The 64,227-nt window shown below is 49.5% G+C and overlaps 1 protein-coding gene across 1 annotated transcript; it reads right to left on the bottom strand.

Annotated features, from left to right (window-relative positions):
- Nucleotides 1-3,633: 3,633 nt before the first annotated feature.
- LOC142285905 (phospholipid scramblase 3-like) lies at nucleotides 3,634-57,413 on the bottom strand (the record flags this gene model as incomplete). The annotated part of the gene is made up of 4 exons (XM_075333307.1): nucleotides 57,329-57,413; nucleotides 30,029-30,195; nucleotides 23,191-23,218; nucleotides 3,634-3,815 (listed from the first exon to the last, which is right to left on the bottom strand). Coding segments are annotated over exons 2-4 (369 nt in total), but the record flags the coding sequence as incomplete, so codon positions are not given.
- Nucleotides 57,414-64,227: the final 6,814 nt, after the last annotated feature.

Raw genomic sequence — 64,227 nt, 5'->3', positions numbered from 1 at the left:
CACCTCCCGGGTACAGTTCACTGTCTCGCCTCACCTCCCGGGTACAGGTCACAGTCTCGCCTCACCTCCCGGGTACAGTTCACTGTCTCGCCTCACCTCCCGGGTCACAGTTCACAGTCTCGCCTCACCTCCCGGGTACAGGTCACTGTCTCGCCTCACCTCCCGGGTACAGTTCACTGTCTCGCCTCACCTCCCGGGTACAGGTCACAGTCTCGCCTCACCTCCCGGGTACAGTTCACTGTCTCGCCTCACCTCCCGGGTCACAGGTCACAGTCTCGCCTCACCTCCCGGGTACAGGTCACTGTCTCGCCTCACCTCCCGGGTACAGTTCACTGCCTCGCCTCACCTCCCGGGTACAGGTCACTGTCTCGCCTCACCTCCCGGGTACAGTTCACTGTCTCGCCTCACCTCCCGGGTACAGTTCACTGTCTCGCCTCACCTCCCGGGTACAGGTCACAGTCTCGCCTCACCTCCCGGGTACAGATCACAGTCCCGCCTCACCTCCCGGGTACAGGTCACAGTCCCGCCTCACCTCCCGAGTACAGGTCACAGTCTCGCCTCACCTCCCGGGTACAGGTCACAGTCCCGCCTCACCTCCCGGGTCACAGTTCACAGTCTCGCCTCACCTCCCGGGTACAGGTCACTGTCTCGCCTCACCTCCCGGGTACAGTTCACTGTCTCGCCTCACCTCCCGGGTACAGGTCACAGTCTCGCCTCACCTCCCGGGTACAGTTCAGTGTCTCGCCTCACCTCCCGGGTCACAGGTCACAGTCTCGCCTCACCTCCCGGGTACAGGTCACTGTCTCGCCTCACCTCCCGGGTACAGTTCACTGCCTCGCCTCACCTCCCGGGTACAGTTCACTGTCTCGCCTCACCTCCCGGGTACAGTTCACTGTCTCGCCTCACCTCCCGGGTACAGGTCACAGTCTCGCCTCACCTCCCGGGTACAGATCACAGTCCCGCCTCACCTCCCGGGTACAGGTCACTGTCTCGCCTCACCTCCCGGGTACAGTTCACTGTCTCGCCTCACCTCCCGGGTCACAGGTCACAGTCCCGCCTCACCTCCCGGGTACAGGTCACAGTCCCGCCTCACCTCCCGGGTACAGTTCACAGTCCCGCCTCACCTCCCGGGTACAGGTCACAGTCTCGCCTCACCTCCCGGGTACAGTTCACTGTCTCGCCTCACCTCCCGGGTCACAGGTCACAGTCCCGCCTCACCTCCCGGGTACAGGTCACAGTCCCGCCTCACCTCCCGGGTACAGGTCACAGTCTCGCCTCACCTCCCGGGTACAGGTCACAGTCTCGCCTCACCTCCCGGGTACAGGTCACAGTCTCGCCTCACCTCCCGGGTACAGGTCACAATCCCGCCTCACCTCCCGGGTACAGGTCACAGTCCCGCCTCACCTCCCGAGTACAGGTCACAGTCTCGCCTCACCTCCCGGGTACAGGTCACAGTCCCGCCTCACCTCCCGGGTACAGGGGACAGTCTCGCCTCACCTCCCGGGTACAGGTCACAGTCCCGCCTCACCTCCCGAGTACGGGTCACAGTCCCGCCTCACCTCCCGGGTACAGGTCACCTCACCTCCCGGGTCACAGTCCCGCCTCACCTCCCGGGTCCAGGTCACAGTCCCGCCTCACCTCCCGGGTCCAGGTCACAGTCCCGTATCACTGTGATGACATGGACTCTGAATGCCTAGCATGGGTTAAAGTTTCTTAACATTCCGCCAGACATGAAGACAGTTTGTTTACAGATGGGGGATGATCCCTCATTGTTCTACAAGACTCTTGGGAGTTTAGTATTGAAGTTTTTGTTGACTCATGTAATTGTTTTGGCCACTGAAGGCCAGACACCCAGATAACTCAATTATGTGAACTTCCCATTGTATTACTAAGTGAATTGCTAGATGTGATGTAACTTACCTGTCTCACCCTTGTCTCTGGATACTTGAATATAGCTTGAAATTCATCCAATAAAAGAAGCAATCTTGTACATGCAATCCAATAAGGGCACAGTATATCCGAAGGGAAGGCTATGGCTATAAAAGGGGACTTCTTTAAGTCACCAGTGGTTGATAGATGTTGCATGATCCAGTCTAAGCTCTTAGGAGCTGACTAGGGGATCAGAACCAGGATGCCTTTTGGACTCGGTCTAGGGACTTTGGCTCCGACTAGAGGATCACTTGGCTACAAGGCTTCAATCTAGGGACTCCGATTCCGATTGGAGACCGTACCACAGTCTAGGGATTTCGATTCCGGCTGCCAGGATTATATCACATCATCATACCAGAGACTACTTAAGGAGGAAACCCAGGTTGGGACAATTTGGTCACCTGGCTACAGACTTTGCGGTCCTCAGCCAGCTTCCTAAATCTGGCGTTATTCCATTCTCTGTGGGTGCCTGTCGAAAGCGGGGTGCTGCTGGATTGGAGTAAGTAGCCCTGGAACCTCTGAGGCACGGACATTCTAATCCCTGGTGAGCAGCGGAAGGGTGAGAAAATGTTGCCTGTTACATTTGTGTGTTTTGCTGGTTATGTGTTATGTGCCGTTAATATTTTGGGGATCCAATAAAGTCTTATTATTGTGATTCCCTCACCCTGTGTTGTCTGAGTAGTGTTCCACCCACGGTTAAGGAGGTAGTGCGGTCAGTTGGGATGAGCACTGGGCCACGCTGTCTTTCTAAAGGGGGCCGGGCCAGCTAATGAGAGCACCCACTGACCCCCGTGTCTCCACAGGAGTGCACCCACTGACCCCCGTGTCTCCACAGGAGAGCACCCACTGACCCCCGTGTCTCCACAGGAGTGCACCCACTGACCCCCGTGTCTCCACAGGAGAGCACCCACTGACCCCCGTATCTCCACAGGAGAGCACCCACTGCCCCCCGTGTCTCCACAGGAGAGCACCCACTGACCCCCGTGTCTCCACAGGAGAGCACCCACTGACCCCCGTGTCTCCACAGGAGAGCACCCACTGACCCCCGTGTCTCCACAGGAGAGCACCCACTGACCCCCGTGTCTCCACAGGAGAGCACCCACTGACCCCCGTGTCTCCACAGAAGAGCACCCACTGACCCCCGTGTCTCTACAGGAGAGCACCCACTGACCCCCGTGTCTCCACAGAAGAGCACCCACTGATCCCCGTGTCTCCACAGGAGAGCACCCACTGACCCCCGTGTCTCTACAGGAGAGCACCCACTGACCCCCGTGTCTCCACAGGAGAGCACCCACTGACCCCCGTGTCTCCACAGGAGAGCACCCACTGACCCCCGTGTCTCCACAGGAGAGCACCCACTGACCCCCGTGTCTCCACAGGAGAGCACCCACTGACCCCCGTGTCTCCACAGGAGAGCACCCACTGACCCCCGTGTCTCCACAGGAGAGCACCCACTGACCCCCGTGTCTCCACAGGAGAGCACCCACTGACCCCCGTGTCTCCACAGGAGAGCACCCACTGACCCCCGTGTCTCCACAGGAGAGCACCCACTGACCCCCCGTGTCTCCACAGGAGAGCACCCACTGACCCCCGTGTCTCCACAGGAGAGCACCCACTGACCCCCGTGTCTCTACAGGAGAGCACCCACTGACCCCCGTGTCTCCACAGAAGAGCACCCACTGACCCCCGTGTCTCCACACTCACCTCCCGGGTACAGGTGCAGCCGCAGCTCTCCAGCAGCTGCAGAACCTCATTTCCGCTGTTGTCCATGATCTTCACGTCGTACAGAGGTGCGCAGACCGCAATATGCTGAAACGCCTGGAACAGTCGCTGACCAACATGGTTCAATATATCAAAGCTGCAGCTCAGACCCTGCGACACCGTATCTGGTGGGAAGAGGCACAAGAATAGATCAGTACCAGAACCCAGAGGACTGTCACATCAGACAGATAGGACCATAGTCATGGACAGCCCCGATGTAGAAGACAAAAATGAGGCCAAACTCGAGAAGACAACACACCATGCAAGGTCCTATCTCCAGGTAATAGCAGGGTGTGTGGAGCCACCAGCCTGGAAGCAAAACATCAACCACTAACAGAAGAATGGAAACCATGCATGAGATGGGAACCCGGCACGAACCCACTAGACTGCGGGACCCCAGAGGATATAGCACTAGACTGCAGAACCCCAGAGGATATAACACTAGACTGCAGGACCCCAGAGGATATAACACTAGACTGCAGGACCCCAGAGGATATAACACTAGACTGCGGGACCCCAGAGGATATAGCACTAGACTGCAGAACCCCAGAGGATATAACACTAGACTGCGGGACCCCAGAGGATATAACACTAGACTGCAGGACCCCAGAGGATATAACACTAGACTGCGGGACCCCAGAGGATATAACACTAGACTGCGGGACCCCAGAGGATATAACACTAGACTGCAGGACCCCAGAGGATATAACACTAGACTGCGGGACCCTAGAGGATATAACACTAGACTGCGGGACCCCAGAGGATATAACACTAGACTGCGGGACCCCAGAGAATATAGCACTAGACTGCAGAACCCCAGAGGATATAGCACTAGCCTGCGGGACCCCAGAGGATATAACACTAGACTGCAGGACCCCAGAGGATATAACACTAGACTGCGGGACCCCAGAGGATATAACACTAGCCTGCGGGACCCCAGAGGATATAACACTAGACTGCAGGACCCCAGAGGATATAGCACTAGACTGCGGGACCCCAGAGGATATAACACTAGACTGCAGGACCCCAGAGGATATAACACTAGACTGCGGGACCCCAGAGGATATAGCACTAGACTGCGGGACCCCAGAGGATATAACACTAGACTGCGGGACCCCAGAGGATATAACACTAGCCTGCGGGACCCCAGAGGATATAACACTAGACTGCAGAACCCCAGAGGATATAGCACTAGACTGCGGGACCCCAGAGGATATAACACTAGACTGCAGAACCCCAGAGGATATAACACTAGACTGCGGGACCCCAGAGGATATAGCACTAGACTGCAGAACCCCAGAGGATATAACACTAGACTGCAGAGCCCCAGAGGATATAGCACTAGACTGCGGGACCCCAGAGGATATAACACTAGACTGCAGAACCTTAGTGGATATAACACTAGACTGCGGGACCCCAGAGGATATAGCACTAGACTGCAGAACCCCAGAGGATATAACACTAGACTGCGGGACCCCAGAGGATATAACACTAGACTGCAGAACCCCAGAGGATAAAACACTAGACTGCGGGACCCCAGAGGATATAGCACTAGACTGCGGGACCCCAGAGGATATAGCACTAGACTGCAGGACCCCAGAGGATATAGCACTAGACTGCAGGACCCCAGAGGATATAGCACTAGACTGCGGGACCCCAGAGGATATAACACTAGACTGCGGGACCCCAGAGGATATAACACTAGACTGCAGGACCCCAGAGGATATAACACTAGACTGCGGGACCCCAGAGGATATAGCACTAGACTGCAGAACCCCAGAGGATATAGCACTAGACTGCAGAACCCCAGAGGATATAGCACTAGACTGTGGGACCCCAGAGGATATAACACTAGACTGCAGGACCCCAGAGGATATAGCACTAGACTGCAGAACCCAGAGGATATAACACTAGACTGCGGGACCCCAGAGGATATAACACTAGACTGCGGGACCCCAGAGGATATAACACTAGACTGCAGAACCCCAGAGGATATAACACTAGACTGCGGGACCCCAGAGGATATAACACTAGACTGCAGGACCCCAGAGGATATAACACTAGACTGCAGAACCCCAGAGGATATAACACTAGATTGCAGAACCCCAGAGGATATAACACTAGACTGCGGGACCCCAGAGGATATAACACTAGACTGCGGGACCCCAGAGGATATAACACTAGACTGCGGGACCCCAGAGGATATAGCACTAGACTGCGGGACCCCAGAGGATATAGCACTAGACTGCAGAACCCCAGAGGATATAACACTAGACTGCAGAACCCCAGAGGATATAGCACTAGACTGCGGGACCCCAGAGGATATAACACTAGACTGCAGAACCCCAGAGGATATAACACTAGACTGCAGAACCCCAGAGGATATAACACTAGACTGCGGGACCCCAGAGGATATAACACTAGACTGCGGGACCCCAGAGGATATAACACTAGACTGCGGGACCCCAGAGGATATAACACTAGACTGCGGGACCCCAGAGGATATAACACTAGACTGCGGGACCCCAGAGGATATAACACTAGACTGCGGGACCCCAGAGGATATAGCACTAGACTGCAGAACCCCAGAGGATATAACACTAGACTGCGGGACCCCAGAGGATATAACACTAGACTGCAGAACCCCAGAGGATATAACACTAGACTGCGGGACCCCAGAGGATATAGCACTAGACTGCGGGACCCCAGAGGATATAGCACTAGACTGCAGGACCCCAGAGGATATAACACTAGACTGCGGGACCCCAGAGGATATAGCACTAGACTGCGGGACCCCAGAGGATATAGCACTAGACTGCGGGACCCCAGAGGATATAACACTAGACTGCAGGACCCCAGAGGATATAGCACTAGACTGCGGGACCCCAGAGGATTTAGCACTAGACTGCGGGACCCCAGAGGATATAACACTAGACTGCAGGACCCCAGAGGATATAGCACTAGACTGCGGGACCCCAGAGGATATAACACTAGACTGCGGGACCCCAGAGGATATAGCACTAGACTGCGGGACCCCAGAGGATATAACACTAGACTGCGGGACCCCAGAGGATATAGCACTAGACTGCGGGACCCCAGAGGATATAGCACTAGACTGCAGCACCCCAGAGGATATAGCACTAGACTGCGGGACCCCAGAGGATATAACACTAGACTGCAGGACCCCAGAGGATATAACACTAGACTGCAGGACCCCAGAGGATATAACACTAGACTGCAGGACCCCAGAGGATATAACACTAGACTGCGGGACCCCAGAGGATATAACACTAGACTGCGGGACCCCAGAGGATATAACACTAGACTGCGGGACCCCAGAGGATATAGCACTAGACTGCAGGACCCCAGAGGATATAACACTAGACTGCGGGACCCCAGAGGATATAACACTAGACTGCGGGACCCCAGAGGATATAACACTAGACTGCGGGACCCCAGAGGATATAACACTAGACTGCAGGACCCCAGAGGATATAACACTAGACTGCAGGACCCCAGAGGATATAACACTAGACTGCGGGACCCCAGAGGATATAACACTAGACTGCGGGACCCCAGAGGATATAACACTAGACTGCGGGACCCCAGAGGATATAACACTAGACTGCAGGACCCCAGAGGATATAACACTAGACTGCAGGACCCCAGAGGATATAACACTAGACTGCGGGACCCCAGAGGATATAACACTAGACTGCAGGACCCCAGAGGATATAACACTAGACTGCAGGACCCCAGAGGATATAACACTAGACTGCGGGACCCCAGAGGATATAACACTAGACTGCGGGACCCCAGAGGATATAGCACTAGACTGCAGGACCCCAGAGGATATAACACTAGACTGCAGGACCCCAGAGGATATAACACTAGACTGCAGGACCCCAGAGGATATAGCACTAGACTGCGGGACCCCAGAGGATATAGCACTAGACTGCGGGACCCCAGAGGATATAGCACTAGACTGCAGGACCCCAGAGGATATAGCACTAGACTGCAGGACCCCAGAGGATATAACACTAGACTGCGGGACCCCAGAGGATATAGCACTAGACTGCAGGACCCCAGAGGATATAACACTAGACTGCGGGACCCCAGAGGATATAACACTAGACTGCGGGACCCCAGAGGATATAACACTAGACTGCGGGACCCCAGAGGATATAACACTAGACTGCGGGACCCCAGAGGATATAACACTAGACTGCGGGACCCCAGAGGATATAACACTAGACTGCAGGACCCCAGAGGATATAACACTAGACTGCGGGACCCCAGAGGATATAACACTAGACTGCTGGACCCCAGAGGATATAACACTAGACTGCAGGACCCCAGAGGATATAACACTAGACTGCGGGACCCCAGAGGATATAACACTAGACTGCAGGACCCCAGAGGATATAACACTAGACTGCAGGACCCCACAGGATATAACACTAGACTGCGGGACCCCAGAGGATATAACACTAGACTGCGGGACCCCAGAGGATATAACACTAGACTGCGGGACCCCAGAGGATATAACACTAGACTGCAGGACCCCAGAGGATATAACACTAGACTGCGGGACCCCAGAGGATATAACACTAGACTGCAGGACCCCAGAGGATATAACACTAGACTGCGGGACCCCAGAGGATATAACACTAGACTGCAGGACCCCAGAGGATATAACACTAGACTGCGGGACCCCAGAGGATATAACACTAGACTGCTGGACCCCAGAGGATATAACACTAGACTGCAGGACCCCAGAGGATATAACACTAGACTGCGGGACCCCAGAGGATATAACACTAGACTGCAGGACCCCAGAGGATATAACACTAGACTGCAGGACCCCACAGGATATAACACTAGACTGCGGGACCCCAGAGGATATAACACTAGACTGCGGGACCCCAGAGGATATAACACTAGACTGCGGGACCCCAGAGGATATAACACTAGACTGCAGGACCCCAGAGGATATAACACTAGACTGCGGGACCCCAGAGGATATAACACTAGACTGCAGGACCCCAGAGGATATAACACTAGACTGCGGGACCCCAGAGGATATAACACTAGACTGCAGGACCCCAGAGGATATAACACTAGACTGCGGGACCCCAGAGGATATAACACTAGACTGCTGGACCCCAGAGGATATAACACTAGACTGCAGGACCCCAGAGGATATAACACTAGACTGCAGGACCCCACAGGATATAACACTAGACTGCGGGACCCCAGAGGATATAACACTAGACTGCGGGACCCCAGAGGATATAACACTAGACTGCGGGACCCCAGAGGATATAACACTAGACTGCAGGACCCCAGAGGATATAACACTAGACTGCGGGACCCCAGAGGATATAACACTAGACTGCAGGACCCCAGAGGATATAACACTAGACTGCGGGACCCCAGAGGATATAGCACTAGACTGCAGGACCCCAGAGGATATAACACTAGACTGCGGGACCCTAGAGGATATAGCACTAGACTGCAGGACCCCAGAGGATATAACACTAGACTGCAGGACCCCAGAGGATATAACACTAGACTGCGGGACCCCAGAGGATATAACACTAGACTGCAGGACCCCAGAGGATATAACACTAGACTGCGGGACCCCAGAGGATATAACACTAGACTGCAGGACCCCAGAGGATATAACACTAGACTGCAGGAAAAACCAACAAACCCTCGGACAGAGCAGAGGGAATCCAGCGTCCGTGATCCAGTAAGAAAGGCTTTAGAGAAAACACCACGAGTATAATATGCCGCGCGGTTCGGATCACTTATGCTCCTTCTTCATCGGCCATGAGAAATGATCCTGAGTGGTCAGAAACGCGCTGCATACTTTACTATTATTTTGTGTTCTCTTTTCACGGAGTTTTGAAGGAAGCCTTTTTTTACAGGATCGGGGGAGCTATGGGACCAAACCACCAAAGCACAGAACACCAGGGAATATAACACTAGACTCCAGGACTAAACTGCCAAACCACAGGACAAAAAATGAATATACCACTACACTGCAGAACTAAACCGCGAAAGCACCGGACACCAGGGATATAAGACTAGACTGTCAGAATAAATCCACATAATTACAAGATACCAGGCAATATGACATTAAACTGAAAGTCTCAACCACAGGCCATCAGGCCACATAACAACAGTCCAAGAACGCAAGAGTACACCAACAGGGACTGGAGCATTACACCAGTGGACACCAAGAACAGGAGCAGTACACCAGTGGACATCAAGGACTGGAGCATTACACCAGTGGACACCAAAAACAGGAGCTTTACACCAGTGGACACCAAGGACTGGAGCATTACACCAGTGGACACAAAAAGCAGGAGCAGTACACCAGTGGACACCAAAAACAGGAGCAGTACACCAGTGGACACCATGGACTGGATCATTACACCAGTGGAAACCAAAAACAGGAGCAGTTCACCAGTGGACACCAAAAACAGGAGCAGTACACCAGTGGACACCAAAAACAGGAGCAGGACACCAAAAACAGGAGCAGTACACCAGGGGACACCAAGGAAAGGAGCATTACACCAGGGGACACCAAGGAAAGGAGCATTACACCAGTGGGAACAAAGTACTAGAGCATTACACCAGTAGACACCAAGGACTGGAGCATTACACCAATGGACACCAAGAACTGGAGCATTACACCAGTGGACACCAAGGAAAGGAGCATTACACCAGTGGACACCAAGGAAAGGAGCATTACACCAGTGGACACCAAGGAAAGGAGCATTACACCAGTGGACACCAAGGAAAGGAGCATTACACCAGTGGACACCAAGGAAAGGAGCATTACACCAGTGGACACCAAGGAAAGGAGCATTGCACCAGTGGACACAAAGTACTAGAGCATTACACCAGTGGACACAAAGTACTAGAGCATTACACCAGTGGACACCAAGGACTGGAGCATTACACCAGTGGACCCCAGGGACTGGAGCATTACACCAGTGGACACCAGGGACTGGAGCATTACACCAGTGGATACCAGGTATTGGAACAGTTCACAAGTGGACACCAAGCACTGGAGCATTAAACAGTGGACAGCAGGGACTGGAGCATTAAACCAATGGATAGCAGATAATGGAGCATTACACTAGTGGACACCAAGGACTGGAACATTACACTAGTTGACACCAAGGACTGGAACGTTACACCTGTGGACACCAAGTACTTGAGCATTACACCAGTGGACACCAGGGACTGGAGCATTACACCAGTAAGTGGACACTAAGGACTTAAACTTTACACCAGTGGACACCAAGGACTGGAACATTAAACTACTAGGTATTAGGGAATTAATTGCATCATTTGTCCTTATATCTACGCCTAAATTGCGTAGGAACCACGATACGAGGCACAAGTACATAAAATCTTGTACAATAATATTTGCTACAGAAAATTAAGATATAATCCATTAAATTACTTCCTTAAAGAGTTAACTAATATTCTAGATAAAGCGGTAGAACAGGGGACTAGCACCAAAAAACTAAAAGAGGGAATTTTGAGACCTAACCCCAGAATGCCAACTTTCTATCTAGTGCCCAAACTACATAAAAATCCAAAAGACCCCCCCCCGGGAGACCCATAGTATCGGGAAATGGTGGTTTGAATGAACCAATATGTGATTTTATTGAGTTCTACCTAAAAAAATTGGTAGAGGCCCTCCCGTCACACATCAAGGACACCACCACAGCCCTACAGAGCCTAGATAACCGGAACATAGGAAGAACATCCCTCATGGTCACAGCTGATGTGGAGGCTCCAGCTCCTTCTTTTTACACACCAGTAATTTAGATCCGGAACTGATACAGCTAATTTTGGACCTATTAAATTTTATCTTGACACATAACTGTTTTTTGTTTCAAGAGGAAACCTATGTCCAGATACAAGGAACAGCTATGGGGGCCTCTTGTGCCCCCTCTTATGCAAATTTTTTTTTAGGCTTGTGGGAACGAAACATCTTCCAGGTGGATCCGGTGGAGTCGGTGTGTCTGGTCCAGAATTGGATCAGATACATCGACGACATCTGGTTCATCTGGGAGGGGGACGAGAGGGGCCTACACAAATTCATGGATGGTTTAAACCATAATAACAAAAATATAAGACTCACATATAAATATGGTAGGGAGGTGGAATTTCTCGATATAAAAATTAGGGCCACAATAGAAGGGGAATTGGTCACAGATGTATTTCAGAAAGAGACAGCAACGAATACGTTGCTACATGCAACGTCCTGTCATCCACATATATATCTAACAGAGGGAGGAGTAATTACGCATTTATAATATGCAAAAAGATTTGTATTGGTACAAAATAAACTCAAAAATACAATACAATTGTATAAAACACATTAAAAACTTGAAGTATTACAGTGTATGATACACAATGAAGGAGATTTGGAACACTATGCAGGTTATAATAACTGTGGCTTTATAATATTATCGTTTATTACAACAGCAGTGTGCCGTTACTTTGTGTCTGTGCGACTGTTAACAATAGTGGATGTCCACCCTTGCTGTGAACTCAGAGCAGTGCTGGTGCTAAGGCTTGTAAAATTCTATCACTATAGACACATAGTGTGAGCCCGCATATAGTGCGTGTGCAGCAGTCACATATAACAAAGTTATCATTTAAATGAAGCCAAATAGTTTAGGATCATACCCATATTAGTAACTTCCACGTGTTGTCTCCTGTGCCCCGATGCGCATTTCACATCGTGCTTCCTCAGGGGGCTGCTAGATAATCGGCACCCCACATCTTATAAAGACGAACATTCACATAAGCCAGCTGGCAGTCATTAGCGGCGCACGCATTGATATGTAGCGTTACTTACGGTTCTGTGCGCGCGCCTGCCGCACTCCGGTCCCTGGCCCCGGATCGCGCCGCTGGCTATGGGGTTGACGCGTGTGCGCTGACTTTTGGAGTCGGTGCGCGCACGTCCTCGCCGCTGACGAGCGGCGGGCCTGGAGGGGTGATCGGACGGTGGCATGCGTGCGCCGCTAATGACTGCCAGCTGGCTCATGTGAATGTTCGTCTTTATAAGATGTGGGGTGCCGATTATGTAGCAGCCCCCTGAGGAAGCACGATGTGAAATGCGCATCGGGGCACAGGAGACAACACGTGGAAGTTACTAATATGGGTATGATCCTAAACTATTTGGCTTCATTTAAATGATAACTTTGTTATATGTGACTGCTGCACACGTTGTGTTCAAACAGAGGTATGCACTATATGCGGGCTCACACTATGTGTCTATATCGATAGAATTTTACAAGCCTTAGCACCAGCACTGCTCTGAGTTCACAGCAAGGGTGGACATCCACTATTGTTAACAGTTGCACAGACACAAAGTAACGGCACACTGCTGTTGTAATAAGCGGTAATATTATAAAGCCACAGTTGTTTGCGTAAAGTATATAATCTTACTTCGTTGGTTTTAACACCTGATATGTTATCTGTGTTGGAAAAGGGCTTAAACTATTGTATACCAGAATCATTTGACTTGACTGATTTTCATATTGATTTATTTAAGGGCTGTAGAAAACTGCATTTAAAAAATTTTTATAGTCAAAAGAAAAGCTTGCCCACTTCTGAAGTAACCGATTTACAATGTGAAATAGGTCCACTTGGCTTTTTTGGTACAAATAATGAATATACTGCTATTGAAAAAGATGCGTCTGTTCTTTTAAGTATAGCGGACCCCAGTCACATTGAACCCGGTTCTTCAGGTATTGTAAGTACCCAAATAAATCCTACATCTAGTTCTTCATTTTTTAATAAAGGGATAAAATCTACCTTTTGCCCCCCACTAACCCCTGGGAACAGCATAGACTTATTTCAGGAGCTGGTAATAAAAGATATACAAGCTCTAAAATACCCCTCTCCTCCTCAGAACCTCACTCGGGGGGAAACCGCGGCACTAAAAATCCTGCAGTCACAAAAAGATATTATTATCCGCAGAGCGGACAAGGGGGGCGCCACTGTTCTATTAACAAAAGAAGCCTATTTGCAAGAAGCCAATAGGCAACTTCAGGATATAAGAGTATATCAGAAATTATCTAATGATCCCACTGGGTCTTTTGTTAAAAAACGTAGAAGCCTTTTACATAAATATGTCAGTTTAGGTACTATTTCTAAAAAAACTGCTGAAAAATTACTCCCTCTTTTTCCGAAAAAACCTCATTGGTATTATCTGCCAAAGATTCACAAGAACAGTGTCTCCCCCCCTGGCCGCCCCATTGTGGCAGGAATAGGTTCAGTGACAGAGCCCTTATCTCACTACCTAGAATGGTTACTTAAACCATTATTGACCCGCATTCCCTCGTTCTTAAAAGATACGGGAGATCTAATTAAAATGCTTGATAATTTTCAATGGCAGAAAGGTTTCTCTCTTGCCGCTCTGGATATTGAGAGTCTGTACACCCGTATCCCGCAGGATCAGGGTGTACAGACCATTAAGAGAGTCTTGCTGAATTTTGACCAGAATCCAATCTTAGTAGACTTCATCACAGAAGCCTTAAGCTTTATTTTGCATCATAACGCATTTAAATTTGACGATCAGTGGTACTTGCAATGCGGGGGTACCGCGATGGGTACCCCCGCCGCATGTACTTTTGCAAATCTCTTTTTGGCAGCATTTGAGGAAGACTTTATCTACAGTCCTAAAAATCCATATCTGAAACATATAAAAAAATATGCCAGATACATGGATGATGGCTTCTTTGTATGGGACGGTTCTGCGCAGGATTTTGAAAATTTTGTGTCATATCTAAATAATGATAATTCCTACAACATGTACTTTACACATGTTTTTGGGGACCAAAAATTGGATTTTTTAGATGTCACACTCAGTATATCGGATGGTATTATTGACAGACAAGTATATAGAAAACCAACTGCAGTGAACACTCTGCTGCATTTTAATAGTGCGCACCCCTCCCATACAAAGAGAGCCCTTCCATATGGACAATTTTTACGGCTAAAAAGAGTACACAATAATTCTGAGACCTTTCTGCATCAAGCATGAGACTTGAAAAAACGTCTATTGGAACGAGGATATCCCATATCAGTTATCAATTCTGCCTTCGAAAAATCCTTAAATTATGATCCAAATGATAAAAATAAGAATAAAGAATACAAAAATAAAAGTGGAAATAAGAATAAAAATGTAAATGCCATTTCGAAAAAAACAAAAATCGAAAGTTCAATTAGATGCGTTTTTAATTTTAAATTTAATTCCATGTATGATGCAATAAAATCAAGCATCAAAAAACACTGGCATTTAATTAATAAAGACAAGGATCTCTGTGAAATGACAAACGAGGGTCCTTTGATTTCATATAGGCGATGCAAAAACATAGGAGATGTTCTGATAAATAATCGTATTACTACACCCAAACTAGGTACGTGGCTAGACCGAAATAAAATCAAAGGAAACCATAGGTGCGGCGGCTGCCCCTTTTGTGAATATCATTGTACAGGACACACTTTAAAAATTGGTACTGAGCTATTCAAAATAAAAGATCTTATCACATGTAGGTCTAATTATCTGGTATATGTTATTTTTTGCCCCTGTCAAAAATATTATATAGGTAAAACAATTCGGCCTTTATATGTTCGATTTCGGGAGCATTTTAAGTCTATAACCTCCGGGATGGGTTCTCCACGTTTAATTGCCCATATGCAGGAACATCATAGTGGTAATCCACGCCTTTTAAAATTTGCAGGCGTAATAAAAATTAATCCCTGTCCCACTGGAGGTGATATGCACCGTTCTTTACTTAGAAAGGAATCGAGATTGATTATAGACTTAAATGCTCTCGGTCCCCTGGGCCTGAACGACAAAAATGATTTGTCAGTGTTCCTATAATGCTGGTTTTTTCCTATAAGCCTGTTTTTTATAGTGTTTTTTGAGATGTCTTTGGTTAAACTATAATGAACACTATATTTAATTCTTTACTCTAACTATACCCATGTATGTCACAATTATTTATAATCCATTTTGGAATTGATATGTAATAAGTTTCTATGTGAATTTGATATATGTGCAGCTGGTATATGTTTTTAATTTGCACTTCATTCACGCAAGGATGCTGCACCCAATTCACCTGTTATTTAAGGGTGGATGCAGCACCTTTGCATGCACTGGACCCGTAGAAGCAAGGTTACTTGCGAAACGGCTGCTGTCGTCCGACGTGGCACCCCCTCATCCTCCCTCACTACCTGTACCCCTGATGTGATCGTGGAATAAAAAGAAAAATATTTTATTCGACCTTTGGAGTGCGACCTTTCATCTCTTCATTGTGGATCTTGTATCGCCTTTGCTTTGGGACACGCACCCAGGTCTCCACCTGCCTGAAAGCACAGCTTTGTCAGCCATACAGGGATCGGCGGTGCCCGGTATCCTCCACTCAGCTTTAAGCCATAGTTATTATAACCTGCATAGTGTTCCAAATCTCCTTCATTGTGTATCATACACTGTAATACTTCAAGTTCTTAATGTGTTTTTATACAATTGTATTGTATTTTTGAGTTTATTTTGCACCAATAAAAATCTTTTTGCATATTATAAATGTGTAATTACTCCTCCCTCTGTTAGATATACATGTATTATGGAGTCAGCATAAAAATGGAAATCTGGATAAGTCTATGTCTAGTCCTGTCATCCACAGTCCACCTTAAAAGGGATTCCTGCTTCACAGTTTTTGAGAACAAAACGTATTTGCACGACACAGGAAGATTGTAACAAACAGGCTAATGACTTAAACAAATCGCTTTCTACATAGAGGATACAGCAGGAGATGGATAAAGAAGGGCTACAGAAGGGCTAATGAAACAACAAGAGATGCCCTCTTGTATCCTAACCCAAAAGAGGCGCAAGAACAACCAGTAAGGCTATGTGCACACGTTGCTTTTTTTCCAGCGCGGAAAAAAAACGCACCCTCTGGCAGAGGGGAGAATTGTAAACAATGCTTTTTGAGAAAAACGCATCGAAAACGCATGCGTTTTTCATGCGTTTTTCATGCGTTTTTCATGCGTTTTTTTTTGGTGCGTTTTTTAAGACTTGTCAGTGTTAATAAAGTTGGTTGAACACAGACCTTTGGAAAAAAATCCCTGTGATGTCATTTCCTTCTCCACATTCTGTTTGGATAAATGGGAGGGCTTGGAATGGAAGGAGCACCATTTGAATTTTGGAAAAGTTGAAATAAACTTCGCGCACCGAGCCCCTTGGGTACCTATACGTCAGAAAACCCCCACAAGTGACCCCATTTTGGAATCTGCACCCCTCAAGGATTTTATTCAGGAGTATATTAAGCATTTTGAATCCACAGCTACTTCACCCAAAATGTTGCTGTAGCAACAATATTCTCACTTTTAGGCCCGTTTCACACGTCAGTGAAAAACACGCACATGTCCCTCCGTGTGCCGTGAATCACGGCACACGTGGGTTGTCTAAGTGCAATCCGGGCTCCGTTCTCCGTGGCCCGTGATTGCACTCAGTAATCATCTCACCTGCGCCCACTCCCTCTCTCCATGGTGCTGATCGCTCCCGCGGTGCAGCATCCGGCCGGCGCTGACCCCTGCAGCAGCTGCTTCCGGGTCGGCTGTGTCGCACATCATGAATATGCGCGACAATAATGAGCTGGCTCAGAAGCAGCAAGCTGCACAGGCTGCAGAAGACATCGCTGGACGCCGGGTGAGTTAAAATGATTTTTATTTTAAAAGCACATTTTTTTCTGGCACGTGTTTCACGGACCACACCACTGCGTGGTCCGTGGAACATCAGTGATGCCAGAAAAAAAATGGACATGTCTCCGTGCAGCAATCACGCACACGCGGGTACGCCGCACGGAGACACGTGCAGTGAAAAATCACTGATGTGTGAGCAGACCCATTCATTATAATGTGTCCGCATATGTCAGTGATCCTGGTACGTTTAAAAAAAAGCACAAACCAGAATCACTGACGTGTGAAAGGGGCCTAAGGCTATGTGGCCATGATCCAGCGACACGGCGTCTAGTACACAGTGCCAGCCTTCCTGCAGCTGCCCATGCCCACGATTTGGGTTCAGGCTGCTGTGGAGCTCTATGCTACCTGCAGAGAACACTCTCGTCTCCGCAGCATAAACTGACATGCTGAGGCTCGGGAAGCCACGCCACCGGTCAGTTTATGCTGCGGAGAAAAGAAGCAGAGTGGGCATGGGATCTCCAAAAATCCTTCCACTGTGCTTCTACTGCACAACGCAGCGTTATGGACGCAGGGAAAACACTCAGCGCCCATAACGCTGCAAACCCTGATTGTGGGCACACAGCCTAAAATGTGTCAATGGATGAAGGGATGTCAAATATATATAACGTCCCACCCCCGTCTGCATATTCTAAACTGGCAATTTTAGTGCCTTTCATGTGACACTAAAGGATGCCTAGCTTAGTATTTATCCAAAAAAAAAACAAAAAAAAAACAAACAATGAAAAAAATGGCGTGGGTCCCCCCTATTTTTGATAGCCAGTCAGGGTAAAGCAGACAGCTGTAGCCTGCAAACCACAGCTGGCAGCTTCATCTTGGCTGGTGATCAATTTGGAGGGCTCCCCAGGCTTTTTTTTTTATTTATAAATAAAGAGTTAAAAAAAAAATAACGTGGGGTCCCCCCAAATTAGATCACCAGCCAAGGTGAAGCTGACAGCTGGGGTCTGGTATTCTCAGGGTGGGAAGAGCCATGGTTATTGGACTCTTCCCAGCCTAAAAATAGCAGGCCGCAGCCGCCCCAGAAGTGGCGCATCCATTAGATGCGCCAATCCTGGCGCTTCGCCCCAACTCATCCCGCGCCCTGGTGCGTTGGCAAACAGGGTAATAAATGGGGTTGATACCAGATGTGTAATGTCACCTGGCATCAAGCCCAGCAATTAGTGATGTCACGGCGTCTATCAGATACCCGACATCACTAATTGACAGTAAACAAAAGCAAAAAAAATGACAAAAAATGTTTTATTAGAAAAAACACTCCCTAAATCATTCCCTTGTTCTCCAATTTAATCAAAAAATTTGAAAAAAATGGGTCAGCAGAAATCCATATGGACGTCCCACATCGCCTCTGGACCTTCTAGAATATGGGGGCACGCTCAGGGAACGTATCCCCCATTTTCTAGGAGGGCAGACCCTCCATTTGAGGAGAGTGGGTGCAAAGAATCTGCACCCATTCTCCCCGGGTCACAGCTGCAGAGTGCCGAGCAGCCAGCGCAGCTCTCTGAACACCGTGCTGGCTGTCAGCTGCTCTGCTCATGTGACCGCACTGACCGGCGTCTGCTGTGAAGGAGGAGGGGCCGCGGGGGATCAGCGCTGCGACCGGACAGGTAATGGGGAATACCGGGGGGGAATAGGGGGTGACCGGGCAGGGCCTGGGGGCATTTTTCTGTCGCATGTGTTATTGCACATGCGACAGAAATCATAGGAGCACGGCGGCCGGTGCGCTACTGTGCGCGCGGCCATGTTGGATTTTCGGGAGGGGGGTCGGGGGTCGGGGCGGGCACTTTGGCGACACCGGGGGCTTTCCTGAACTTTGCCAGTAAGTGAGGTCAACAGGAAACCTCTTGACCTCACTTCCAGGTAAATGCCTGCGTTCTGGCGTGCCGACAAAGCCCGCGGACCGCAACAAAAAAGCAGCGAACTGCGGTGTAGCTGCGTTCTGACCCACATCACTGATTCAATGGGGGAGAGAACGCAGCCACAATGCACAAAAGAAGTGACATGCTGCTTTTCTTTCCGCACCGATTTTTGGCATCCAAAACGCTGCGTTTAGAAACGCAGGTGTGCACTGATTTTTCGGCTTTCTCATACACTTTGCTGGGAAAGCTGAACGCATGCAATTTGCCACTGAAACGCTGCGGTTCTAAACGCAGCGTTTCCGCGGTAAAAGACGCAACGTGTGCACACAGCCTAAGGGTGATTACAACCTTCCACAATCAATGGGGACAGTTCCTATCTATTTTACTGTTAATGATTGTTGTACGTATACCCTCTCTCACTTGGAAAGCGCCATGGAATAAATGGCGCTATAATAATAATAATAATAAATAATATTTAAAAAGACATTGGAATGTGTTACAATCAGACCCTATTCTCAAAAAAATGCATCCCGGATAATCCAAAGGTAACAGCAAGAAGGAGCAAAAATCTAAAAGATTCATTAGTTCACAGTTACCATCAAAAAAGCAGAGCTAACCCATTCCATCCCACAGCCGGCGTCTGCCCTTGTGGACGCTGTAAAGGATGCAGGAATATGGATATGTCGCGGGCGGAGGAGGGGACGCTGCGCTCTCCCACTGCTGCTCGGGTCCGGCTGCCCTTGTGGACGCTGTAAAGGATGCAGGAATATGGATATGTCGCGGGCGGAGGAGGGGACGCTGCGCTCTCCCACTGCTGCTCGGGTCCGGCTGCCCTTGTGGACTCTGTAAAGGATGCAGGAATATGGATACATCCTTCTCTTTAAGGGAAATAAAGATTCAAAGATCTATGATATAAGAGCACATCTCACCTGTACCTCAAAAAACGTTATTCATCAAGCAGAATGTCCCTGATAGGCCTCACCACACCAGATCCTAAAATAAGGGTGAGGGAACATATAAGGGACATCGAAAAAGCGAAGACAGCAAAGGAGGATGAACATCGAAAATCAATCCCCAGACACCTCCAAAAATGTCACCAGTGCAATCCAATAGGACTTAATGAATCTAGGACCAAGAGGGGGTGATGTAAGTAAAGCCTTGGCCCATTTGGAAAGCCAATGGATCTTCAGACTAGGCACGGTCACACCTCAAGGACTCAATGAACACTTTAACTTCAACTGTTTTTTGGAGTAATCCGGCATTGGAGGTCTCTACCATGGATTCCTCCACTTTTATGTATTAACACAATAGGATTTTAGGGTTGTTTTAATTACACACACATATGCTCAACATCAAAACAACATATATAGGGTGCAGTCATGGACAAAGGATAAGAACACATGGCCGTGAACCCTGGGGCTCCCGCAGGATGAGGAGGCAGAGACACGTATTAATAGGGGTCCTTTGTTTGCCCTAGACTTCATCTAATCTAATTTCTCATGACAATATTGACCGCTCCATGGAAGAAGCAATGGCGGCCTTGGACGCTCCATGGAAGAAGCAATGGCGGCCTTGGACGCTCCATGGAAGAAGCAATGGCGGCCTTGGACGCTCCATGGAAGAAGCAATGGCGGCCTTGGACGCTCCATGGAAGAAGCAATGGCGGCCTTGGACGCTCCATGGAAGAAGCAATGGCAGCCTTGGACGCTCCATGGAAGAAGCAATGGCGGCCTTGGACGCTCCATGGAAGAAGCCATGGCGGCCTTGGACGCTCCATGGAAGAAGCAATGGCGGCCTTGGACGCTCCATGGAAGAAGCAATGGCGGCCTTGGACGCTCCATGGAAGAAGCAATGGCGGCCTTGGACGCTCCATGGAAGACGCAATGGCGGCCTTGGACGCTCCATGGAAGAAGCAATGGCGGCCTTGGACGCTCCATGGAAGAAGCAATGGCGGCCTTGGACGCTCCATGGAAGAAGCAATGGCGGCCTTGGACGCTCCATGGAAGAAGCAATGGCGGCCTTGGACGCTCCATGGAAGAAGCAATGGCGGCCTTGGACGCTCCATGGAAGAAGCAATGGCGGCCTTGGACGCTCCATGGAAGAAGCAATGGCGGCCTTGGACGCTCCATGGAAGAAGCAATGGCGGCCTTGGACTGGTTAACATAAAAGAGAGAAAAGAAATGAACACATTTAAAAGAAGAAAGAGTGGCTTCCCCCCTCCGCCCTCACCCCTACTCATCATGGAGCGTAATGATCAATATCCCATTAACAACTGGTTTTGATTCTATAGATTCTATGATGTAAAAATGATGAAGGGTAATAGCATAAGAGGTTAATAAGTAAGGGCCGTTATTGACAGACGTCGGTTGCTGGGTGCAGGGGGAGGGGGAGCCACAAGATTAATAAGAGGATTAACATGAAATTGTTTAACCACCAATCAATAGGTATTAATAAGTGAATATATGAAGGAGTCAGTAAATTAATATACAAAAGATAGATGGATTGAAATTATTGGGATTTGGAGGGTTAGAATAAATGGAAATATGCTACTGAATGTAACAATCACTACAAATACCAAAAATTTAGAAGGGGAAAAAATAGCAAGTCTAAAGGCCCTGTCACACACAGAGATAAATCTTTGGCAGATCTGTGGTTGCAGTGAAATCATGGACATATTGGTCCATTTGTACAGCCACAAACCTGGCACTGATTGTCCACAATTTCACTACAACCACAGATCTGCCGCAGATTTATCTCTGTGTGTGACAGGGCCTTAACAGTGATTAGATTATATACACAGAGATGATAGAAAAGTAAGAATGGGAAGAATCCATCATTCCTGGTATGTGTGATGAGATGCCGATAATACTATCACGTAGAATAACAGGGGTCCGGTCCCATAAAATGTAATAACAGAACTCCCCTATTAGATATAGTTTTAATCTCGGAGTATTACCCACAGCCACAAAAATCCCAAGGCACTATAGTCACGCTAATGTCAGTACACAACCCCCTTACACTATAAGCAGCTGTGAGATAGAAATTCCCCCTGCACGCAAAATCACCCCGCTTACCTGGGAGCCGATTCTGACATCACGGCAAATTTGGCGCGCATGCACGATCCTGATTTCCACGGCAGCAATACTGTGGTGACTGACACGCAGCGTGCGCTCCAGATGCCGGAACTTGAAATTGGCACGTGAACCCGGAAGTAAGGGCGATCGCGCGTCACAACAAAGGGAAACCCCACAAACGTCACTACCCATGTGACGGGAATCACTCATTAAAGGCACCGCTATATAAAGGCACAACTTATAACACAGGCACACATCCCCTGAAGAAGCGGGAAACACGCGTCGGGACTAAGGACAGCACAACCACATTAAGTATTAAACAGGTTGGTAAAAGCTGCGCTTGACCATATTATCTCCCAGGTTAACCAACCTCCCCACTAATCACTAGTATGCAGTGCAAATTTAATAGCACATGGGAGGAATAGGGAGTAGGAAATAGTACATTTAAGCACCCACATGGAGGAGAAATTCTACCAATTAATGCAGAATGGTCACGATAAATGTTAATAACAGGTCAATGCAGCAATAGAACCTAAAACAGTGGGATTGGAGCAAGTCCAGTGTGAAAAAAAAATTTGTGACCTTGTTTACACTTATGTATGTCAATGAAAAATATTTTTACATTTTGTATTTAATAAAGTATTAATATTAAGGAAATGCACCAATGTAGATCTAAACAACTGGACACCATGGACTAGGATGATTCCACCCGTCACACAGGAGCACACAACAATATTATTTTGTATAAATATATATTTTCTTACATTTCTCTTTGACGATTAGCTGGTTAATCTGAAACAGAAAACCATCATTAGTGATGACTCAGAAAGGAGAAACGGACGACATCACAACCAGAAAGACATGCAGGGGAGACAGGGGGACACAGGCGGGAGAAACAGGCGGGAGAAACAGGCGGGAGAAAGGAGGAAAAGGAAGGAGAAATGGACGACATCACAACCAGAAAGACATGCAGGGGAGACAGGGGGACACAGGCGGGAGAAACAGGCGGGAGAAACAGGCGGGAGAAACAGGCGGGAGAAACAGGTGGGAGAAAGGAGGAAAAGGAAGGAGAAATGGACGACATCACAACCAGAAAGACAGGCAGGAAAGTCATGCAGGGGAGACAGGAGGAAAAGGAAGGAGAAATGGACGACATCACAACCAGAATGACATGCAGGGGACACAGGGGGAAAAGGAAGGAGAAATGGACGACATCACAACCAGAAAGACAGGCAGGAAAGTCATGCAGGGGAGACAGGAGGAAAAGGAAGGAGAAATGGACGACATCACAACCAGAAAGAAAGGCAGGAAAGTCATGCAGGGGAGACAGGAGGAAAAGGAAGGAGAAATGGACGACATCACAACCAGAAAGAAAGGCAGGAAAGTCATGCAGGGGAGACAGGAGGAAAAGGAAGGAGAAATGGACGACATCACAACCAGAAAGACAGGCAGGAAAGTCATGCAGGGGACACAGGGGGAAAAGGAAGGAGAAATGGACGACATCACAACCAGAAAGACAGGCAGGAAAGTCATGCAGGGGAGACAGGAGGAAAAGGAAGGAGAAATGGACGACATCACAACCAGAAAGAAAGGCAGGAAAGTCATGCAGGGGAGACAGGAGGAAAAGGAAGGAGAAATGGACGACATCACAACCAGAAAGACAGGCAGGAAAGTCATGCAGGGGAGACAGGAGGAAAAGGAAGGAGAAATGGACGACATCACAACCAGAAAGACAGGCAGGAAAGTCATGCAGGGGAGAGAGGAGGAAAAGGAAGGAGAAATGGACGACATCACAACCAGAAAGACAGGCAGGAAAGTCATGCAGGGGAGACAGGAGGAAAGGGAAGGAGAAATGGACGACATCACAACCAGAAAGACAGGCAGGAAAGTCATGCAGGGGAGACAGGAGGAAAAGGAAGGAGAAATGGACGACATCACAACCAGAAAGACAGGCAGGAAAGTCATGCAGGGGAGACAGGAGGAAAAGGAAGGAGAAATGGACGACATCACAACCAGAAAGACAGGCAGTAAAGTCATGCAGGGGAGAGAGGAGGAAAAGGAAGGAGAAATGGATGACATCACAACCAGAAAGACAGGCAGGAAAGTCATGCAGGGGAGACAGGAGGAAAAGGAAGGAGAAATGGACGACATCACAACCAGAAAGACAGGCAGGAAAGTCATGCAGGGGAGAGAGGAGGAAAAGGAAGGAGAAATGGACGACATCACAACCAGAAAGACAGGCAGGAAAGTCATGCAGGGGAGACAGGAGGAAAAGGAAGGAGAAATGGACGACATCACAACCAGAAAGAAAGGCAGGAAAGTCATGCAGGGGAGACAGGAGGAAAAGGAAGGAGAAATGGATGACATCACAACCAGAAAGACAGGCAGGAAAGTCATGCAGGGGAGACAGGAGGAAAAGGAAGGAGAAATGGATGACATCACAACCAGAAAGACAGGCAGGAAAGTCATGCAGGGGAGAAAGGAGGAAAAGGAAGGAGAAATGGACGACATCACAACCAGAAAGACAGGCAGGAAAGTCATGCAGGGGAGACAGGAGGAAAAGGAAGGCGAAATGGACAACATCACAACCAGAAAGACAGGCAGGAAAGTCATGCAGGGGAGAGAGGAGGAAAAGGAAGGAGAAATGGACGACATCACAACCAGAAAGACAGGCAGGAAAGTCATGCAGGGGAGAGAGGAGGAAAAGGAAGGAGAAATCGACGACATCACAACCAGAAAGACAGGCAGGAAAGTCATGCAGGGGAGACAGGAGGAAAAAGAAGGAGAAATGGACGACATCACAACCAGAAAGACAGGCAGGAAAGTCATGCAGAGGAGAGAGGAGGAAAAGGAAGGAGAAATGGACGACATCACAACCAGAAAGACAGGCAGGAAAGTCATCCAGGGGAGACAGGAGGAAAAGGAAGGAGAAATGGACGACATCACAACCAGAAAGACAGGCAGGAAAGTCATGCAGGGGAGACAGGAGGAAAAGGAAGGAGAAATGGACGACATCACAACCAGAAAGACAGGCAGGAAAGTCATGCAGGGGAGAGAGGAGGAAAAGGAGAAACAGGCGGGAGAAACAGACAGGAGAAACAGGCAGCAGGAGCAGGCAGGAGCAACAGGCAGGAGGAACAGGCAGGAGGGAGAAACAGGCAGGAGAAACAGGCAGCAGGAGCAACAGACAGGAGAAACAGGCAGGAGGGAGAAACAGGCAGGAGAAACAGGCAGGAGGGAGAAACAGGCAGGAGAAACAGGCAGCAGGAGCAGGCAGGAGCAACAGACAGGAGAAACAGGCAGGAGGGAGAAACAGGCAGGAGAAACAGGCAGGAGGGAGAAACAGGCAGGAGAAACAGGCAGGCGGGAGAAAAAGGCAGGCGGGAGAAACAGGCAGGAGAAACAGGCAGGCGGGAGAAACAGGCAGGAGGGAGAAACAGGCAGGAGAAACAGGCAGGCGGGAGAAACAGGCAGGCGGGAGAAACAGGCAGGAGAAACAGGCAGGAGAGACAGGCAGGAGAGACAGGCAGGGAAGATATAGAGGACAGTATGAAGAAAAATAGGAGAAAGATACAATACATAGAGAAGGCAAAGAGGACAATTAGGGCTCGCTCACAAGAGCGTATGAATCGGACTAGTGCAATCTGATAAAGCCTGCCATTACACTCAGCCCAATGATAAGGGTGCTTTACACGTTGCGACATCGCGATTGCTAGCGATGTTGCGAGTGTTAGCACCTGCCCCCGTCATTGGTGCGATATGTGGTGATCGCTGCCGTAGCGAACATTATCACTACGGCTGCGTCACACGCACATACCTGGTTGGCGACGTCGCTGGAGACACCGAACAATCCCTCCTTCAAGGGGGAGGTGCGTTCGGCGTCATAGCAATGTCACTGCGGCGTCACTAAGAGGCCGCCCAATAACAGAGGAGGGGCGGAGATGAGTGGGACGTAACATCCCGCCCACCTTCTTCCTTCCGCATTGCGGGTGGCCGCAGGTACGACAAACAACCTCGCTACTGACCAGACAACGATTTTTGGTAAGTGAACGACGTCTCACAGACCAACGATTTTTGCCTCTTTTGCGATCGTTTAAGGTCGCTCATAGGTGTCACACGCTGCGACATCGCTAACGACGCCAGATGTGCGTCACGAACACCGTGACCCCGTCAATATATCATTCGCGATGTCGCAGCGTGTAAATGGCCCTTAAGTAAGTGATGCCGGCCAGATCTGCAAGTTTTTCCTAATTTCTTGGTAGTGTGAGTGTGTGAAACATCTGACTGCACTCAATGTTATCAGTACAGGAGAATATACCCAGAAGATGGAGATGAACCTGTGATTCCATTCTCACATGCAGCAGAGTTGATGACGCTCGGCTCACGCTCGCAGCAGACGACGCTCGGCTCACGCTCGCAGCAGACGACGCTCGGATCACGCTCGCAGCAGATGACGCTCGGCTCACGCTCGCAGCAGACGACGCTCGGCTCACGCTCGCAGCAGACGACGCTCGGATCACGCTCGCAGCAGACGACGCTCGGCTCACGCTCGCAGCAGATGACGCTCGGATCACGCTCGCAGCAGACGACGCTCGGCTCACGCTCGCAGCAGACGACGCACGGCTCACAATCGCAGCAGACGACGCACGGCTCACGCTGGCAGCAGATGACGCTCGGCTCACGCTGGCAGCAGATGACGCTCGGCTCACCCTCGCAGCAGATGACGCTCGGCTCAGGCTCGCAGCAGATGACGCTCGGCTCAGGCTCGCAGCAGATGACGCTCGGCTCAGGCTCGCAGCAGATGACGCTCGGCTCAGGCTCGCAGCAGATGACGCTCGGCTCAGGCTCGCAGCAGATGAAGCTCGGCTCACGCTCGCAGCAGATAACGTCCGGCTCACGTTCGCAGCAGATGACGCTCTGCTCACGCTCGCAGCAGATGACACTCGGCCGCTCGGCTCACGCTCGCAGCAGATGACGCTCTGCTCACGCTCGCAGCAGATGACGCTCGGCTCACGCTCGCAGCAGATGACGCTCGGCTCACGCTCGCAACAGATGACGCTCGGATCACGCTCGCAGCAGACGACGCTCGGCTCACGCTCGCAGCAGATGACGCTCGGCTCACGCTCGCAGCAGATGACGCTCGGCTCACGCTCGCAGCAGATGACGCTCGGCTCACGCTCGCAGCAGATGACGCTCGGCTCACGCTCGCAGCAGATGACACTCGGCCGCTCGGCTCACACTTGCAGCAGATGACGCTCGGCTCAAGCTCGCAGCAGATGACACGCGGCTCACGCTCGCAGCAGATGACGCTCGGCTCACGCTCGCAGCAGATGACGCTCGGCTCACGCTCGCAGCAGATGACGCTCGGCTCACGCTCGCAGCAGATGACTCTTGGCTCACGCTCGCAGCAGATGACGCTCGGCTCACGCTCGCAGCAGATGACGCTCGGCTCACGCTCGCAGCAGATGACGCTCTGCTCACGCTCGCAGCAGATGGCGCTCGGCTCACGCTTGCAGCAGATGATGCTCGGCTCAAGCTCGCAGCAGATGACGCTCCACTCACGCTCGCAGCAGATGAGGCTCGGCTCACGCTCGCAGCAGATGACGCACGGCTCACGCTCGCAGCAGATGATTCTCGGCTCACGCTCGCAGCAGATGAAGCTCGGCTCACGCACGCAGCAGATGACGCACGGCTCACACTCGCAGCAGATGACACACGGCTCACGCTCGCAGCAGATGATGCACGGCTAACGCTCGCAGCAGATGACGCACGGCTCACGCTCGCAGCAGATGACGCTCGGCTCACGCTCGCAGCAGATGACGTCCGGCTCACGCTCGCAGCAGAGGACTCTCGGCTCACGCTCGCAGCAGATGACGCACGGCTCACGCTCGCAGCAGATGACGCTCGGCTCACGCTCGCAGCAGATGACGTCCGGCTCACGCTCGCAGCAGAGGACTCTCGGCTCACGCTCGCAGGAGATGACGCTCGCAGCAGATGACGCTCGGCTCACGCTCGCAGCAGATGACGCTCGGCTCATGCTCGCAGCAGATGACGCTCGGCTCACGCTCGCAGCAGATAAGACATTTCAAGATGGTAAGACATATGATGTTGAATTAAACATTTAGAGGCGTCATGCCTCTTTATCATAGCCTTGTCATGAATAGGAAGCATGACGTCTTGAAATCCATAATCCAACATCAGGGCTATGTCTAAAGGCCCCGTCACACTAAGCAACATCGCTAGCAACATCGCTGGTAATGAACAACTTTTGTGACGTTGCTAGCGATGTTGCTGTGTGTGACATCCAGCAACAACCTGGCCCCTGCTGTGAGGTCGTTGGTTGTTGCTGAATGTCCCGGGCCATTTTTTAGTTGTTGCTGTCCCGCTGTGAAGCACACATCACTGTGTGTGACAGCGAGACAGCAACAACTAAATGTGCAGGCAGCAGGAGCCGGCTTCTGCAGAGGCTGGTAACCAATGTAAACATCGGGTAACCAAGAAGCCCTGTCCTTGGTTACCCGATATTTACCTTTGTTACCAGCCTCCGCTCTCACTGTCAGTGCCGGCTCCTGCTCTATGCACATGTAGCTGCAGGACACATCGGGTTAATTAACCCTATGTGTGCTGTAGCTAGGAAAGCAGGGAGCCAGCGCTAAGCATTGTGCGCTGCTCCCTGCTCTCGGCACGTGTAGCTGCAGGACAGATCGGGTAATTAACCCGATGTGTGCTGTAACTAGGAGAGCAGGGAGCCAGCGCTAAGCATTGTGCGCTGCTCCCTGCTCTCGGCACGTGTAGCTGCAGCACACATCGGGTAATTAACCCGATGTGTGCTGTAACTAGGAGAGCAGGGAGCCAGCGCTCAGTGTGCGCTGCTCCCTGCTCTCTGCACGTGTAGCTCCATGCAGTGGAAACCAAGGTAAATATCGGGTTGGTTACCCGATATTTACCTTAGTTACCAAGCGCAGCATCTTCCACGCGGCGCTGCTGGCTGGGGGCTGGTCACTGGTTGCTGGTGAGCTCACCAGCAACTCGTGTAGCCACGCTCCAGCGATCCCTGCCAGGTCAGGTTGCTGGTGGGATCTCTGGAGCGTCGCAGTGTGACATCTCACCAGCAACCTCCTAGCAACTTACCAGCGATCCCTATCGTTGTTGGGATCGCTGGTAAGTTGCTTAGTGTGACTGGACCTTTACCATCTAGAAATGTCTTTTAAAGGATGAAATAAAAATGATATGGTTTTGATAGTGCTAGATCCCTCTTTGGGATTCCTTAGACAGGTAAAGGAGACAGAAAGGGGGAACAGACAGGCAGGGAAAGAGAAAGATGAGGCAAAGGAGAAAAGCAGACAGACGTCCAGCAAATATAGAGGGATGGGCAGATAAGACACAGGAGACACAAATAAAAAATACAGCGAGGAGAGACCGAGGAGGCAGGAACGGGAGAGAAAGGAGACAAACATGCTGGGAAGACGAGCAGGCGTCACAGTGCTTTACTACACTCACCTGAGGGGCATAGGTGGACCCCCGGAGATAAACTCTGTCCTATAGCTCCTAATGGAAGACGCTATGGGGAGCACACACAAGACACAGAGACAGATGACTTACCTGGAGAAGGTGCTCCATGCCAGGGGGGAGGCCTTTCATTATTGGGGTGTCTAGTTGATAACTTGGTGGGGCAGATGGTACACCTGTATCCGGGGGAGCATACGGTGCAATGACATTGTAGCTCGGAGGCTCATCTTCAGGATGTTTAGTCTGGGGCATTGATGAATCTGCAAAGAGTTCAGACACTAAATGTGAAGTTTTGTAAACCTTATAGGTTTGTTGTCATCTCCTGTATCAAACTCTCCTCCATCAAACTCTCCTCCATCAAACTCTCCTGCATCAAACTCTCCTCCATCAAACTCTCCTCCATCAAACTCTCCTCCATCAAACTCTCCTGCATCAAACTCTCCTGCATCAAACTCTCCTCCATCAAACTCTCCTGCATCAAACTCTCCTCCATCAAACTCTCCTCCATCAAACTCTCCTGCATCAAACTCTCCTCCATCAAACTCTCCTGCATCAAACTCTCCTCCATCAAATTCTCCTCCATCAAACTCTCCTCCATCAAACTGTCCTCCATCAAACTGTCCTCCATCAAACTGTCCTCCATCAAACTCTCCTCCATCAAACCCTCCTCCATCAAACTCTCCTGCATCAAACTCTCCTGCATCAAACTCTCCTCCATCAAACTCTCCTCCATCAAACTCTCCTCCATCAAACCCTCCTCCATCAAACTCTCCTCCATCAAACTGTCCTCCATCAAACTCTCCTCCATCAAACCCTCCTCCATCAAACTCTCCTCCATCAAACTCTCCTCCATCAAACTCTCCTCCATCAAACTCTCCTCCATCAAACTGTCCTCCATCAAACTGTCCTCCATCAAACTCTCCTCCATCAAACTCTCCTCCATCAAACTCTCCTCCATCAAACTCTCCTCCATCAAACTCTCCTCCATCAAACTCTCCTCCATCAAACTCTCCTCCATCAAACTCTCCTGCATCAAACTCTCCTGCATCAAACTCTCCTGCATCAAACTCTCCTGCATCAAACTCTCCTGCATCAAACTCTCCTGCATCAAACTCTCCTGCATCAAACTCTCCTCCATCAAACCCTCCTCCATCAAACCCTCCTCCATCAAACCGTCCTCCATCAAACCGTCCTCCATCAAACCGTCCTCCATCAAACCGTCCTCCATCAAACCGTTCTCCATCAAACCGTTCTCCATCAAACTGTCCTCCATCAAACTGTCCTCCATCAAACCCTCCTCCATCAAACCCTCCTCCATCAAACCCTCCTCCATCAAACCCTCCTCCATCAAACTCTCCTCCATCAAACCCTCCTCCATCAAACCCTCCTCCATCAAACCCTCCTCCATCAAAATCTTCTAGATCAAATTATTGTTTTAACAAAATAATGAAATTTGTAGTAAGTCACATATTAGCTATGAACCTTATATCATGAGCAGCCGGGGGACTAACGCAGACATACCACCCATGTTCATGAGTTTGTCACGAAACAGCTTTTTGGCGCCCCCTTATCGTCAGGACAATTACGGAATTGACAGACTGTCTTGCACTGTCCGTAGTCACACACATGGATATATTACAGCGTCAGACTCTGTTCACATTGCAGCCTGGTTTCTGTTACGTGCTTAGCTCTGCTCGCACCCGTGCACCACCGATTTGTCTGGGTTCATCCGTGTCTACTGATAGGGAGGATACTGGCATTGAGATGCCATTACATGTCTCTAGCTTTCAGACGTCTACCCAAATGCACAGCCAGTGACAGTCCTTCCTCCAGGGACCGCGGGCAGGGACCATACGCACAAGTGGCTCCGAATAGCAGGGTGGCTCCAGGAGGGCTCCATTGCCTGACGTCTGAGTTGTGAGCAGTAGCCCTCCGCTATGGTTTCCCGGGACCAGCCGGCGGATCTCAGGCTCTGCTACTGCGACTTTGTCAGGGTCGTCATAAATGAGGCCAAGGGCAGAGAATGAGGAACATGCTGGAGAGTCCTCAAAGAAAAGGGGCAAGCCAAGGATCCCCACAGAGCAAAGACAAGACAAAGCCCCTCCATGACCCTCACCCCCAGAAGACACAGGACAAAGGTGAAAACACAGGAGGCAAAAATAGTGAAAATTTGCTTCAGTCATTGTCAATGCAGTGCGGCAATGTCACCACTGGATCAGATGTGGCCTTCTGATGGACAATTGCTCTGTAGCGGCAGAACGTGCGCGGTGCTGCCTGACATCCGCCACTTCCAGAGGCAAGGTCCAAACTTGGCCAAGAAACCACAGGAACCAAACTGACGTCTCAGCGCACACTAATGAGGAAGGCTATAATGTTCTGCACCGAAGTATCCAACATGGGTAAGAGGGGAGATAAAGCCGATCTCAATACAGCCGAGCCTGCACCCTACTGGATCCTGTACAGACTAGTATCCCCAACTGCCGAGCCCCTACTGGATCCTGTACAGACTAGTATGTCCAGCTGCACAGCCCCTACTGGCTCCTGTACAGACTAGTATCACCAAATGCTGAGCCCCTACTGGATCCTGTACAGACTAGTATCCCCAACTGCCGAGCCCCTACAGGATCCTGTACAGACTAGTATCTCCAGCTGCCCAACCCCTACTGGATCCTGTACAGACTAGTATCTCCAGCTGCACAGCCCCTACTGGATCCTGTACAGACTAGTATCTCCAGCTGCCCAACCCCTACTGGCTCCTGTACAGACTAGTATCCCCAGCTGCACAGCCCCTACTGGCTACTGTACAGACTAGTATCTCCAGCTGCCCAACCCCTACTGGCTCCTGTACAGACTAGTATCCCCAGCTGCTCAGCCCCTACTGGATCCTGTACAGACTAGTATCCCCAACTGCCGAGCCCCTACTGGATCCTGTACAGACTAGTATCTCCAGCTGCCCAACCCCTACTGGATCCTGTACAGACTAGTATCTCCAGCTGCCCAACCCCTACTGGATCCTGTACAGACTAGTATCCCCAACTGCCCAGCCCCTACTGGATCCTGTACAGACTAGTATCCCCAACTGCACAGCCCCTACTGGATCCTGTACAGACTAGTATCCCCAACTGCCTAGCCCCTACTGGATCCTGTACAGACTAGTATCCCCAACTGCCGAGCCCTACTGGCTCCTGTACAGACTAGAATTCCCAACTGCACAGCCGCTACTGGATCCTGTACAGACTAGTATCCCCAACTGCCGAGCCCCTACTGGATCCTGTACAGACTAGTATCTCCAGCTGCCCAACCCCTACTGGATCCTGTACAGACTAGAATTCCCATCCTGTACAGACTAGTATCCCCAACTACCCAGCCCCTACTGGATCCTGTACAGACTAGTATCCCCAACTGCCGAGCCCTACTGGCTCCTGTACAGACTAGAATCCCCAACTGCACAGCCGCTACTGGATCCTGTATAGACTAGTATCCCCAACTGCCCAGCCCCTACTGGATCCTGAACAGACTAGTATCCCCAACTGCCGAGCCCCTACTGGATCCTGTACAGACTAGTATTCCCAACTGCCGAGCCCTACTGGCTCCTGTACAGACTAGTATCCCTATCTGCCCAGCCCCTAATGGATCCTGTATCCTGTACAGACTAGTATCCCCAACTGCCGAGCCCTACTGGATCCTGTACAGACTAGTATCTCCAACTGCCCAGCCCCTACTGGATCCTGTACAAACTAGAATCCCCAACTGCACAGCCCCTACTGGATCCTGTACAGACTAGTATCCCCAACTGCAAAGCCCCTACTGGCTCCTGTACAGACTAGTATCCACAACTGCCCTGCCCCTACTGGATCCTGTACAGACTAGTATCCCCAGCTGTACAGCCCCTACTGGATCCTGTACAGACTAGTATCCCCAACTGCACAGCCCCTACTGGCTCCTGTACAGACTAGTATCCCCAGCTGCACAGCCCCTACTGGATCCTGTACAGACTAGTATCCCCAGGTGCACAGCCCCTACTGGATCCTGTACAGACTAGTATCCCCAGCTGCCGAGCCCCTACTGGATCCTGTACAGACTAGTATCTCCAGCTGCACAGCCCCTACTGGATCCTGTACAGACTAGTATCCCCAGCTGCACAGCCCCTACTGGCTCCTCTACAGACTAGTATCTCCAACTGCACAGCCCCTACTGGATCCTGTACAGACTAGTATCCCCAACTGCACAGCCCCTACTGGATCCTGTACAGACTAGTATCTCCAGCTGCACAGCCCCTACTGGATCCTGTACAGACTAGTATCTCCAGCTGCACAGCCCCTACTGTATCCTGTACAGACTAGTATCCCCAGCTGCACAGCCCCTACTGGATCCTGTACAGACTAGTATCCCCAGCTGTACAGCCCCTACTGGATCCTGTACAGACTAGTATCTCCAACTGGCCAGCCCCTACTGGATCCTCTACAGACTAGTATCCCCAACTGCACAGCCCCTACTTGATCCTGTACAGACTAGTATCCCCAACTGCACAGCCCCTACTGGATCCTGTACAGACTAGTATCTCCAGCTGCACAGCCCCTACTGGATCCTGTACAGACTAGTATCCCCAGCTGCACAGCCCCTACTGGCTCCTGTACAGACTAGTATCCCCAGCTGTACAGCCCCTACTGGATCCTGTACAGACTAGTATCTCCAGCTGCACAGCCCCTACTGGCTCCTGTACAGACTAGTATCCTCAGCTGCACAGCCCCTACTGGCTCCTGTACAGACTAGTATCCCCAGCTGCACAGCCCCTACTGGATCCTGTACAGACTAGTATCCCCAGCTGCCCTGCCCCTACTGGATCCTGTACAGACTAGTATCCCCAGCTGCACAGCCCCTACTGGATCCTGTACAGACTAGTATCCCCAGCTGCACAGCCCCTACTGGCTCCTGTACAGACTAGTATCCCCAGCTGCACAGCCCCTTTTGGCTCCTGTACAGACTAGTATCTCCAGCTGCACAGCCCCTACTGGCTCCTGTACAGACTTGTATCTCCAGCTGCACAGCCCCTACTGGCTCCTGTACAGACTAGTATCCCCAGCTGCACAGCCCCTACTGGCTCCTGTACAGACTAGTATCCCCAGCTGCACAGCCCCTACTGGCTCCTGTACAGACTAGTATCCCCAGCTGATAATATTTCATCTTCTATTTCTTCTGATAATCTTACTCGGCAGGAACGGGTGAGGCTACGGGAACTGCAGGCTCTGCCTGATGTTGTGATGAAGCCGGCGGATAAAGGAGGGAACGTTGTTGTCTGGCCGCGAGAACTCTATGAAAAAGAAGTGTATAGGCAATTGCGGGATAAAGTCTGTTATAAGAAATTGACCTTCAATCCCCTATCTGCGTACACCATCCAATTACAAAAGATTCTCAAAGCGGCATTAGACAACAACGTTGTCACCAAAGAGCTGGCTTCCGCGCTTCAGATGGCTGAGCCTGTAGTTCCCACGCTATACCTCCTGCCTAAGATACATAAAGATGTCAACTTTCCACCTGCGAGACCAATTGTGTCTGGTAGAGGGAATTTCTTGGAACATGTGAACCGATGGATTGACTCCAAATTACAACCCTTGGTTGAGGGATTGCCATCCTTCACTAAGGATACTAGTGAGTTCTTAAGGAAGGTTGATGGACTGTGTGTGGGTGATGATGCTTTGCTGGTGACCTGAGACGTCGAGTCTCTGTACACCAGCATCAGACATAGCGATGGTCTCCGGGCTACCAGATTTTTTCTGGATATGTCCAACTTACCCGGAGACATAGTTAATTTAGTTATGGAGTTATTGGAATTTACTTTAACACACAACTTTTTTGTTTTTAAGGGGTCCTTTTACCTGCACCTCCAGGGCACGGCTATGGGGGCGGCTTTTGCCCCCTCGTATGCCAATTTATTCCTGGGGCTGTGGGAGAGGGACCTCTTCCTGTCAGATCATTTGTCGTCGATGGACCGTGTCCCCTTTTGGACGCGGTACATCGACGACATATTTTTGATCTGGCAGGGTGTGGAATCTGATCTCCATGATTTTTTCAAAATTCTGAATTCTAATGATGTAAACATCCGCATCACATATACTCACCACCCACAGTCCATTGACTTCCTTGATGTCACGGTTATGAGAGACTCTTCCAACATCTTACAGACCGATATTTGTCGTAAGGAGACTGCTGGGAACATGCTACTACATGCCTCTTCTTCTCACCCGGGCTTTATGATCAGGTCCATCCCCGTGGGCCAGTTTCTGCGCCTCCGCAGGATCTGCTCCACGGATTTGGACTTTGAGACCAGAGCAGTCGAATTAAAACAGAGGTTTTATGCCCGTGGGTATAGTAGGAGATGTGTCAAAAGAGCTTATAACAGAGCTAGACATCATACCAGACACTCTTTACTATATGCCCCTAAAAAATCCAGCTCAGGGGAGACGACGAGATTTGTCACGGATTATCATGGCCAATTTGCTGCCATGCGATCCTGCCTACAGAAATTCTGGCCGGTATTACAGGCAGATCCAGTATTGGCTAGGATTATTCCAGACAGACCTATGATGAGTATACGTAGATCCAAAAATCTACGGGACTATTTGGTTACAAGCCATTATGAGTGCATAACTCAACCTTCTCCTTTTGGTCCAGTGCTCCCCCGTACTGGCTGTGTGGCTTGTGGACATTGTGTCGCCTGTCAAAATATTGATAGGGCAGACTCATTTAGTGACTCTATGGGAATTCGTAATTTTAAAATGAAAAAATTCATTACATGCACTACTACTGCAGTAATTTATTACGCTCTGTGTCCGTGCCCAAAAATCTATGTGGGACTCACGACTAGGCCTCTCAAGACTAGAGTTAGAGAACACGTTAATGGGATAAAGGCAGCAGTAGAATGCCAAGATATCTCCCTCCTAAAATCCATCCCTCGCCAATTTTTCCTACACCACCATTCAGATTCCAAATTATTTCGAGTTAGAGGCATTGATTACCTTGAGTCGAATATACGTGGTGGAAAAATCAGTCAAAGGCTGGCGAGAATGGAGACAAGTATCCAAGTACAGACTAGTATCCCCAGCTGTACAGCCCCTACTGGATCCTGTACAGACTAGTATCCCCAGCTGTACAGCCCCTACTGGATCCTGTACACACTAGTATCCCCAACTGCACAGCCCCTACTGGCTCCTGTACAGACTAGTATCCCCAGCTGCACAGGCCCTACTGGATCCTGTACAGACTAGTATCCCCAGCTGCTCAGCCTCTACTGTATCCTGTACAGACTAGTATCTCCAACTGCACAGCCCCTACTGGATCCTGTACAGACTAGTATCCCCAGCTGCTCAGCCTCTACTGTATCCTGTACAGACTAGTATCCCCAACTGCACAGCCCCTACTGGATCCTGTACAGACTAGTATCTCCAGCTGCACAGCCCCTACTGGTTCCTGTACAGACTAGTATCCCCAGCTGCTCAGCCTCTACTGTATCCTGTACAGACTAGTATCCCCAACTGCACAGCCCCTACTGGATCCTGTACAGACTAGTATCCCCAACTGCACAGCCCCTACTGGCTCCTGTACAGACTAGTATCCCCAGCTGCACAGCCCCTACTGGATCCTGTACAGACTAGTATCCCCAACTGCACAGCCCCTACTGGCTCCTGTACAGACTAGTATCCCCAACTGCACAGCCACTACTGGATCCTGTACAGACTAGTATCCCCAGCTGCAAAGCCCCTACTGAATCCTGTACAGACTAGTATCCCCAACTGCACAGCCCCTACTGGATCCTGTACAGACTAGTGTCCCCAACTGCACAGCCCCTACTGGTTCCTGTACAGACTAGTATCCCCAGCTGCTCAGCCTCTACTGTATCCTGTACAGACTAGTATCCCCAACTGCACAGCCCCTACTGGATCCTGTACAGACTAGTATCCCCAACTGCACAGCCCCTACTGGCTCCTGTACAGACTAGTATCCCCAACTGCACAGCCCCTACTGGATCCTGTACAGACTAGTATCCCCAGCTGCACAGCCCCTACTGGATCCTTTACAGACTAGTATCCCCAACTGTACAGCCCCTACTGGATCCAGTACAGACTAGTATTCCAGCTACACAGCCCCTACTGGCTCCTGTACAGACTAGTATCCCCAACGGCACAGCCCCTACTGGCTCCTGTACAGACTAGTATCCCCAACTGCACAGCCCCTACTGGCTCCTGTTCAGACTAGTATCCCCAACTGCACAGCCCCTACTGGCTCCTGTACAGACTAGTATCCCCAACTGCACAGCCCCTACTGGCTCCTGTACAGACTAGTATCCCCAGCTGCACAGCCCCTACTGGATCCTGTACAGACTAGTATCCCCAACTGCACAACCCCTACTGGATCCACTACAGACTAGTATCCCCAACTGCACAGCCCCTACTGGCTCCTGTACAGACTAGTATCCCCAACTGCACAGCCCCTACTGGATCCTGTACAGACTAGTATCCCCAGCTGCAAAGCCCCTGCTGGATCCTGTACAGACTAGTATCCCCAACTGCACAGCCCCTACTGGATCCTGTACAGACTAGTATCTCCAGCTGCACAGCCCCTACTGGCTCCTGTACAGACTAGTATCCCCAGCTGCAAAGCCCCTGCTGGATCCTGTACAGACTAGTATCCCCAACTGCACAGCCCCTACTGGATCCTGTACAGACTAGTATCTCCAGCTGCACAGCCCCTACTGGCTCCTGTACAGACTAGTATCCCCAACTGCACAGCCACTACTGGATCCTGTACAGACTAGTATCCCCAGCTGCACAGCCCCTACTGGATCCTGTACAGACTAGTATCCCCAACTGCACAGCCCCTACTGGATCCTGTACAGACTAGTATCCCCAACTGCACAGCCCCTACTGGATCCTGTACAGACTAGTATCCCCAACTGCACAACCCCTACTGGATCCTGTACAGACTAGTATCCCCAACTGCACAGCCCCTACTGGCTCCTGTACAGACTAGTATCCCCAACTGCACAGCCCCTACTGGCTCCTGTACAGACTAGTATCCCCAACTGCACAGCCCCTACTGGATCCTGTACAGACTAGTATCCCCAACTGCACAGCCCCTACTGGATCCTGTACAGACTAGTATCCCCAACTGCACAACCCCTACTGGATCCTGTACAGACTAGTATCCCCAACTGCACAGCCTCTACTGGATCCTGTACAGACTAGTATCCCCAACTGCACAACCCCTACTGGATATTGTACAGACTAGAATCCCCAGCTGCACAGCCCCTACTGGTTCCTGTACAGACTAGTATCCCCAGCTGCTCAGCCTCTACTGTATCCTGTACAGACTAGTATCCCCAACTGCACAGCCCCTACTGGATCCTATACAGACTAGTATCCCCAGCTGCAAAGCCCCTACTGGATCCTGTACAGACTAGTATCCCCAACTGCACAGCCCCTACTGGCTCCTGTACAGACTAGTATCCCCAACTGCACAGCCCCTACTGGATCCTGTACAGACTAGTATCCCCAACTGCACAGCCCCTACTGGATCCTGTACAGACTAGTATCCCCAACTGCACAACCCCTACTGGATCCACTACAGACTAGTATTCCAGCTACACAGCCCCTACTGGCTCCTGTACAGACTAGTATCTCCAGCTGCACAGCCCCTACTGGATCCTGTACAGACTAGTATCTCCAGCTGCACAGCCCCTACTGGCTCCTGTACAGACTAGTATCCCCAACTGCACAGCCACTACTGGATCCTGTACAGACTAGTATCCCCAGCTGCACAGCCCCTACTGGATCCTGTACAGACTAGTATCCCCAACTGCACAGCCCCTACTGGATCCTGTACAGACTAGTATCCCCAACTGCACAGCCCCTACTGGATCCTGTACAGACTAGTATCCCCAACTGCACAGCCCCTACTGGATCCTGTACAGACTAGTATCCCCAACTGCACAGCCCCTACTGGCTCCTGTACAGACTAGTATCCCCAACTGCACAGCCCCTACTGGCTCCTGTACAGACTAGTATCCCCAACTGCACAGCCCCTACTGGATCCTGTACAGACTACTATCCCCAACTGCACAGCCCCTACTGGATCCTGTACAGACTAGTATCCCCAACTGCACAACCCCTACTGGATCCTGTACAGACTAGTATCCCCAACTGCACAGCCTCTACTGGATCCTGTACAGACTAGTATCCCCAACTGCACAACCCCTACTGGATATTGTACAGACTAGAATCCCCAGCTGCACAGCCCCTACTGGTTCCTGTACAGACTAGTATCCCCAGCTGCACAGCCCCTACTGGTTCCTGTACAGACTAGTATCCCCAGCTGCACAGCCCCTACTGGATCCTGTACAGACTAGTATCTCCAGCTGCACAGCCCCTACTGGATCCTGTACAGACTAGTATCCCCAGCTGTACAGCCCCTACTGGATCCTGTACAGACTAGTATCCCCAGCTGTACAGCCCCTACTGGATCCTGTACAGACTAGTATCCCCAACTGCACAGCCCCTACTGGCTCCTGTACAGACTAGTATCCCCAGCTGCACAGGCCCTACTGGATCCTGTACAGACTAGTATCCCCAGCTGCTCAGCCTCTACTGTATCCTGTACAGACTAGTATCCCCAACTGCACAGCCCCTACTGGATCCTGTACAGACTAGTATCCCCAGCTGCTCAGCCTCTACTGTATCCTGTACAGACTAGTATCCCCAACTGCACAGCCCCTTGTGGATCCTGTACAGACTAGTATCTCCAGCTGCACAGCCCCTACTGGTTCCTGTACAGACTAGTATCCCCAGCTGCTCAGCCTCTACTGTATCCTGTACAGACTAGTATCCCCAACTGCACAGCCCCTACTGGATCCTGTACAGACTAGTACACCCAACTGCACAGCCCCTACTGGCTCCTGTACAGACTAGTATCCCCAGCTGCACAGCCCCTACTGGATCCTGTACAGACTAGTATCCCCAACTGCACAGCCACTACTGGATCCTGTACAGACTAGTATCCCCAGCTGCAAAGCCCCTACTGGATCCTGTACAGACTAGTATCCCCAACTGCACAGCCCCTACTGGATCCTGTACAGACTAGTATCCCCAACTGCACAGCCCCTACTGGTTCCTGTACAGACTAGTATCCCCAGCTGCTCAGCCTCTACTGTATCCTGTACAGACTAGTATCCCCAACTGCACAGCCCCTACTGCATCCTGTACAGACTAGTATCCCCAACTGCACAGCCCCTACTGGCTCCTGTACAGACTAGTATCCCCAACGGCACAGCCCCTACTGGCTCCTGTACAGACTAGTATCCCCAACTGCACAGCCCCTACTGGCTCCTGTTCAGACTAGTATCCCCAACTGCACAGCCACTACTGGATCCTGTACAGACTAGTATCTCCAACTGCACAGCCCCTACTGGATCCTGTACAGACTAGTATCTCCAGCTGCACAGCCCCTACTGGCTCCTGTTCAGACTAGTATCCCCAACTGCACAGCCACTACTGGATCCTGTACAGACTAGTATCTCCAACTGCACAGCCCCTACTGGATCCTGTACAGACTAGTATCTCCAGCTGCACAGCCACTACTGGATCCTGTACAGACTAGTATCTCCAACTGCACAGCCCCTACTGGATCCTGTACAGACTAGTATCCCCAACTGCACAGCCCCTACTGGATCCTGTACAGACTAGTATTCCAGCTACACAGCCCCTACTGGCTCCTGTACAGACTAGTATCCCCAACGGCACAGCCCCTACTGGCTCCTGTACAGACTAGTATCCCCAACTGCACAGCCCCTACTGGCTCCTGTTCAGACTAGTATCCCCAGCTGCACAGCCACTACTGGATCCTGTACAGACTAGTATCTCCAACTGCACAGCTCCTACTGGCTCCTGTACAGACTAGTATCCCCAGCTGCAAAGCCCCTACTGGATCCTGTACAGACTAGTATCCCCAGCTGCACAGCCCCTACTGGATCCTGTACAGACTAGTATCCCCAGCTGCAAAGCCCCTACTGGATCCTGTACAGACTAGTATCCCCAACTGCACAGCCGCTACTGGATCCTGTACAGACTAGTATCCTCAACTGCACAGCCACTACTGGATCCTGTACAGACTAGTATCTCCAACTGCACAGCCCCTACTGGATCCTGTACAGACTAGTATCTCCAGCTGCACAGCCACTACTGGATCCTGTACAGACTAGTATCTCCAACTGCACAGCCCCTACTGGATCCTGTACAGACTAGTATCCCCAACTGCACAGCCCCTACTGGATCCTGTACAGACTAGTATTCCAGCTACACAGCCCCTACTGGCTCCTGTACAGACTAGTATCCCCAACGGCACAGCCCCTACTGGCTCCTGTACAGACTAGTATCCCCAACTGCACAGCCCCTACTGGCTCCTGTTCAGACTAGTATCCCCAACTGCACAGCCACTACTGGATCCTGTACAGACTAGTATCCCCAGCTGCACAGCCCCTACTGGATCCTGTACAGACTAGTATCCCCAGCTGCAAAGCCCCTACTGGATCCTGTACAGACTAGTATCCCCAACTGCACAGCCCCTACTGGATCCTGTACAGACTAGTATCCCCAACTGCACAGCCCCTACTGGATCCTGTACAGACTAGTATCCCCAACTGCACAGCCCCTACTGGATCCTGTACAGACTAGTATCCCCAACTGCACAGCCCCTACTGGATCCTGTACAGACTAGTATCCCCAACTGCACAGCCCCTACTGGATCCTGTACAGACTAGTATCCCCAGCTGCACAGCCCCTACTGGCTCCTGTACAGACTAGTATCCCCAGCTGATAATATTTCATCTTCTATTTCTTCTGATAATCTTACTCGGCAGGAACGGGTGAGGCTACGGGAACTGCAGGCTCTGCCTGATGTTGTGATGAAGCCGGCGGATAAAGGAGGGAACGTTGTTGTATCCCCAACTGCACAGCCCCTACTGGATCCTGTACAGACTAGTATCCCCAACTGCACAGCCCCTACTGGATCCTGTACAGACTAGTATCCCCAGCTGCACAGCCCCTACTGGCTCCTGTACAGACTAGTATCCCCAGCTGATAATATTTCATCTTCTATTTCTTCTGATAATCTTACTCGGCAGGAACGGGTGAGGCTACGGGAACTGCAGGCTCTGCCTGATGTTGTGATGAAGCCGGCGGATAAAGGAGGGAACGTTGTTGTCTGGCCGCGAGAACTCTATGAAAAAGAAGTGTATAGACAATTGCGGGATAAAGTCTGTTATAAGAAATTGACCTTCAATCCCCTATCTGCGTACACCATCCAATTACAAAAGATTCTCAAAGCGGCATTAGACAACAACGTTGTCACCAAAGAGCTGGCTTCCGCGCTTCAGATGGCTGAGCCTGTAGTTCCCACGCTATACCTCCTGCCTAAGATACATAAAGATGTCAACTTTCCACCTGCGAGACCAATTGTGTCTGGTAGAGGGAATTTCTTGGAACATGTGAACCGATGGATTTACTCCAAATTACAACCCTTGGTTGAGGGATTGCCATCCTTCACTAAGGATACTAGTGAGTTCTTAAGGAAGGTTGATGGACTGTGTGTGGGTGATGATGCTTTGCTGGTGACCGGAGACGTCGAGTCTCTGTACACCAGCATCAGACATAGCGATGGTCTCCGGGCTACCAGATTTTTTATGGATATGTCCAACTTACCCGGAGACATAGTTAATTTAGTTATGGAGTTATTGGAATTTACTTTAACACACAACTTTTTTGTTTTTAAGGGGTCCTTTTACCTGCAGCTCCAGGGCACGGCTATGGGGGCGGCTTTTGCCCCCTCGTATGCCAATTTATTCCTGGGGCTGTGGGAGAGGGACCTCTTCCTGTCAGATCATTTGTCGTCGATGGACCGTGTCCCCTTTTGGACGCGGTACATCGACGACATATTTTTGATCTGGCAGGGTGTGGAATCTGATCTCCATGATTTTTTCAAAATTCTGAATTCTAATGATGTAAACATCCGCATCACATATACTCACCACCCACAGTCCATTGACTTCCTTGATGTCACGGTTATGAGAGACTCTTCCAACATCTTACAGACCGATATTTATCGTAAGGAGACTGCTGGGAACATGCTACTACATGCCTCTTCTTCTCACCCGGGCTTTATGATCAGGTCCATCCCCGTGGGCCAGTTTCTGCGCCTCCGCAGGATCTGCTCCACGGATTTGCACTTTGAGACCAGAGCATTCGAATTAAAACAGAGGTTTTATGCCCGTGGGTATAGTAGGAGATGTGTCAAAAGAGCTTATAACAGAGCTAGACATCATACCAGACACTCCTTACTATATGCCCCTAAAAAATCCAGCTCAGGGGAGACGACGAGATTTGTCACGGATTATCATGGCCAATTTGCTGCCATGCGATCCTGCCTACAGAAATTCTGGCCGGTATTACAGGCAGATCCAGTATTGGCTAGGATTATTCCAGACAGACCTATGATGAGTATACGTAGATCCAAAAATCTACGGGACTATTTGGTTACAAGCCATTATGAGTGCATAACTCAACCTTTGCTTTTGGTCCTGTGCTCCCCCGTACTGGCTGTGTGGCTTGTGGACATTGTGTCGCCTGTCAAAATATTGATAGGGCAGACTCATTTAGTGACTCTATGGGAATTCGTAATTTTAAAATGAAAAAATTCATTACATGCACTACTACTGCAGTAATTTATTACGCTCTGTGTCCGTGCCCAAAAATCTATGTGGGACTCACGACTAGGCCTCTCAAGACTAGAGTTAGAGAACACGTTAATGGGATAAAGGCAGCAGTAGAATGCCAAGATATCTCCCTCCTAAAAACCATCCCTCGCCAATTTTTCCTACACCACCATTCAGATTCCAAATTATTTCGAGTTAGAGGCATTGATTGCCTTGAGTCGAATATACGTGGTGGAAAAATCAGTCAAAGGCTGGCGAGAATGGAGACAAGTATCCAAGTACAGACTAGTATCCCCAGCTGTACAGCCCCTACTGGATCCTGTACAGACTAGTATCCCCAGCTGTACAGCCCCTACTGGATCCTGTACAGACTAGTATCCCCAACTGCACAGCCCCTACTGGCTCCTGTACAGACTAGTATCCCCAGCTGCACAGCCCCTACTGGCTCCTGTACAGACTAGTATCCCCAGCTGCTCAGCCTCTACTGTATCCTGTACAGACTAGTATCTCCAGCTGCACAGCCCCTACTGGCTCCTGTACAGACTAGTATCCCCAGCTGCACAGCCCCTACTGGATCCTGTACAGACTAGTATCCCCAGCTGTACAGCCCCTACTGGCTCCTGTACAGACTAGTATCCCAAGCTGCTCAGCCCTTCTGGATCCTGTACAGACTAGTATCCTCAGCTGCACAGCCCCTACTGGCTCCTGTACAGACTAGTATCCACAACTGCCCAGCCCCTACTGGATCCTGTACAGACTAGTATCAACAACTGCCCTGCCCCTACTGGATCCTGTACAGACTAGTATCCACAACTGCCCTGCCCCTACTGGCTCCTGTACAGACTAGTATCCCAAGCTGCTCAGCCCCTACTGGATCCTGTACAGACTAGTATCCCCAGCTGCTCAGCCCCTACTGGATCCTGTACAGACTAGTATCCCCAGCTGTACAGCCCCTACTGGATCCTGTACAGACTAGTATCCCCAGCTGTACAACCCCTACTGGATCCTGTACAGACTAGTATCCACAACTGCCCAGCCCCTACTGGCTCCTGTACAGACTAGTATCCCAAGCTGCTCAGCCCCTACTGGATCCTGTACAGACTAGTATCCTCAGCTGCACAGCCCCTACTGGCTCCTGTACAGACTAGTATCCACAACTGCCCAGCCCCTACTGGATCCTGTACAGACTAGTATCCACAACTGCCCAGCCCCTACTGGATCCTGTACAGACTAGTATCAACAACTGCCCTGCCCCTACTGGATCCTGTACAGACTAGTATCCACAACTGCCCTGCTCCTACTGGCTCCTGTACAGACTAGTATCCCAAGCTGCTCAGCCCCTACTGGATCCTGTACAGACTAGTATCCCCAGCTGCTCAGCCCCTACTGGATCCTGTACAGACTAGTATCCCCAACTGCACAGCCCCTACTGGATCCTGTACAGACTAGTATCCCCAACTGCACAACCCCTACTGGATCCTGTACAGACTAGTATCCCCAACTGCACAACCCCTACTGGATCCTGTACAGACTAGTATCCCCAGCTGCTCAGCCCCTACTGGATCCTGTACAGACTAGTATCCCCAGCTGCTCAGCCCCTACTGGATCCTGTACAGACTAGTATCCCCAACTGCACAGCCCCTACTGGATCCTGTACAGACTAGTATCCTCAACTGCACAACCCCTACTGGATCCTGTACAGACTAGTATCCCCAGCTGCTCAGCCCCTACTGGATCCTGTACAGACTAGTATCCCCAGCTGCACAGCCCCTACTGGATCCTGTACAGACTAGTATCCCCAGCTGCTCAGCCCCTACTGGATCCTGTACAGACTAGTATCCCCAACTGCACAGCCCCTACTCGCTCCTGTACAGACTAGTATCCCCAGCTGCACAGCCCCTACTGGATCCTGTACAGACTAGTATCCCCAGCTGCTCAGCCTCTACTGTATCCTGTACAGACTAGTAAATCCAACTGCACAGCCCCTACTGGATCCTGTACAGACTAGTATCCCCAGCTGCTCAGCCTCTACTGTATCCTGTACAGACTAGTATCCCCAACTGCACAGCCCCTATAGGATCTTGTACAGACTAGTATCCCCAACTGCACAGCCCCTACTGGCTCCTGTACAGACTAGTATCCCCAACTGCACAGCCCCTACTGGATCCTGTACAGACTAGTATCCCCAGCTGCACAGCCCCTACTGGATCCTGTACAGACTAGTATCCCCAACTGCACAGCCCCTACTGGATCCTGTACAGACTAGTATCCCCAACTGCACAGCCCCTACTGGATCCTGTACAGACTAGTATCCCCAACTGCACAGCCCCTACTGGCTCCTGTACAGACTAGTATCCCCAGCTGCACAGCCCCTACTGGATCCTGTACAGACTAGTATCCCCAACTGCACAACCCCTACTGGATCCTGTACAGACTAGTATCCCCAACTGCACAGCCCCTACTGGCTCCTGTACAGACTAGTATCTCCAACTGCACAGCCCCTACTGGATCCTGTACAGACTAGTATCAACAACTGCCCTGCCCCTACTGGATCCTGTACAGACTAGTATCCACAACTGCCCTGCCCCTACTGGCTCCTGTACAGACTAGTATCCCAAGCTGCTCAGCCCCTACTGGATCCTGTACAGACTAGTATCCACAACTGCCCTGCCCCTACTGGCTCCTGTACAGACTAGTATCCCAAGCTGCTCAGCCCCTACTGGATCCTGTACAGACTAGTATCCCCAGCTGCTCAGCCCCTACTGGATCCTGTACAGACTAGTATCCCCAGCTGTACAGCCCCTACTGGATCCTGTACAGACTAGTATCCCCAGCTGTACAACCCCTACTGGATCCTGTACAGACTAGTATCCCCAGCTGTACAGCCCCTACTGGCTCCTGTACAGACTAGTATCCCAAGCTGCTCAGCCCCTACTGGATCCTGTACAGACTAGTATCCTCAGCTGCACAGCCCCTACTGGCTCCTGTACAGACTAGTATCCACAACTGCCCAGCCCCTACTGGATCCTGTACAGACTAGTATCAACAACTGCCCTGCCCCTACTGGATCCTGTACAGACTAGTATCCACAACTGCCCTGCCCCTACTGGCTCCTGTACAGACTAGTATCCCAAGCTGCTCAGCCCCTACTGGATCCTGTACAGACTAGTATCCCCAGCTGCTCAGCCCCTACTGGATCCTGTACAGACTAGTATCCCCAACTGCACAGCCCCTACTGGATCCTGTACAGACTAGTATCCCCAACTGCACAACCCCTACTGGATCCTGTACAGACTAGTATCCCCAACTGCACAACCCCTACTGGATCCTGTACAGACTAGTATCCCCAGCTGCTCAGCCCCTACTGGATCCTGTACAGACTAGTATCCCCAGCTGCTCAGCCCCTACTGGATCCTGTACAGACTAGTATCCCCAACTGCACAGCCCCTACTGGATCCTGTACAGACTAGTATCCCCAACTGCACAACCCCTACTGGATCCTGTACAGACTAGAATCCCCAGCTGCTCAGCCCCTACTGGATCCTGTACAGACTAGTATCCCCAGCTGCACAGCCCCTACTGGATCCTGTACAGACTAGTATCCCCAGCTGCTCAGCCCCTACTGGATCCTGTACAGACTAGTATCCCCAACTGCACAGCCCCTACTGGCTCCTGTACAGACTAGAATCCCCAGCTGCACAGCCCCTACTGGATCCTGTACAGACTAGTATCCCCAGCTGCTCAGCCTCTACTGTATCCTGTACAGACTAGTATATCCAACTGCACAGCCCCTACTGGATCCTGTACAGACTAGTATCCCCAGCTGCTCAGCCTCTACTGTATCCTGTACAGACTAGTATCCCCAACTGCACAGCCCCTACTGGCTCCTGTACAGACTAGTATCCCCAACTGCACAGCCCCTACAGGATCCTGTACAGACTAGTATCCCCAACTGCACAGCCCCTACTGGCTCCTGTACAGACTAGTATCCCCAACTGCACAGCCCCTACTGGATCCTGTACAGACTAGTATCCCCAGCTGCACAGCCCCTACTGGATCCTGTACAGACTAGTATCCCCAACTGCACAGCCCCTACTGGATCCTGTACAGACTAGTATCCCCAACTGCACAGCCCCTACTGGATCCTGTACAGACTAGTATCCCCAACTGCACAGCCCCTACTGGCTCCTGTACAGACTAGTATCCCCAACTGCACAGCCCCTACTGGATCCTGTACAGACTAGTATCCCCAACTGCACAGCCCCTACTGGCTCCTGTACAGACTAGTATCTCCAACTGCACAGCCCCTACTGGCTCCTGTACAGACTAGTATCCACAACTGCCCAGCCCCTACTGGATCCTGTACAGACTAGTATCAACAACTGCCCTGCCCCTACTGGATCCTGTACAGACTAGTATCCACAACTGCCCTGCCCCTACTGGCTCCTGTACAGACTAGTATCCCAAGCTGCTCAGCCCCTACTGGATCCTGTACAGACTAGTATCCCCAGCTGCTCAGCCCCTACTGGATCCTGTACAGACTAGTATCCCCAACTGCACAGCCCCTACTGGATCCTGTACAGACTAGTATCCCCAACTGCACAACCCCTACTGGATCCTGTACAGACTAGTATCCCCAGCTGCTCAGCCCCTACTGGATCCTGTACAGACTAGTATCCCCAGCTGCTCAGCCCCTACTGGATCCTGTACAGACTAGTATCCCCAACTGCACAGCCCCTACTGGATCCTGTACAGACTAGTATCCCCAACTGCACAACCCCTACTGGATCCTGTACAGACTAGTATCCCCAGCTGCTCAGCCCCTACTGGATCCTGTACAGACTAGTATCCCCAGCTGCACAGCCCCTACTGGATCCTGTACAGACTAGTATCCCCAACTGCACAGCCCCTACTGGATCCTGTAAAGACTAGTATCCCCAACTGCACAGCCCCTACTGGATCCTGTACAGACTAGTATCCCCAACTGCACAGCCCCTACTGGCTCCTGTACAGACTAGTATCCCCAGCTGCACAGCCCCTACTGGATCCTGTACAGACTAGTATCCCCAACTGCACAGCCCCTACTGGATCCTGTACAGACTAGTATCCCCAACTGCACAGCCCCTACTGGCTCCTGTACAGACTAGTATCTCCAACTGCACAGCCCCTACTGGCTCCTGTACAGACTAGTATCCACAACTGCCCAGCCCCTACTGGATCCTGTACAGACTAGTATCAACAACTGCCCTGCCCCTACTGGATCCTGTACAGACTAGTATCCACAACTGCCCTGCCCCTACTGGCTCCTGTACAGACTAGTATCCCAAGCTGCTCAGCCCCTACTGGATCCTGTACAGACTAGTATCCCCAGCTGCTCAGCCCCTACTGGATCCTGTACAGACTAGTATCCCCAACTGCACAGCCCCTACTGGATCCTGTACAGACTAGTATCCCCAACTGCACAACCCCTACTGGATCCTGTACAGACTAGTATCCCCAACTGCACAACCCCTACTGGATCCTGTACAGACTAGCATCCCCAGCTGCTCAGCCCCTACTGGATCCTGTACAGACTAGTATCCCCAGCTGCTCAGCCCCTACTGGATCCTGTACAGACTAGTATCCCCAACTGCACAGCCCCTACTGGATCCTGTACAGACTAGTATCCCCAACTGCACAACCCCTACTGGATCCTGTACAGACTAGTATCCCCAGCTGCTCAGCCCCTACTGGATCCTGTACAGACTAGTATCCCCAGCTGCACAGCCCCTACAGGATCCTGTACAGACTAGTATCCCCAGCTGCTCAGCCCCTACTGGATCCTGTACAGACTAGTATCCCCAACTGCACAGCCCCTACTGGATCCTGTACAGACTAGTATCCCCAACTGCACAGCCCCTACTGGCTCCTGTACAGACTAGTATCCCCAGCTGCACAGCCCCTACTGGATCCTGTACAGACTAGTATCCCCAACTGCACAGCCCCTACTGGATCCTGTACAGACTAGTATCCCCAACTGCACAGCCCCTACTGGCTCCTGTACAGACTAGTATCTCCAACTGCACAGCCCCTACTGGCTCCTGTACAGACTAGTATCCACAACTGCCCAGCCCCTACTGGATCCTGTACAGACTAGTATCAACAACTGCCCTGCCCCTACTGGATCCTGTACAGACTAGTATCCACAACTGCCCTGCCCCTACTGGCTCCTGTACAGACTAGTATCCCAAGCTGCTCAGCCCCTACTGGATCCTGTACAGACTAGTATCCCCAGCTGCTCAGCCCCTACTGGATCCTGTACAGACTAGTATCCCCAACTGCACAGCCCCTACTGGATCCTGTACAGACTAGTATCCCCAACTGCACAACCCCTACTGGATCCTGTACAGACTAGTATCCCCAACTGCACAACCCCTACTGGATCCTGTACAGACTAGCATCCCCAGCTGCTCAGCCCCTACTGGATCCTGTACAGACTAGTATCCCCAGCTGCTCAGCCCCTACTGGATCCTGTACAGACTAGTATCCCCAACTGCACAGCCCCTACTGGATCCTGTACAGACTAGTATCCCCAACTGCACAACCCCTACTGGATCCTGTACAGACTAGTATCCCCAGCTGCTCAGCCCCTACTGGATCCTGTACAGACTAGTATCCCCAACTGCACAGCCCCTACTGGATCCTGTACAGACTAGTATCCCCAGCTGCACAGCCCCTACTGGATCCTGTACAGACTAGTATCCCCAACTGCACAGCCCCTACTAGATCCTGTACAGACTAGTATCCCCAACTGCACAGCCCCTACTGGATCCTGTACAGACTAGTATCCCCAACTGCACAGCCCCTACTGGCTCCTGTACAGACTAGTATCCCCAGCTGCACAGCCCCTACTGGATCCTGTACAGACTAGGATCCCCAACTGCACAGCCCCTACTGGATCCTATACAGAGTAGTATCCCCAACTGCACAGCCCCTACTGGATCCTGTACAGACTAGTATCCTCAGCTACACAGCCCCTACTGGATCCTGTACAGACTAGTATCCCCAACTGCACAGCCCCTACTGGATCCTGTACAGACTAGTATCCCCAGCTGCTCAGCCTCTACTGTATCCTGTACAGACTAGTATCCCCAACTGCACAGCCCCTACTGGATATTGTACAGACTAGAATCCCACACTACACCATGACCTGTATATACACAGTCCAGACACCACCACACCATGACCTGTATATACACAGTCCAGACACCACTACACCATGCCCTGTATATACACAGTCCAGACACCACTACACCATGACCTGTATATACACAGTCCAGACACCACTACACCGTGACCTGTATATACACAGTCCAGACACCACTACACCGTGACCTGTATATACACAGTCCAGACACCACTACACCGTGACCTGTATATACACAGTCCAGACACCGCTACACCATGCCCTGTATATACACAGTCCAGACTCCACTACACCATGCCCTGTATATACACAGTCCAGACACCACTACACCATGCCCTGTATATACACAGTCCAGACACCGCTACACCATGCCCTGTATATACACAGTCCATACACCACTACACCATGCCCTGTATATACACAGTCCAGACACCACTACACCATGCCCTGTATATACACAGTCCAGATACCACTACACCATGACCTGTATATACACAGTCCATACACCACTACACCATGTCCTGTATATACACAGTCCAGACACCGCTACACCATGTCCTGTATATACACAGTCCAGACACCACTACACCATGCCCTGTATATACACAGTCCAGACACCACTACACCATGTCCTGTATATACACAGTCCAGACACCACTACACCGTGACCTGTATATACACAGTCCAGACACCGCTACACCATGCCCTGTATATACACAGTCCATACACCACTACACCATGACCTGTATATACACAGTCCAGACACCACTACACCGTGCCCTGTATATACACAGTCCAGACACCGCTACACCATGCCCTGTATATACACAGTCCATACACCACTACACCATGACCTGTATATACACAGTCCAGACACCACTACACCGTGACCTGTATATACACAGTCCAGACACCGCTACACCATGCCCTGTATATACACAGTCCATACACCACTACACCATGACCTGTATATACACAGTCCATACACCACTACACCATGTCCTGTATATACACAGTCCAGACACCACTACACCATGCCCTGTATATACACAGTCCATACACCACTACACCGTGACCTGTATATACACCGTCCAGACACCACTACACCATGCCCTGTATATACACAGTCCAGATACCACTACACCATGACCTGTATATACACAGTCCAGACACCACTACACCATGCCCTGTATATACACAGTCCATACACCACTACACCATGCCCTGTATATACACAGTCCACACACCTCTACACCGTGACCTGTATATACACAGTCCATACACCACTACACCATGTCCTGTATATACACAGTCCAGACACCACTACACCATGCCCTGTATATACACAGTCCATACACCACTACACCGTGACCTGTATATACACCGTCCAGACACCACTACACCATGCCCTGTATATACACAGTCCAGATACCACTACACCATGCCCTGTATATACACAGTCCAGACACCACTACACCATGCCCTGTATATACACAGTCCAGACTCCACTACACCATGCCCTGTATATACACAGTCCACACACCTCTACACCGTGACCTGTATATACACAGTCCAGACACCACTACACCATGCCCTGTATATACACAGTCCAGACACCACTACACCATGCCCTGTATATACACAGTCCATACACCACTACACCATGACCTGTATATACACAGTCCAGACACCTCTACACCATGCCCTGTATATACACAGTCCAGACACCGCTACACCATGCCCTGTATATACACAGTCCATACACCACTACACCATGTCCTGTATATACACAGTCCAGACTCCACTACACCATGCCCTGTATATACACAGTCCATACACCACTACACCATGTCCTGTATATACACAGTCCAGACACCTCTACACCATGCCCTGTATATACACAGTCCAGACACCACTACACCGTGACCTGTATATACACAGTGCATACACCACTACACCATGCCCTGTATATACACAGTCCAGACACCACTACACCATGACCTGTATATACACAGTCCAGACACCACTACACCATGAACTGTATATACACCGTCCAGACACCACTACACCATGCCCTGTATATACACAGTCCAGACACCACTACACCATGCCCTGTATATACACAGTCCAGACACCACTACACCATGCCCTGTATATACACAGTCCAGACACCACTACACCATGCCCTGTATATACACAGTCCAGACACCACTACACCGTGACCTGTATATACACAGTCCAGACACCACTACACCGTGACCTGTATATACACAGTCCAGACACCACTACACCCTGACCTGTATATACACAGTCCAGACACCACTACACCGTGACCTGTATATACACAGTCCACACACCTCTACACCGTGACCTGTATATACACAGTCCACACACCTCTACACCATGCCCTGTATATACACAGTCCAGACACCACTACACCATGACCTGTATATACACAGTCCAGACACCACTACACCATGACCTGTATATACACAGTCCATACACCACTACACCATGACCCGTATATACATAGTCCAGACACCACTACACCATGCCCTGTATATACACAGTCCATACACCACTACACCGTGACCTGTATATACACAGTCCAGACACCACTACACCATGCTCTGTATATACACAGTCCAGACACCACTACACCGTGACCTGTATATACACAGTCCAGACACCACTACACCATGACCTGTTTATACACAGTCCAGACACCACTACACCATGACCTGTATATACACAGTCCACACACCTCTACACCGTGACCTGTATATACACAGTCCACACACCTCTACACCATGCTCTGTATATACACAGTCCAGACTCCACTACACCATGCCCTGTATATACACAGTCCACACACCTCTACACCGTGACCTGTATATACACAGTCCAGACACCGCTACACCATGCCCTGTATATACACAGTCCCTACACCATTACACCATGACCTGTATATACACAGTCCAGACACCACTACACCGTGACCTGTATATACACAGTCCAGACACCGCTACACCATGCCCTGTATATACACAGTCCCTACACCATTACACCATGACCTGTATATACACAGTCCAGACTCCACTACACCATGCCCTGTATATACACAGTCCAGACACCACTACACCATGTCCTGTATATACACAGTCCAGACACCACTACACCATGTCCTGTATATACACACAGTCCAGATACCACTACACCATGACCTGTATATACACAGTCCAGACACCACTACACCATGCCCTGTATATACACAGTCCATACACCACTACACCATGACCTGTATATACACAGTCCAGACACCACTACACCATGCCCTGTATATACACAGTCCAGATACCACTACACCATGCCCTGTATATACACAGTCCAGACACCACTACACCATGCCCTGTATATACACAGTCCAGACACCACTACACCATGCCCTGTATATACACAGTCCAGACACCACTACACCATGCCCTGTATATACACAGTCCAGACACCACTACACCATGACCTGTATATACACAGTCCAGACACCACTACACCATGACCTGTATATACACAGTCCAGATACCACTACACCATGACCTGTATATACACCGTCCAGACACCACTACACCATGCCCTGTATATACACAGTCCAGACTCCACTACACCATGCCCTGTATATACACAGTCCAGACACCACTACACCATGCCCTGTATATACACAGTCCAGACACCACTACACCATGCCCTGTATATACACAGTCCAGACACCACTACACCATGACCTGTATATACACAGTCCAGACACCATTACACCGTGACCTGTATATACACAGTCCAGACACCACTACACCGTGACCTGTATATACACAGTCCAGACACCACTACACCATGCCCTGTATATACACAGTCCAGACACCACTACACCGTGACCTGTATATACACAGTCCAGACACCACTACACCATGCCCTGTATATACACAGTCCAGACACCACTACACCGTGACCTGTATATACACAGTCCAGACACCACTACACCATGACCTGTATATACACAGTCCAGACACCACTACACCATGCCCTGTATATACACAGTCCAGACACCACTACACCGTGACCTGTATATACACAGTCCAGACACCACTACACCATGACCTGTATATACACAGTCCAGACACCACTACACCATGCCCTGTATATACACAGTCCATACACCACTACACCATGACCTGTATATACACAGTCCAGACACCACTACACCATGCCCTGTATATACACAGTCCAGATACCACTACACCATGCCCTGTATATACACAGTCCAGACACCACTACACCATGCCCTGTATATACACAGTCCAGACACCACTACACCATGCCCTGTATATACACAGTCCAGACACCACTACACCATGCCCTGTATATACACAGTCCAGACACCACTACACCATGCCCTGTATATACACAGTCCAGACACCACTACACCATGCCCTGTATATACACAGTCCAGACACCACTACACCATGACCTGTATATACACAGTCCAGACACCATTACACCGTGACCTGTATATACACAGTCCAGACACCACTACACCGTGACCTGTATATACACAGTCCAGACACCACTACACCATGCCCTGTATATACACAGTCCAGACACCACTACACCGTGACCTGTATATACACAGTCCAGACACCACTACACCATGCCCTGTATATACACAGTCCAGACACCACTACACCATGCCCTGTATATACACAGTCCATACACCACTACACCATGCCCTGTATATACACAGTCCAGACACCACTACACCATGCCCTGTATATACACAGTCCAGACACCACTACACCGTGCCCTGTATATACACAGTCCATACACCACTACACCATGCCCTGTATATACACAGTCCAGACACCACTACACCATGCCCTGTATATACCCCTGTATATACACAGTCCAGACACCACTACACCATGACCTGTATATACACAGTCCAGACACCATTACACCGTGACCTGTATATACACAGTCCAGACACCACTACACCGTGACCTGTATATACACAGTCCAGACACCACTACACCATGCCCTGTATATACACAGTCCAGACACCACTACACCGTGACCTGTATATACACAGTCCAGACACCACTACACCATGCCCTGTATATACACAGTCCAGACACCACTACACCATGCCCTGTATATACACAGTCCATACACCACTACACCATGCCCTGTATATACACAGTCCAGACACCACTACACCATGCCCTGTATATACACAGTCCAGACACCACTACACCGTGCCCTGTATATACACAGTCCATACACCACTACACCATGCCCTGTATATACACAGTCCAGACACCACTACACCATGCCCTGTATATACACAGTCCAGACACCACTACACCATGACCTGTATATACACAGTCCAGACACCACTTACAGTTTCCTTACTTTTCCCTCTCTCGCTTCCTCTTTACTTCTGGACAATGTGCAGTATAACAGGAAGCGGTGTCCTGTGTGACTAAGGAGACGATTATCAGTAAAACTGGACACAGGGAGCAAAGATTCATAACCGGGGAGGAGCAATATACAGGACAGGAGAAGTGGTACTGTGCAGTGTATATATACAGAATAATACAGACACTGAGGATTACACCCAGTATACAGGGCAGGAGAAGTGGTACTGTGCAGTGTATATATACAGAATAATACAGATACTGAGGATTACACCCAGTATACAGGACAGGAGAAGTGGTACTGTGCAGTGTATATATACAGAATAATACAGACACTGAGGATTACACCCAGTATACAGGGCAGGAGAAGTGGTACTGTGCAGTGTATATATACAGAATAATACAGATACTGAGGATTACACCCAGTATACAGGACAGGAGAAGTGGTACTGTGCAGTGTATATATACAGAATAATACAGACACTGAGGATTACACCCAGTATACAGGACAGGAGAAGTGGTACTGTACAGTGTATATATACAGAATAATACAGGTACTGAGGATTACACCCAGTATACAGGACAGGAGAAGTGGTACTGTGCAGTGTATATATACAGAATAATACAGACACTGAGGATTACACCCAGTATACAGGACAGGAGAAGTGGTACTGTGCAGTGTATATATACAGAATAATACAGATACTGAGGATTACACCCAGTATACAGGACAGGAGAAGTGGTACTGTACAGTGTATATATACAGAATAATACAGGTACTGAGGATTACACCCAGTATACAGGACAGGAGAAGTGGTACTGTGCAGTGTATATATACAGAATAATATAGATACTGAGGATTACACCCAGTATACAGGACAGGAGAAGTGGTACTGTGCAGTGTATATATACAGAATAATACAGATACTGAGGATTACACCCAGTATACAGGACAGGAGAAGTGGTACTGTGCAGTGTATATATACAGAATAATACAGATACTGAGGATTACACCCAGTATACAGGACAGGAGAAGTGGTACTGTGCAGTGTATATATACAGAATAATACAGACACTGAGGATTACACCCAGTATACAGGACAGGAGAAGTGGTACTGTACAGTGTATATATACAGAATAATACAGGTACTGAGGATTACACCCAGTATACAGGACAGGAGAAGTGGTACTGTGCAGTGTATATATACAGAATAATATAGATACTGAGGATTACACCCAGTATACAGGACAGGAGAAGTGGTACTGTGCAGTGTATATATACAGAATAATACAGATACTGAGGATTACACCCAGTATACAGGACAGGAGAAGTGGTACTGTACAGTGTATATATACAGAATAATACAGGTACTGAGGATTACACCCAGTATACAGGACAGGAGGAGTGGTACTGCACAGTGTATATATACAGAATAATACAGGTACTGAGGATTACACCCAGTATACAGGACAGGAGAAGAGGTACTGTGCAGTGTATATATACAGAATAATACATACACTGAGGATTACACCCAGTATACAGGACAGGAGAAGTGGCACTGTGCAGTGTATATATACAGAATAATACAGGTACTGAGGATTACACCCAGTATACAGGACAGGAGAAGTGGTACTGTGCAGTGTATATATACAGAATAATATAGATACTGAGGATTACACCCAGTATACAGGACAGGAGGAGTGGTATTGTGCAGTGTATATATACAGAATAATACAGATACTGAGGATTACACCCAGTATACAGGACAGGAGAAGTGGTACTGTGCAGTGTATATATACAGAATAATACAGATACTGAGGATTACACCCAGTATACAGGACAGGAGAAGTGGTACTGTGCAGTGTATATATACAGAATAATACAGGTACTGAGGATTACACCCAGTATACAGGACAGGAGAAGAGGTACTGTGCAGTGTATATATACAGAATAATACAGATACTGAGGATTACACCCAGTATACAGGACAGGAGAAGTGGCACTGTGCAGTGTATATATACAGAATAATACAGGCACTGAGGATTACACCCAGTATACAGGACAGGAGAAGTGGTACTGTGCAGTGTATATATACAGAATAATACAGATACTGAGGATTACACCCAGTATACAGGACAGGAGAAGTGGTACTGTGCAGTGTATATATACAGAATAATACAGACACTGAGGATTACACCCAGTATACAGGACAGGAGAAGTGGTACTGTGCAGTGTATATATACAGAATAATACAGATACTGAGGATTACACCCAGTATACAGGACAGGAGAAGTGGCACTGTGCAGTGTATATATACAGAATAATACAGATACTGAGGATTACACCCAGTATACAGGACAGGAGAAGTGGTACTGTGCAGTGTATATATACAGAATAATACAGATACTGAGGATTACACCCAGTATACAGGACAGGAGAAGTGGTACTGTGCAGTGTATATATACAGAATAATACAGATACTGAGGATTACACCCAGTATACAGGACAGGAGGAGTGGTACTGTGCAGTGTATATATACAGAATAATACAGATACTGAGGATTACACCCAGTATACAGGACAGGAGAAGTGGTACTGTGCAGTGTATATATACAGAATAATACAGGTACTGAGGATTACACCCAGTATACAGGACAGGAGAAGTGGTACTGTGCAGTGTATATATACAGAATAATACAGATACTGAGGATTACACCCAGTATACAGGACAGGAGAAGTGGTACTGTGCAGTGTATATATACAGAATAATACAGATACTGAGGATTACACCCAGTATACAGGACAGGAGAAGTGGTACTGTGCAGTGAATATATACAGAATAATACAGACACTGAGGATTACACCCAGTATGCAGGACAGGAGAAGAGGTACTGTGCAGTGTATATATACAGAATAATACAGGTACTGAGGATTACACCCAGTACACAGGACAGGAGAAGTGGTACTGTGCAGTGTATATATACACAGAATAATACAGGTACTGAGGATTACACCCAGTACACAGGACAGGAGAAGTGGTACTGTGCAGTGTATATATACACAGAATAATACAGGTACTGAGGATTACACCCAGTACACAGGACAGGAGAAGTGGTACTGTGCAGTGTATATATACACAGAATAATACAGGTACTGAGGATTACACCCAGTATACAGGACAGGAGAAGTGGTGCTGTGCAGTGTATATATACAGAATAATACAGATACTGAGGATTACACCCAGTATACAGGACAGGAGAAGTGGTACTGTGCAGTGTATATATACAGAATAATACAGATACTGAGGATTACACCCAGTATACAGGACAGGAGAAGTAGTACTGTGCAGTGTATATATACAGAATAATACAGACACTGAGGATTACACCCAGTATACAGGACAGGAGAAGTGGTACTATGCAGTGTATATATACACAGAATAATACAGATCCTGAGGATTACACCCAGTACACAGGACAGGAGAAGTGGTACTGTGCAGTGTATACATACAGAATAATACAGATACTGAGGATTACACCCAGTATACAGGACAGGAGAAGTGGTACTGTGCAGTGTATATATACAGAATAATACAGATACTGAGGATTACACCCAGTATACAGGACAGGAGAAGTGGTACTGTGCAGTGTATATATACAGAATAATACAGGTACTGAGGATTACACCCAGTATACAGGACAGGAGGAGTGGTACTGTGCAGTGTATATATACAGAATAATACAGATACTGAGGATTACACCCAGTATACAGGACAGGAGGAGTGGTACTGTGCAGTGTATATATACAGAATAATACAGACACTGAGGATTACACCCAGTATACAGGACAGGAGAAGTGGTATTGTGCAGTGTATATATACAGAATAATACACATACTGAGGATTATACCTAGTATACAGGACAGGAGAAGTGGTACTGTGCAGTGTATATATACAGAATAATACAGATACTGAGGATTACACCCAGTATACAGGACAGGAGAAGTGGTACTGTGCAGTGTATATATACAGAATAATACAGATACTGAGGATTACACCCAGTATACAGGACAGGAGAAGTGGTACTGTGCAGTGTATATATACAGAATAATACAGATACTGAGGATTACACCCAGTATACAGGACAGGAGAAGTGGTACTGTGCAGTGTATATATACAGAATAATACAGATACTGAGGATTACACCCAGTATACAGGACAGGAGAAGTGGTACTGTGCAGTGTATATATACAGAATAATACAGATACTGAGGATTACACCTAGTATACAGGACAGGAGAAGTGGTACTGTGCAGTGTATATATACAGAATAATACAGATACTGAGGATTACACCCAGTATACAGGACAGGAGAAGTGGTACTGTGCAGTGTATATATACAGAATAATACAGATACTGAGGATTACACCCAGTATACAGGACAGGAGAAGTGGTACTGTGCAGTGTATATATACAGGATAATACAGACACTGAGGATTACACCCAGTATACAGGACAGGAGAAGTGGTACTGTGCAGTGTATATATACAGAATAATACAGATACTGAGGATTACACCCAGTATACAGGACAGGAGAAGTGGTACTGTGCAGTGTATATATACAGAATAATACAGATACTGAGGATTACACCCAGTATACATGACTGATGGACTAGTGAATTGCGCTCCTGGTAATCTAATAAATAAGACACCACACACTGCGTGACATGGATTAAAATTTTGGCCACAGCAGCCCTTTATTTTAATAAGTAAAAACATCAATAAGAAAAAACAAGATTATCGGCCCAGAGATGTGGTTGTTATAAATCCCAGCCCCATATCCCCCTCCGCCGTGTACACCTAGCTCAAGGGGGAATCTGGGTATACCCCTTGATCATTTTCCTTGTGTCCGCTGAGCTCCTCCCCAGGGACCCATCTATTCCACTGTCCACTGAGCTCCTCCCCAGGGACCCATATTCCACTGTCCGCTGAGCTCTGGCCCAGGGACCCCATTAAAAACATAATTCTCCAACCAACAAAGAGGGGGTTTAAACAACCACATCCCGCCAAGACTCGCTCTTGTGACACCTTACAAGAGTGAGTTCCTCCACAACTTAATGGCTCGTTCTACTCCTTCTTGTATTCCCAACATCCATATATCAATGCCAATGTCATTAAGATGTACCTTATCATCTCTCCAAAAATGTTCCTTTGTATTTTCCAGCATCTGGTGACGTATGGCCACCCCTCCGTTTTCCAACACAAATTTTGTTATTTTTTTATTAACCTTTATCCTTGTATTATTGATGCGAGCCACTGATCGCGCTGTTCTCCACATTTGTCTAGCTACTATATCCGACCAGACCACCACTGTTTCTGGGTAAGACCTCCATAAATTCAACATATCAAGCTTTATGTTCCTAACTAAATGTCTTGATGTTCTTATTGCTAAATCATTACCACCTAAATGGATAAGTAAGACGTCCGGGGGGCGGTAGAACTCCACATGATACTGGATTTCTTTTAACAGCTGATGCCACTGCATTCCCCTCTTTCCTATCCATGTCACCCGTGCCAAGGAACTGGGCAACCCCAACTGTTTGCCATTAGGCCTGACTGCTGCACGTAAGGCCCCCCAAAAACAAATGAATGTCCCATGATCCAAACCGGGCATTGCTGTTCAGCTAAAACAAAAAACAAAAACACAATTATCACACAATTGTCTAAATGAAGACACAACTACTATAAGATTACCACAATGTACACATATATATACATGTACGCCATTTATAATAAATGTAATCGAATGTAACTCTTAAATCTGCTCGATTCCCATCTCCCGATTTTTTTAACTATGTCAGGCTCTAAGCCCCATCTACAGCTTCTGTGGCTGCTCCTATCCTAAATGAGTGTGAAGTGAATGCATTTGGAGACTCTCCCAATATTGTCAGGCATTTTTTAAGAACTGCTGTGAATTGAAATTGTGACAATGACTTACAATCCTCATGAATTAGTAATGAACCTTGGATATTTGGCCTTCTTGAGACATAGTTTCTAAAACAGATGACCGGGCAGGCCCTGGAACCGCTTAAAGGAAACAATGTGATCCATTTTCCTCTACCCTGTTGATCAGTTTTTGACTTTGCCAGAAAACATTCTAATCTGTCTGTGTACTGATGCACGTCCTCGTCTTGTAGACCCCCACTTCTGGTGGAGCTACTCGCCACCAACTCGCTGATTCTAAAAGCGCCAAAAAAGGCCAGTGTGAATGCACAACTAAAGAGAAACACTTCAAAGGGACTGCTACAGACTCGGCCTAGTACACTCAGTATCTGCTGCAATAACTGGAAAGAAATCGGACGCCGTTTATCTCTGGTCTTCTTACAACTTTTCCTGTAACCCTTTAGGGCCTGCTTAACTAAAAAATGCTTTGTGTAATCAGTGAAGTCGTGCAACTTAAACCAAAAAGCTAATCCAGACATTTTACTATCAATACTGGACAATGAAGTACCATCCACAAAGGCCCTGCTAATGTAAAATAACAACAAGGAAACATTGTCATGTACACTGGCATCATGTGCCACTAGAGCACACAAGTCTTCCCATTCCCTCCATGCTGACTGGTACCTCTGCCATGTGCTTACACCCACAGACCGTTCTATCAGAGCGTATGCGGTGTCACTGGCAGTGACCACAGAAAATCCGGACACTTCTTGCCTTGTACCTCTGCCATCGGGGCTAACGAACGGAATCTGTCCCACTGAATACGAGACAGAGCATCAGCCACAGAATTGCACACACCGGGGACATGCACAGCTGTAATCTGACAATTTGACTTTAAACAGCGCAGCACTAGATGACGCAGCAACGTAACAACAGGCAGGGA

The sequence above is a fragment of the Anomaloglossus baeobatrachus genome, unplaced genomic scaffold, assembly GCF_048569485.1.
Source record: "Anomaloglossus baeobatrachus isolate aAnoBae1 unplaced genomic scaffold, aAnoBae1.hap1 Scaffold_634, whole genome shotgun sequence".
Lineage (NCBI taxonomy): Eukaryota > Metazoa > Chordata > Amphibia > Anura > Aromobatidae > Anomaloglossus > Anomaloglossus baeobatrachus.
The sequence above is the reverse complement of the archived record's forward strand: the minus strand, read 5'-3'. Positions and strand labels throughout refer to the sequence as shown.